This window comes from Rana temporaria, chromosome 10 (assembly GCF_905171775.1).
Source record: "Rana temporaria chromosome 10, aRanTem1.1, whole genome shotgun sequence".
Taxonomy (NCBI): Eukaryota; Metazoa; Chordata; class Amphibia; order Anura; family Ranidae; genus Rana; species Rana temporaria.
The window spans coordinates 18,836,151-18,908,239 of record NC_053498.1 but is presented as its reverse complement, the minus strand read 5'-3'; the positions used below and the strand labels follow the sequence as shown (position 1 = coordinate 18,908,239).

The 72,089-nt window shown below is 43.6% G+C and overlaps 2 protein-coding genes across 6 annotated transcripts in view; one reads left to right on the top strand and one right to left on the bottom strand.

Annotated features, from left to right (window-relative positions):
* The window catches only part of ARHGEF1 (Rho guanine nucleotide exchange factor 1), a 191,090-nt gene extending 189,738 nt beyond the window's left edge, over positions 1-1,352 (top strand). For all 5 annotated transcript variants that reach the window (XM_040327329.1, XM_040327332.1, XM_040327331.1 and 2 more), the window contains one exon: positions 959-1,352. The gene's annotated coding sequence lies outside the window, so the exon portion shown is untranslated. The remainder of the gene's footprint in view (positions 1-958) is intronic.
* Positions 1,353-32,500: 31,148 nt separating this feature from the next.
* Positions 32,501-61,240, bottom strand: ERFL (ETS repressor factor like). The gene is made up of 5 exons (XM_040327328.1): positions 60,888-61,240; positions 50,547-50,781; positions 39,578-39,755; positions 35,874-35,988; positions 32,501-33,787 (listed from the first exon to the last, which is right to left on the bottom strand). Exons 1-5 carry the CDS (start codon positions 60,949-60,951, stop codon positions 33,249-33,251), a joined length of 1,131 nt encoding a protein of 376 aa, XP_040183262.1. The 5' UTR covers positions 60,952-61,240; the 3' UTR covers positions 32,501-33,248.
* Between the last annotated feature and the right edge of the window lie 10,849 nt (positions 61,241-72,089).

The window sequence follows — 72,089 nt, the reverse complement described above, 5'->3', positions numbered from 1 at the left end:
GGTGACAACGTATGGTCCAGGGGCGGACTGACAACTCGTGGGGCCCCGGGCAACAGGAGAGTATGGGGCCACCTGTCTCCCCACCCACACTCAAGCCACACCCACACAAAACCCCCCTCCCCCCTCCCAGTGGACGCCTCATTTCTGGGTCGAACCTGAGATAAACAGTGCACAGGGGGCAGCAGGGCAGAGCATGGGATGTCAAGCAAGCACAGTACACAGGGGGCAGCAGGGCAGAGCATGGGATGTCAAGCAACACAATGCACAGGGGGCAGCAGAGCAGAGCATGGACTGTCAAGCAAGCACAGTACATAGGGGGCAGCAGGGCAGAGCATGGAATGTCAAGCAAGCACAGTACACAGGGGGCAGCAGGGCAGAGCATGGACTGTCAAGCAAGCACAGTACACAGGGTGCAGCAGGGCAGAGCATGGGGGAACCATGGCAAAGTATGGAAATCAGCAGGTCATAGCACAGGGGGTCAGGAAGGGGGCACAATATGTGTGTGTGAAGGGCAGGAGGGCACACTACATGGGCAGCACCAGGGCACATTATGGGGCACACCAGGGCACATTACAGGTTGAGTGGACATTACATTGGGGGGGGGACAGCAGGGAACATTATAGGGCACATTACATGGGGGGAGGCCGAGGGCCTCAGGACCCGATTTACCCGTCAGCTAGCTGTGATTGACGAGTAGATCAAAGTGGAAGCTGTCATGGGGCCCCCTACTGGCCACGGGCCCTCAGGCAGTGCCCGATGATCAGTCAGCCCCTGGTACGGGCACAATTGGGAGACAGGGACACCCTATAACTTTAGTTTCTCAAACAAGGATCTCCGTGGCAACATCACCAGGTATTATTTTACGGAAGGCCGCAGATATAAAAAATTGGCTTTTTTTAAAGTTTTAGTCATTGTGTTTAAATCTATTGTTAATCATTTTGATTTTTTATATCCACAGGGAAGTTCAAATGTATTTTCATCACTTCCACATCCACCAAGAAGGACAGCAACTCAACGCCAAAATCTCCATCTTTGTGTTCCCTTTGGGATGGATAATCATGCGGGTGGGACTAACCAAGACTGCCAGTCATAGGATGTGGGTGGGTGGGCGACCTTTTTTTTTTTAAAGGAGGCTCCTGTTTTATTTCTAGTGGTCAAGACACAAGTGCCTTTTTTTGTTTTTATATGTAATTTTTCAGGGACTGTAGCAGGGTGGGGAGATCAAACATCTCTCTCTTTATATATATATATATATATGATGTATTCTCTTTTTTTTTTCTTTAAGTATATATATATTAGATATAGAGATTGTTATTGTAGCTGTACAGTAAAATGATATTGTTTGCTTATTAGAAAAAAAGACTAGTCTTTCAGTGCCTCCTCCCTAAATATTATAAAGCTACACAAAGGATACCAAATTCTACCGGTTTCCAATCCGCAGCAAAAACGGGAAAACGAAACTAGAATTTAACATTTCAGGCAAACCAATGAGTTTTGAGACGAACGGCTTAAGAGGACGAGGTTTTTTTGGAAGCGAAAGTAATGCGGTACGTTTAGTAGCAGATCGCGGAATGGGATGGTGTGGAAACTTAAAGGGGCACTCTACCTATAATTGGTATTTCCATTTTGAGGAGGTGCGTCAAGCAGATTGAATCTTCTACTAGCTTCATATATCTCTCAGGGGCTCCAGAGAAAGATCTCCAGGGTATACTTTCTCTGATATACCTTTCATCTCATTCATATTTGAAAAATATGAAGGCGTCCTCCAATGGATGTTAGAGCGTAGGGCGGGAATATGCAAATAGCGCACCTCCAGCTGTTGCAGAACTACAAGTCCCATGAGGCACAGCAGGACTACGACAGCCGCAAGTATGACACCCAGAGGCAGAGACATGATGGGACTTGTAGTTTTGCAACAGCTGGAGGTCCGTTAATTGCATATCTCTGGCGTAGGGGGTGGAGCTGGGAGCGCTAGGTCGTTCTATCTCCCTTGTCCCTGAGACATCTAAGAAGTCAACTGAGATTCAGCTTGCCTGCTCTTTAAAGGGGTTGTAAAGGTACAATTTTCCCCCCTAAATATCTTCCTTTACCTTAGTGCAGTCCTCCTTCACTTACCTCATCCTTCCATTTTGCTTTTAAATGTCCTTTTCTCTTATCATCCATGGACGGACACAGCTCCTTAAATCTTGACAAGTGGGTTATGTTCCCTGTTTACAGGAGAGGATCTCCTACAGGAGACACTGCTCCTTAAATCTTGACAAGTGGGTTATGTTCCCTGTTTACAGAAGAGGATCTCCTACAGGAGACACTGCTCCTTAAATCTTGACAAGTGGGTTATGTTCCCTGTTTACAGGAGAGGATCTCCTGTAAACAGGGAACATAACCCACTTGTCAAGATTTAAGGAGCTGTGTCCGTCCATGGACGTCAGAGAAACAGATTTTACGGTGAGTACAAAAAATCCTATTTTCTCTTATCGTTCATGGACGGACACAGCCCCTTAAATCTTGACAAGTGGGTTATGTTCCCTGTTTACAGGAGATCCTCTGCTACAGGAGACACTGCTCCTTAAATCTTGACAAGTGGGTTATGTTCCCTGTTTACAGGAGAGGATCTCCTGTAAACAGGGAACATAACCCACTTGTCAAGATTTAAGGAGCTGTGTCCGTCCATGGACGTCAGAGAAACAGATTTTACGGTGAGTACAAAAAATCCTATTTTCTCTTATCGTCCATGGACAGACACAGCTCCTTAAATTTTGACAAGTGGGTTATGTTCCCTGTTTACAGGAGATCCTCTCCTACAGGAGACACTGCTCCTTAAATCTTGACAAGTGGGTTATGTTCCCTGTTTACAGGAGAGGATCTCCTGTAAACAGGGAACATAACCCACTTGTCAAGATTTAAGGAGCTGTGTCCGTCCATGGACGTCAGAGAAACAGATTTTACGGTGAGTACAAAAAATCCTATTTTCTCTTATCGTCCGTGGACAGACACAGCTCCTTAAATTTTGACAAGTGGGTTATGTTCCCTGTTTATAGGAGAGGATCTCCTGTAAACGGGGAACATAACCCACTTGTCAAGATTTAAGGAGCTGTGTCCGTCCATGGACGATAAGAGAAAAGGATTTTACGGTGAGTACAAAAAATCCTATTATTTCTTCTGAGAAATCCTTACTTCCCGTTCTTCTGTCTGTAACTCCACACGGTAATGCGAGGCTTTCTCCCTGGTGTGGAGTGTCCTGCGCGCCCCCTCCCTGGGACTACGGGAGAGTCAGGGAGCCCACTAACACACAGCTCCTTTCTCTATCCGCAACATAGAGAGCATCCTGACTCTCCTGTAGTCCAAGGGAGGGGGCGAGCACGACACTCCACACCAGGGAGAAAGCCTTGCATTACTGTGTGGAGTTACAGACAGAAGAACAGGAAGTGAGGATTTCTCAGAAGAAATAAGGACATTTAAAAGCAAAATGGAAGGATGATGTAAGTGAAGGAGGACTGCACTAAGGTAAAGGAAGCTATTTAGGGAAAAAAAAAATTACCTTTACATCCCCTTTAGGTAAGACAGTCGGAGGGCATAGAAGATGCATACAGGAGGTGGATTGTGGCTGAACCAGTTATCAGCGCATTAGGAACTAGTAATGTTATTGAGGCGTGAGCTGCTTTGTGCCTATGGGAACGGCAGTTTTGCTTGTTTCTTGGGGGTCAATGGGTTGCGTTTATTAAAATAACGGTGTTGACTAGTATGCCTATTGTCTTTATCAGTCCTCATTAGTATTCACAGGTCAAAGAAACTGAGCGCTGTGTCCTTACTGGCTAATGCTGGTCTTATGTGGATTTGCTGTCCTCGAGATTTATTCTGCTGTTGCTGTGGTAATGCTCATATCAAAGCGTGCAAAGGGCCTAATGCATAAGCTTGTTGGAAGGACCAGCAGTTCAGTTCCTGTTGCTCCTGGCAGCTAATCAGATTCTCCCTCTCATTTGGCCTTACTGCACTGGAAGCACGAAAGGGAGCATTTAATTGGTCAGCAAATCCCATCCTTCCATTAGCCATATTTCAGAATGACACCTGCTAAGGAGTGGGAGGGAGTCACCGCTCAAGGCAGAACTTAATGATGAACCTTTTCACCGACTCAGGAGCCACAGGTGCTGGCGATGCATATGGCAATGAGGATGAATGGAGGAATTTTTGGACAGCCGCACTCCAAAAATGTTGCCTTTATTGATAAAACAAGGTCACAAAATACATGTCACAGCTGACGCGTTTCATATTAAAACTCGGTGCTTGATCATAGCTTTGATTAAGCACTAAGTTTTAGTGTGAAACGCGTCAACTGTGATCCTGTCTGCTGTGGCATGTATTTTGTGACCTTGTTTTTATCAATAAAGGCAACATTTTTTGGAGTGTGGCTGTCCAAAATTCCTCCATTCATCCTCGTTGCCACCTGCTAATGAGTATTTGTACATTAACTTGCGTATTTAAAGGGGTTGTAAAGGATTTTTTAAATATCTTCCTTTACCTTAGTGCAGTCCTCCTTCACTTACCTCATCCTTCCATTTTGCTTTTAAATGTCCTTATTTCTTCTGAGAAATCCTCACTTCCTGTTCTTCTGTCTGTAACTCCACACAGTAATGCAAGGCTTCCTCCCTGGTGTGTAGTGTCGTGCTCGCCCCCTCCCTTGGACTACAGGAGAGTCAGGACGCCCACTACTTTGCGGATAGAGAAAGGAGCTGTGTGTTAGTGGGCACCCTGACTCTCCTGTAGTCCAAGGGAGGGGGCGCGCAGGACACTCCACACCAGGGAGAAAGCCTTGCATTACTGTGTGGAGTTACAGACAGAAGAACGGGAAGTGAGGATTTCTCAGAAGAAATAATAGGATTTTTTGTACTCACCGTAAAATCTGTTTCTCTGACGTCCATGGACGGACACAGCTCCTTAAATCTTGACAAGTGGGTTATGTTCCCTGTTTACAGGAGATCCTCTCCTGTAAACAGGGAACATAACCCACTTGTCAAGATTTAAGGAGCTGTGTCCGTCCATGGACGATAAGAGAAAATAGGATTTTTTGTACTCACCGTAAAATCTTCTGAGAAATCCTCACTTCCTGTTCTTCTGTCTGTAACTCCACACAGTAATGTGAGGCTTTCTCCCTGGTGTGGAGAAAGCCTCTTGAGGGGGGAGGGGGCGAGCAGGAGTGTCAGGACGCTCTCTACTTTGCAGATCGAGAAAGGAGCTGTGTGTTAGTGGGTGTCCTGACTCTCCTGCTCGCCCCCTCCCCCCTCAAGAGGCTTTCTCCACACCAGGGAGAAAGCCTTGCATTACTGTGTGGAGTTACAGACAGAAGAACAGGAAGTGAGGATTTCCCAGAAGAAATAAGGACATTTAAAAGCAAAATGGAAGGATGAGGTAAGTGAAGGAGGACTGCACTAAGGTAAAGGAAGCTATTTAGGGAAAAAAAAATTGCTTTACAACCCCTTTAATAAGTACAGTCTCTTATAGTAACCAACCAGGATTCACCGTTCACTTGTCTGAGTTATAAGACAAACAGTTTGGTTGCTAGGAGTTACTGTCATTTCCGCTCAGCCTTGCTCTGACTTTACAGGCAGCCCCATCAGGAAGCATCCTAAGACTATACCTATGGCTATACCAGCTTAGGATGCCCATTCTGTATCCTTGAGATATCCAAGGTAACATTCTCATCTTGCTACTTAGTAAGAGCAATGCTGGGTCTGCTGTGTTGGGTTCCCTGGTAACTGAGGACTGGTAATATGACAGTTATCACCCATGCCCTCTGTACAGGACAGTGGTTGTGCCAAGGTTCTATCATGTTAACATGGATTGTTATGTATGTGTATTAAACAAACGGCGTAGAGAAGTGTTCTGTCAATGGTTTTAGAAGAAGCCATAGACGTCTTTTGCTCTTGGTTGAGTCGTCACTTGAAACAGTTGTGCCGTTAAAGTTTAAGTCCGACCCAGAACTTCTATTTCACTTGTTGCTGGATTCTGATGGGTTGGCTTGCATGCTTGCTTCAAGAATTGCTTAGGAGGCTGTAGCATGGGGATCTCTCTTGGAGTTGCCTAATCTACACCCTTTCTGTGGCTGTTCTAGGCCAAGGATATAAGTCTTTTGCCTGCTGTATCCTATGTAATGTAAAATAATTGCCAAATCCAACAGTGAGAGCAGGACCCATATGGTTGCTGTAGACCAGTGGTTCTCAACCGGTCTAGTGCCGTGACCCCTTGATAAAATGTCCCAAGTTTTGGGGACCCCTAACGGTAAAATTATTTTCCTATCTTGGGTTGTCGGGAACCCAAGACAAGTAATTTGCGCCCCTAACCCACGGAGAATTAGCGCTCCCTGAGTCCCTTCCACTCCTAGGCCTCGTACACACGACCGGATCTATCCGCTGGGATTGATCCGCGGATCAGTTCCAGCAGATAGATCCGGTCTGTGTACGTCCGAGCGGACATTTCCCGGCGGATAAAAATCCAGCCGACGGATTCCCAGCGGATAAAAATTTCTTAGCATGCTAAGAAATCTATCCGCTGGAATCCAGTCCAGCGGACTGATCCGGTCGTCTGTACAGACTCACCGGATCAGTCCATCCGCTCCCCTCCCTCGCATGCGTCGTAATAATTTGACGCATGCGTGGAAGTATTTACCTTCCAGCGTCGCGCACGTTGCCGCGACACGTCACCGCGGATGTATTCCGCGCGGATTTCGATCTGATGGTGTGTACAGCCATCAGATCCAAATCCGCCAGAGGATTTATCCTCTCGTGTGTACGGGGCCCTACAGTATTAAAACCCCTTATAGTACATTTTAGGATGTACCACTCTTTCTCTCTCTTTGTTCCTCTTTTCTTTCCCTTTTATCTCTCTCTATCCTAATTTCTTGTTTGTTATCCCCATCCCTCTCTAGACATCTTTCTTGTTCTTTCTCTTAGGGGGGGGGGGGGGGGGGTAATGGGATCAGTGGCAGTGCTGGCGGGGAGTTGGGATCAGTGGCAGTGCTGGCGGGGAGTTGGGATCAGTGTCAGTGCTGGCGGGGAGTTGGGATCAGTGGCAGTGCTGGTTGGGAGTTGGGATCAGTGGCAGTGCTGGCGGGGAGTTGGGATCAGTGGCAGTGCTGGCGGGGAGTTGGGATCAGTGGCAGTGCTGGCGGGGAGTTGGAATCAGTGGCAGTGCTGGCGGGGAGTTGGGATCAGTGGCAGTGCTGGCGGGGAGTTGGGATCAGTGGCAGTGCTGGCGGGGAGTTGGGATCAGTGGTAGTGCTGGCGGGGAGTTGGGATCAGTGGCAGTGCTGGCGGGGAGTTGGGATCAGTGGCAGTGCTGGCGGGGAGTTGGGATCAGTGGCAGTGCTGGCGGGGAGTTGGGATCAGTGGCAGTGCTGGCGGGGAGTTGGGATCAGTGGCAGTGCTGGCGGGGAGTTGGGATCAGTGGCAGTGCTGGCGGGGAGTTGGGATCAGTGGCAGTGCTGGCGGGGAGTTGGGATCAGTGGCAGTGCTGGCGGGGAGTTGGGATCAGTGGCAGTGCTGGCGGGGTGTTGGGATCAGTGGCAGTGCTGGCGGGGAGTTGGGATCAGTGGCAGTGCTGGCGGGGAGTTGGGATCAGCCAACTTCGGTGCTCTTGATCAAGGTCATCTGCTGATCTGAGAACTGTAGTGGGGACTTTTAAGGGCAACTCTAATCACAGGTAGTGTTACTCACTGTGTCTCCGACTTTGTGGTTTCTCGTAGCAGTGACACCTATGCTGAAATCAGGAGATAGGGTCTCCTCCAGCCCCTCCCACTTCACATTCCTCACCAGTCAGCTGACCTCTAGTCCTTGCCCCCCAGTTATGCCGTGAACTGAAGGGGCGGCTGTGAAGAGGCTGAGTGGGCGGCCACAGGCTTCAGGAACAGCCCAGGTTTTGCCCCCTGTCAAATCCTCATTTGACCCCCAAGGTTGAGAACCACTGCTGTAGACGGACCTAGTTGGGAATTCGGCTGTGGACCTAACTTTGCAGTCCTGAAGAAGCCAGTGGGAGATTAGCCCTACTTAAATCTATGCAAAACTGATAAAGAGTTTTGGGCAAGTTGATCCTTTAATAATTATGTGCGTGAATAAAGAAAAAGCTCCCACCTCTTCATCGTTATCTGATGAGTCGGCAAAACGGAAGAGGCAAGGAAAGTGGTAGCGGCTTCATCATGAAAATGGCTTTCAAGGGACAGATCTTAAAATGTTTCAAGAGTCCGATGACGCCGAAATCTGCAACGTGATGGAGATCTAGAATCTTTGGAAATTCTTTATAGCCAGTATTTTTTTTTTTGTTTGTCTTTTGCCAAATGGATGCTTTGGGTGGAATGATGTAGTAGACTTGGGGCAACTTGCAGTTGCGGTGGAAGTACGTTTTTCTCACGGGCCCTTTTTTAGCCTTCTAGACTTGCGCCAAAGACTCCAAGGCCCTCCATTGCCAATCTATGATGACGAATCGGAGGAATCGCCACGTTCAGGTTTGCACAATGAGGGGAATTATATATATATTTGTATTTTTTTAGCCCAGTGCGGCTTCCTATTCCGTTTGGTTATTTAAACATCATTCCTATATATTTATATATATGATGCTTTTTTTTTTGTTGTATTTCTTTTTTGTTTTATATTTGGGGAGTGTTTGGCTTGGAAGTATCGGTTTGGGGAAGGAAGACTGTTCCTTTTACAGATGTTTTCTCAGTATATGCCAAAGACCATTTTTCGCAAAAGTTGTAACTTTTAGAAATGTCACAAAAAATAAAGATTTTTTTTTTTTTTCTCCATGTTATGTGTCTTTGGTTTTATTATAAAGTACGACTAAATGTTCCTGTACAGGATGTTTGTAAGATTTTAAAAGGTATATGCATTTTGTATTGTATGTGGAAATATTCCTAAACTAAATAAAATAGACCTGGACCTTTAGGCAGCTAAAGGACCCGGCCAGTTTTTGCGATTCGGCACTGCGTCGCTTTAACTGACAATTGCGCGGTCGTGCGACGTGGCTCCCAAACAAAATTGGTGCCCTTTTTTTCCGACAAATGGAGCTTTCTTTTGGTGGTATTTGATCACCTCTGCGGTTTTTAAAAAAAATGCAATATTTTTTACTTTTTGCTATAATAAATATCCCCCAAAAATATATAAAAACATTTTTTTTCCTCAGTTTAGGCCAATACGTTTTCTTCTACCTATTTTTGTTTAAAAAAAAAAACGCAATAAGCGTTTATCGATTGGTTTGCGCAGAATTTATAGCGTTTACAAAATAGGGGATAGTTTTATTGCATTTTTATTAATTATTATTTTTTTACTACTAATGGCGGCGATCATCGATTTTTTTCGCGACATTATGGCGGACACTTCGGACAATTTTGACACATTTTTGGGACCATTGTCATTTTCACAGCAAAAAATGCAACCAGCTTCTTGAGTTTCTTCACATTTGACTCTGTATGCCATGTCTTTATGGAGCTGAACATGCGCAGTCCTGCTGGAATCACAAGGTTGGAAGTGCACAATTGTCTAAAATGTTTTTGTATGCTGAAGCACAGCCATTCTTAGCCAGAGTTCTTCCAGAGTTTGTTAGGGGTTCCCTAAGCTGGGGCTGATTGACCTCCCATCTGATGATTTCTACCTAATTCCAAGTCCAACTCTACTTGACAGACCTTTTTTAGCTGTCTGTGAGGGGGGCATTCTTTCAACCGGCCCCCCAATGTAAGGAGCATTCATCCTACTGGCCTCCAATGTAAGGAGCATTCATCCTACTGGCCTCCAATGTAAAGAACATTCTTCCCACTGGCCTCCAATGTAAAGAACATTCTTCCCACTGGCCTCCAATGTAAAGAACATTCTTCCCACTGGCCACCAATGTAAGGAACATTCTTCCCACTGGCCTCCAATGTAAGGAACATTCTTCCCACTGGCCTCCAATGTAAGGAACATTCTTCCCACTGGCCTCCAATGTATGGAACATTCTTTCCACTGGCCACCAATGTATGGAACATTCTTCCCACTGGCCTCCAATGTAAGGAACATTCTTCCCACTGGCCTCCAATGTAAGGAACATTCTTCCCACTGGCCTCCAATGTAAGGGGCATTCTCACTGGCCTCCAATGTAAGGAACATTCTTGCCACTGACCTCCAATGTAAGGGACATTCTGACCACTTACCACCAATGTAAAGGACATTCTTCCCACTGGCCTCCAATGTAAGGGGCATTCTCACTGGCCTCCAATGTAAGGAACATTCTTCTCACTGACCTCCAATGTAAGGGGCATTCTTCCCACTTACCACCAATGTAAGGAACATTCTTTTCAGTGACCACTGGCCTCCAATGTAAGGAACATTCTTCCCACTGGCCTCCAATGTAAGGAACATTCTTCCCACTGGCCTCCAATGTAAGGGGCATTCTCACTGGCCTCCAATGTAAGGAACATTCTTGCCACTGACCTCCAATGTAAGGGACATTCTGACCACTTACCACCAATGTAAAGGACATTCTTCCCACTGGCCTCCAATGTAAGGGGCATTCTCACTGGCCTCCAATGTAAGGAACATTCTTCTCACTGACCTCCAATGTAAGGGGCATTCTTCCCACTTACCACCAATGTAAGGAACATTCTTTTCAGTGACCACTGGCCTCCAATGTAAGGAATATTCTTCCCACTGGCCTCCAATGTAAGGGGGGCATTTTTCCATATTGGCTGCCAATATAAGGGGCATTCTTCCCACTGACCCACAATTAATTCATTTTGGCAGACCTGAAAATTAGTTCTTTATGCCTCTTTTGTAAAAAAGTTGAGAAAGGCTGCCATAGCATTAAAGGGGTCGCAAAGATTCATTTTTAATTTTCTAAATAGGTTCCTTTAAGCTAGTGCATTGTTGGTTCACTTACCTTTTCCTTCCATTTCCCTTCTAAATGTTTTTTCTTTGTCCGAATTTCTCACTTCCTGTTTTTCCTCAGTAATGCCCCGTACACACGACCGGTTTTCCCGTCTGAAAAACTGTGATGAGAGCTTTTCGTCGGGAATCCCGACCCTTTGTATGCTCCATCTGACTTTTTCTCACAGGAAAACTGGCAGAAAAAAAAAAGAGAGCAGGATCTCTTTTTTCCCCATCAGGAAAAAATCCTAGCGGGAAAAAACGTTCGTCTGTATGCTTTTCCGACGGGAAAAAAAAACGTGCATGCTCGGAAACAAGCATAGAACTTAATTTTCTTGGCTCGTCGTAGTCTTTTACATCACCGCGTTCTTGGCAGTCAAAATCTCACCAAACTTTTGTGTGACCGTGTGTATGCAAGGCAGGCTTGAGAGGAATTCCGTCGGGAAAACCGTCGTTTTTTTTTCCAACTGGAAAACCGCTCGTGTGTACGGGGCATAAGCTTGCCCCTATTATCCGAGCCGTTCTGGCTGGGGGTTAGTCAGCGTGCTCGCCCCCTCCTTTGGGACTACATCCCTGCGGGGAGAGGCGTAGCGCCTCCCCGCAGGGATGTAGTCCCAAGGGAGGGGGCGAGCACGCTGACTAACCCAGCTGACATGGTACAGGAGATAGTCAGAAACTGTGACTAGCCCCCAGCCAGAACGGCTCGGATGATGGTGGAAAGCTTACTAAGGAGAAACAGGAAGTGAGAAATTCAGACAAAGAAAAAAAAAAGATTTAAAGATGGATATCTTGGTAACGGCAGCAGCTGCTGCCACAACCGAGATGTCCATCTTTTCAGTAAGCGTTCCTTTCAACGATAACGTGGTCTTCGTCGCAAGAGTCACAGTGCGCTCAGCCTATAAGCGGGCGCAGCAATGTCCCGTCGCGGCCGCTGATAGGCTGAGCGCACTGTGAGTCACCGACCCGCAGGAAGTGGAAGAGACCGGGACCGGAGAACGGAACGGCGATATCGGAACAACGGGGGATCGTAGGCAGGTAAGTGAAAGTTTATTTTGTATAGTTTTACAGCCCGGGCACAGCGGGGGTTAAAAGGTTTAGCTTAAAGAACTCCTTTAAACGTCGCCTATGGAGATTTTTAAGGGTAAAAGTTTGACGCCATTCCACGAGCGTGCGCAATTTTGAAGCGTGACATGTTGGATATCATTTTACTCGGCGTAACATTATCTTTCACAATTGTGAGGATGGGACCCTGTGCTGTGGGAGAAATGCTTTACGCCAGATTCTGGAGAGAAACACACGTTAATGGGTCAGCTGTGTTTTGGGCTTTTTAAGTCAAGGCCCCACCCCACAGACAGGAGGTCTGTGATGGGAGTCAGGTGACTGAAAGCTCTGTGAGAGAAGTCAGAGTGGATGCATCTCTGCAGGAGGCAGAGGTCGTTAATGTTGGAGCAGCGAGATGTAAGCTAGGTGTGTGCTTATGTCTAAGAAACTGGTAGTTCTGAGGAGCAGAACTTGGGGCCTAAGCTAAAGGCCTGAAACAGCCGGATGGCAAATGTGAAAGCCGGGAGGCTGCACTGTTGATGTTTTCCAAGATACAGGAATGGTGGACCCCCCCCCCCCCCCCACTGCGTAGGCTGCTCTTTGTATTTGTGAACTCTTAAATAAAAGTAGGCTGCCAGGTCCTTAAAAACGCACTTCTGGACTGGCGTACTGACTGAAAAAAGCACCTACCATTGGAGTCCGATCCCCCCAATCTTACATATGGTGGAGGTATTGCTACGGGCAGTTTGGAAGAGTTCCAGATCCATGCATACCAACAAACGGTGAGTAGAAAGCAACCGTGCGTTTTTGGCAGCAATGCTATGATGAACAGCCAATATGAACTTGAAGTTAAACGTTTTCTGCTGTGAACTTCTGTTAGCTGTGTGTGGCAGTCAGATTTTTCGTGTGTTAAGAAGGAACTGTGTGATAAACCATTGCCCTGTTTGCAGCGATGGGAAGGTCAAGTCGCAAACGGAAAGCAATATTTGCTGAAATGAGAGACAGGACTTTGTGGCTGGAGGGTTTGTTGTGACAGGACAAGCCCCAGACTCGTGCAAAAAGCACTTGGCTGCGCTGAACCAAGCCAAAGGGAAAGTTCATGCTGTTGCCCCTAGCAACGCTGGTGCAGGCCGGCCAGCTATCAAGGTGAAAAGTTTTGAAAGCCAGGTGCGCTGTTTGCGATGCAATGAGTGGGGGCATGACGTTTCCAAATGCCCTTTGCTTCAACAAAGCAAAGGTATGAGAAGCCTGTGCGGAGTGTAAAGAGTGAGCAGATGGGTGCAGTTGCCCATAGCAACGCCTATGATGTCAGGTCAGTGGACCGCAAGACAAGGACATTGCCTACAGAGAGTCCTGGCGAGTTTAAAGCAACGCCGCTTCATGGAGAGAGAAGCCTACGTGTGTCGGAGAGCCAGCAACGTGCAGCTGGGAGAGCACCGTTTCCGTTAGCAACCGGAGAAAATGTGTCAGATGCAAGTGAAATTCTGCGTGTTGGGAGAGTGTCATCTCCCTTAGCAACAGGAGAACGTCGCCAAACGCCATGCCTGGAATGTGGTCAGCTGGGGCACGGCACATTTTCTTGCCCTAGATTTCTGGGGTGCAGTTAAAAGTGAAGTTGCTGAGCAGAACTCTTTTGTCGGTGGGCCCAGTTTCCTTTTCAGATGTGTTTGCAGTCACCCCTGGCAACAAGAAGTCTTCTGTTGTGTCTGCAGAGGGGGTGCTAAACAGTGGGAGATGCCTGCTGTAATTTCATCCTGTGGCCACCAGGGGGAGTTCACCAGTGAATATGCAACTGAGAGACGACGCCCACAAATGAAGATCGAGTTACCTGCTTCGGGATATGGTAAGTCTGTTGCAGTTTCTATTTCAAGTGAAGTAGCAGTGTGTCCAATGAGCAGATCTGCAGAAGTTGTAAAGATGGACTTGCTGCAGGGTGCTACCCAGATCAGTGGGGAGACACGGGGTAAAGCCCTGCTTGCAGCAAGGTCAAGGTCTGAAATGGACTATGGGTGCACCTAAGGTAGTCCAGCAGAATGTTGAGAGACATGTGTTAGGGGTGACCAAAACAGTTGGTGTGTCATGTTCCCTAGCGCAGGGGTTGACAAGTTTGCTTGGAATCTAGGAGCCAGCTAAAAAAGTTAGGAGCCAGAAAACGCGCCCCGTCCCGACGAGCTTGCGCGCAGAAGCGAACACATACGTGAGCAGCGCCCGCATATGTAAACGGTGTTCAAACCACACAAGTGAGGTATCGCCGCGATTGGTAGAGCGAGAGCAATAATTCTAGCCCTAGACCTCCTCTGTAACTCAAAACATGCAACCTGTAGAATTTTTTTAAACAACGCCTATGGAGATTTTAAAGGGTAAAAGTTTGTCGCCATTCCACGAGCGGACGTAATTTTGAAGCGTGACATGTTGGGTATCAATTTACTCGGCGTAACATTATCTTTCATAATATTAAAAAAAATGGGGATAACTTTACGGTTGTCTTATTTTTTAATAAAAAAAAAGTGTAATTTTTTCCCAAAAAAGTGCGCTTGTAAGATTGCTGCGCAAATACTGCGTGACAGAAAGTATTGCAACGATCGCCATTTTATTCTCTAGGGTGTTAGGATAAAAATATATATATAATGTTTGGGGGGTGCTAATTAGAGGGAAGAAGATGGTAGTGAAAATAGTGAAAAATTACATTAGAATTGCTGTTTAACTTGTAATGCTTAACTTGTAATGCCAACGGCCACCACCAGATGGCGCCAGCTTACACATCCGGTGGTAATAACTTGTAATACCAACGGCTCACCACCAGATTTTTTTTTTTTTTTTTTTGCCCCCCTTCCAAGCCAAGTCGCCAGGACCCTATTTCTAGTCGTCATGGCGACCTGGCGCCCGGGATTTGTCGAGCCCTGCCCTAGCGATAGAGACAGCTGCTGCGGAGTTGCCAAGGGAAACCGCCAAGGAGCCTGTATTGGTAAGGCAAGGGGTTTCCCAGGACAACTGTGAAGCCGCCCTAGTGGGCAAAATAGTTCCTTTGGAGAGGAAGGGTGATGTGCTGAGTCGCATGCAGTTTGCCATGCATTCTGACAAAAGTCAATCTGATAGAGATTATAAAACTGCTATGTTTATGAATGCTGATGTTGGAAGATATTGCTGGTGATACTTGTACTTATGGTAATGTGAGGCTAAATAAGGTAGGGGTGATCGCTAAGCAGGATATGCGATTCGCCTTAGCAACGGTAGATAAGGCTGCAGAAGTGTCCTTAGAAACCTCCAGGGAGCTCTGTGTGTCGGAGTCAGAGGTTGCCGGGGACAACTGTAGTGCCGCTCTGATGGGTAAGCGGGTACTTGACCTTGGTGATGAGGAAAATGGTAAAACTCAAATGTTTAAAATTTACTTGTAGTGATAATGGGTTACTACGGTCTGTCACTGCTGGCAGAAAAAGTCTGCATGAGTTTAATGAAGCGCCACCCGAGCAAAGTGGTGAAGTTATGTTATTGCAGCCTGCTGTGTTTAACCACTTCCAGACCTGCGCACGACGATGTACGTCCTGTTTTTAAAGATTGATATCTCGGTAACGGCAGCAGCTGCTGCCACAACCGAGGTATCGATCTTTAGTGTGCGCGGTCCAGTACACGATAACGGCGGTCTCCGCGGCGGATTCGCCACGAGATCGCCGTTATCGGTGGCGGGAGAGGGCCCCCGCCACTCTCCCGCACCCTCCGCCGCTTACCGGAGCCGTCGGTAGCGGCGGAGGCGATCGGGACCGTTCGGCTGGTGACAGGACAAGACTGAAGGAAAAATCTCCTTCGCCCGTCCCCATAGCTCCGCTGGGCGGAAGTGACGTCAAAACGTCAGTCCCGCCCAGCCTCTTAAAGAAAATTGTTTTTTTTTGTCATTTGAAAAAATTACAGTTTTTTTCATTTTTTTTTTTTTTTTTTTTTTTTTTTGCATTTTAGTCTAAATATGAGATCTGAGGTCTTTTTGACCCCAGATCTCATATTTAAGAGGACCTGTCATGCTTTTTTCTATTACAAGGAATGTAAACATCCCTTATAATAGGTATAAAAGTGATCAAATTTTTTTTTTTCAGTGTAAAAAGTAATAAAATAAAAATAAATAAGAAAACAAACAAAAAATTTTTTTTAAAGCGCCCCGTCCCGACGAGCTCGCGCGCAGAAGCGAACGCATACGCGAGTAGCGCCCGCATATGAAAACGGTATTTAAATCACACAAGTGAGGTATCGCCGCGATCGTTGGAGCGAGAGCAATAATTCTAGCCCTAGAGCTACTCTGTAGCTCAAAAAATGCAACCTGTAGAATTTTTTAAACGTCGCCTATCAAGATTTTTAAGGGTAAAAGTTTGACGCCATGCCACGAGCAGGCGCAATTTTTAAGCGTGACATGTTGGGTATCATTTTACTCGGCGTAACATTATCTTTCACAATATGTAAAAAAAATTGGGCCAAATTTATTGTTGTCTTATTTTTTAATTAAAAAAAGTGAATTTTTTCCAAAAAAAGTGCGCTTGTAAGACCGCTGCGCAAATACGGTGTGACAAAAAGTATTGCAATGACCACTATTTTATTCTCTAGGGTGTTAGAAAAAAAATATATATGTTTGGGGGTTTTAAGTAATTTTCTAGCAGAAAAAACTGTTTTAGTCTTACAAACGCCAAATCTGAAAAACACCTAAGGTCTGGAAGTGATTAAATGACTCAGCCTCTCACGCTTTAGCAAATAAGCCCCTTCACATCGTTAGTAAAGGAAAAATTCTTAGAGTTCTGTGTTTAGATGTGGCATGTCTAGAAATAACTGAGATGTTATTGCAATTGGTGAAAACCTTTCCGATGTACACCTGCATGTATCCACAGCAGAGGAGTGACGTGGTACTGTGTAGTACCAATCGGTGGACACAGGTGGTACAGACGTTGTTAGGCAGTATTGATGAAAACTGGTTGCTGTACTGTTGGTTAATTTTGTGTAAGGTTGTCTCACAGTTCTCTTAGAGTGCTTCCAGCGGCGGTTGTGTGCAGAAGGCGCTTTAGGAGAATTGTTAGAAATAATAGACATAGTGGAAGTCTCTCCGTGTGCTGATGTGATGGGGTGCGTTCCTACTGGTGCGGTCCGAGGTACGGCTGAGCAGTGGTTGGTACGTGACGCGCGTACTGTCTCACCCTCTAGACCTCATGTAAAGGAAGGGCTCGGCATCGACGTGGCAGTAGTGGGCATTCAGTCCATTTCTCGCAAAGAGGTGCAGTTTGAGGTACCCGGAGACACGTTGACAGGAAATAACAGTAGTGGTAACTGTAACGAAAACGTGTGTGAGAAGCACAGTAGAGCACTGTCAGACAATTCTGAGCTATTGGTTGAGGCAGGGGAGGGCTGGCAGCCTTAGGCCTGGGGGGCAAGTGAAGTCAAGTGGCCCATAGAGCGTGGAAAAGTGATGGATCGAGGAAAACAGTCTAAGATTTTTCATGATCGCAAGAGTCTGCACAGAGGCCCCCCCTTACATCAGAGTCCGCACAGAGGCCCCCCCCTTACATCAGAGTCCGCACAGAGGCCCCCCCTTACATCAGAGTCCGCACAGAGGCCCCCCCTTACATCAGAGTCCGCACAGAGGCCCCCCCTTACATCAGAGTCCGCACAGAGGCCCCCCCTTACATCAGAGTCCGCACAGAGGCCCCCCTTACATCAGAGTCCGCACAGAGGCCCCCCCTTACATCAGAGTCCGCACAGAGGCCCCCCCTTACATCAGAGTCCGCACAGAGGCCCCCCCTTACATCAGAGTCCGCACAGAGGCCCCCCCTTACATCAGAGTCCGCACAGAGGCCCCCCCTTACATCAGATCTGATGTAAGGGGTGTTCTGGGAAACTTGATTTAAGGGTGCATGCTGTGGACTATTGTGTAAAGAGGGTCTCTGCTCACCAAAGCCTGCCCCCCCCCCCCCTCCCCTTTAACAAAGTCCACATTATACATACCTTATATATACCTTTTTATACACTGGGAGGCAGGAGAGACTTGAGAGTGTGAGCTTACCAGGATGGAGGCTGAGGCGCAGGCAGGCTGTCTGATGCTTTTTTGGGTTTAAACTTCCTGTCCAGTGCCCACACATGCCCGGGGAGTGTGGGCAGGGCAGACTCAGAAGGAGGAGGAGCAGATGAGCTCTATCTCTCCTCGTGTCTGTGCAGAGAGAGAAGGGGATGTCAGCGCTGGTGTGCGCTGAGGCTGAGCTATGTGTGAGACGAGACATAGCTCAGCCCTGCAGCCATCTACCTCGGAGCTGACACAGGCACGGCTGCACAGCGGGAGGTGAGCGGGGGCCGTGATCTGTGTTAACAGAGCTCCAGCAGGCATATTCCTGCTCTGCAAAAACAGCGTTTGGTAGTGGCGGCCGGTGGCTGTGCATAGTGTCTCCAGCCCAGGGGGAGATTTCCACCCTGCCCCCCCTGCCAGCCCTCCCCTGGGTTGAGGTACCAATGGACACAGAAGTGGTTAAAGACAGTGGTATGGAAAAATGTGCGTTGGTAGGACAATTGCTATCGGCGTGTTGGACAACAGGGGGCGCTGTGAAACTGCGGGACTGTCCCATAGGGATTAACTGCTTGCCTGTAGGTGGTCCCTCCATAGACACTGTCCTAGCAAACAAGGGGACAAGAGGTCCCAATGACAATGTTGAGTTGAGTAACCCTTTGTGGAACAGTGCCGGTGAGGTTACACAGAAGGGTGTCGTGTTGATCTCAGATGGTTTGGTTGCCAAAGGTAACCACGTGGGGGTTAGTGAACCTGAGAAACAAATGTTGTTAGTTAATGTTGAGTCAGGTAGTGAGAGCGGTCAGTCCCTGACAGACCCCGTGGAAGTAGGTCCCCAACAGTCCCAGGAGAGTAGGTCCGTGGGAGGAAAAAGAAGGATCTTGAGGCCAGCAGATAGAAGGGGTAGAGACATTGGTGCAGTGTTTCTCAATTCCAGTCCTCAGGCCCCCCCAACAGGTCAGGTTTTCAGGATTTCCCTCAGATGAAAAGGCTGTGGTGATTACTAAGGCAGTGAAACTGATCAAATCACCTGTGCAAAATAATGGAAATCCTGAAAACCTGACCTGTTGGGGGGGCCCGAGGACTGGAATTGAGAAACACTGCATTAGTGGGAGCCCACGGTTCAGGCAGAAGTGCTGGTGGAAGCACCCCCGGAAGAAGATGTGGGTGGAGTGCCCCTTTAGAGAAAAGGTTGGGCAATTTAGGACTCCTGCTGCTGATAGTTGGCACAGGGGCGCCACGGTGAAGTGTTGGTGGCAACATACCCGAAAAACATGGGCCTACGCAGCCTATTAATCTTGTAAACGCCAAATCTGAAAAACAGGCTCGGTCCTTAAAGTGGATTTTTTTTTTTTTATGTCACAATGTAGAGTATAATATTTCCTATCATCTGAGCCCAGTCTTGCCACACAGAGTTAATCCAGCTCTGAGCAATCCTCTTTTACTGTTCATTTTCACTGAAGACTTCCAGATAAAAGCCTGTCTAAATAAAAAGTCCTTTCCTCTCGCCTTGCTTTGAGTGACAGGTTATTTACATATCTAGCTTGGACATGTTTATCATATGTTATGTTTATCATAATATGAGGAGATCCACAGTTCATTGTATATTACCAGGATGTGTTATGTGGGGGAGGGGTGGATTTCTCACTTTTTATACTGTGGATCACCTCATATTATGATAAACATGTCCAAGCTAGATATGTAAATAACCTGTCACTCAAAGCAAGGAGAGAGGAAAGGACTTTTTATTTAGACAGATTTTTATGTGGAAGTCTGTTAATTTTCACTGAACTATAAAAGAGGATTGCTCAGAGCTGGATTAACTCTGTGTGGCAAGACTGGGCACAGATGATAGGAAATCTTTTATAAAAAATAAAAATGTTGGGTTTACATCCACTTAACCACTTAAGGACCCCTTCACACCGATATACGTCGGCAGGATGGCACGGCTGGGCACATCAACGTATAGGTACGTTGCTCTTTTAGCCCAGCCGTGGAGTCGTGGGCACGCGCCCGCGACCCGAAGCTCCGTGACCGCGGGATTTGCGGACCCGATCGCCGCTGGAGTCCCGCAATAGGTCCCCGGAGCTGAAGAACGGGGAGAGCCGTGTGTATTTATTATAGAAAAAAGTAAAAAATATTGCATTTTTTTCAAAATTGTCGCTTTATTTTTGTTTATAGCGCAAAAAATAAAAACCGCAGAGGTGATCAAATACCACCAAAAGAAAGCTCTATTTGTGGGAAAAAAAGGACGCCAATTTTGTTTGGGAGCACGACCGCGCAATTGTCAGTTAAAGCGACACAGTGCCGAATCGCAAAAAGGGCGCAAGGTCCTTTAGCTGCATTTTGGTCCGGGTCTTAAGTGGTTAAAGACTATAAAAAAATGTAATGCTATTCCCATCGAGCGCTGCCTTTGTGTGTTTTTTGTATCCTGCTATCCATTTTTCTAGTGGTTGGTAGCTGCACTGGGAATCAGCCTGCAAGGAGATCAGCTAAAAGTAGTTGGATCTGTATGTGCGTTATAATTAATCGAAATTAGTAGATTAATAAAAATCGATCACGAAAATTTTAATCAGTAACAGCCCTAAAGAAAACACCTAGGCTCAATCACTTTGGTTGGGTGTCCGTACATTTGTGATGATCGTTGTCCACAAAACTTTGGTCATGTTGTGATGGAATTCACTAAAATGAATATTTTGTGTTATGATTAGAACCACTGAAGAGTTGTTTTTCTTTCATTATATTCGTCTATTTCTTTTATATTCTTATATTGTTTTTATTTCTTTATCTATATAAGATATATACTACAAGTCTTATATTCCTTAAATGAAACGACAGATATAGATATATAGCCAGATTCAGAGAGACTTAGGCTGGCGTATCAGTAGATACGCCAGCCTAAGTCTGAATGTGCGCCCGCGCTAATTTAAACGTATTCTGGAAACCAGATACGCTTAAATTAGGCTTGGATACGAGCGGCGTAAGTGTCTTACACCCTCGTATCCTAAAGTGTAATTTTTAGGCTGACCGCTAGGTGGCGCTTCCATTGTGGTCGGCGTAGAATATGTAAATCAGTAGATGCGCCTATTCACGAACGTACGCCCAGCTGACGCAGTACAGATACGCCGTTTACGTAACGCATTAGCGGCCTAAAGTTATTCCACCAAATAGATGGAATAGTAATGTTAAGTATGGCCGCCGTTCCCGCTTCGAAATTTGAAAATTTTACGTTGTTTGCGTAAGTCGTCCGTGAATAGGGATTTGCGTCGTTTATGTCCACGTCGAAATCAATAGGCCCGTGCGGCGGACTTAGCCGCAATGCACACTGGGAAATGTAGGCATACGGCGCATGCGCAGTTGCAAAAAAACGTCAATCACGTCGGGTCAAGCCTAATTATCATAAAACACGCCCCCTCAGCCAAATTTGAATTAGGCGCCCTTACGCCCGCCCACTTTAGGCTACGCCGCCGTAACTTCACAGGCAAGTACATTGTGAATCATGTACTTGCCTCGCTAACTTACGGCGGTGTAGCCTAAATGCCTTAAGCTACGCCGCCGCAAGTATGCGCTCGCCATCCTGAATCTAGCTAATAATGTTTTAAAGTTACAATTCAAAGAAGTTATGTCAGATTATGGAGTTAAGTCTCGGCCCGGGAAAATAATAGCAAACAGATGTCTCAAACCCCTCCCTTTTACTGCTCGCTCTCCACTCCAAAGCCCCCCTTCTTTCTCTCTCCAGTATGAACCCTGGAAGATTGCGTATGGGACCCTGTATGCTGCAGGGGACTTTTGTGCCACATGGCAAAAAGAACGTGTGCAGCATGTAAGCAGCTGTCAGTGATAGGGCAGTCTAGTGCTGCAAGAGCAAGTGGTAAAGTAATCATATGTGTTCATACTGCAGTCAAATTGTTTATGTTTTTGTAAGTATTTACGTTTAACACTTCTGCCTCTAGAGTGTCTCCAACACCATTTTGGAGGAGCCCTGTTTCTGATAGGCCGCACGAGATCTCGAGAGATTTGGGCGACCATCTTTGTGTGGTTTCTTTTTATAGTAAAGCTCAGGCAAGTTTTTAGGCAGAACACGTGTGGATGTAGATAGGGACAGAGACCCTGCTTGTGAGGGAGAGACAGGAGAAGCCAGGGAGAGTGTTCCGGCCTGTGAGGGATAGTTTAGGGGTCCTGCAGTGGTAACCTTGGTCGGATGAAAGACTCCCAGCTGCTACGGGTAATGTGTTTCCAGCCTCTTCCAATAAGCATTGTGAACTGGGGTATATAATATGCCATTAAGTGGGAAGTGCCTGTGATACTCAGAAAGCCACATCGCTTAGAACTACAGTATCTGTACTGCATATCTGTGCCTCCATGCCTGGAGAGGAATCCTTTGCCATTTGATTGTAAAGACTGTTACTACTGTGTTTCCCCGAAAATAAGCCCGGGTCTTATATTAATTATGCCAACAAAAGACACAGTAGGGCTTATTTTCGGGGTAGGTCTTACTATGTATTGTGCTGTCTTCTCCCCCCTCTCCCTCCCTGTCAGGAATCCCCAGTGTGAACTGAGTTAAAATGATTGTAAAATCCTACAATCCACTCTATTACAGTATTATACAGGGTGGGCCATTTATATGGATACACCTTAATAAAATGGAAATGGTTGCCGCCATGGTCACCACCCATCTTGAAAAGTCCCCCCCCCTTATATATACTAATGTGCCACAAACAGGAAGTTAATATCACCAACCATTCCCATTTTATTAAGGTGTATCCATATAAATAGCCCACCCTGTATAATGTACAATGTGCGTGTTCCTGTAATATAATTGTGCCAAATAACTTTGTTATAGCGCCATTCTGTGCTTCTGTGACCCGCCGGAGTTCTCTTCCCCACAATTATATTACAGAAACACACACATTGTACATTATATACTACTGTAATAGAGTGGATTTTAGGATTTTATAAGCATTTTTAACTAGGGCTTATTTTCGGGGTAGGTCTTATATTGCAGCCCTCCTGGGAAAATAATGCTAGGTCTTATTTTCAGGGTAGGTCTTATTTTTGGGGAAACAGGGTACTACCGCCTCTCGGTAATAAACGTTACCTTGTTCAAAGAACTTTACGTGTGTCTCCCTCAGTGAATCGCCGCACCCCTCACCCCGCTTACAAGCATGCCAAGAATAAACTCACAGGGGCGTGTAATAAGGGACTGAACTATATGAACTGAACCAATCAGTATGCTTATCTGTATGATGTCATTTTGTTGAGAAAAAGACCAATAAAGTCCAGCCCCTTCCTCTTTGGCTGAACGTTGGAAAGGTGAACGATGTAGAATGTTTCTCTCTCTGGTCTGCGTGTTTCACTATTATGATTTGGGTCAACGGCAGAATGGGGTTCGCCCTAAAATCGCGTCAGAGGTCTCAATTCTTATCAATGTAGTGTACCGCCCAATGAACAAGTCCCCTTGAAAAGCACATGCCAAGACAGTTGATTGTTTGTGTATTTCTTTATTGCTTTGCTCTGGGAATACTCCAACCCAGTCTTTTCACTCACAGATACACAGAAAGCACCTGCGGGTTTTTCCCATTTTGCTTTTTCCTCCTTGGTCTCCCTCCCATTCCAAAAACTTAGCACAGACATCTGGACAGAACACTGGGTGAGGAGAGGGAGGTCGGGGCCTCAAACACACACGTACTGCACAATATACTAGACTGGGTACACAGGTGAAGCACAAGAACCCGACGGGACGGGACGGGGGGGTTCTGCTTAGAATTGTCCACAGACTGAAGCAACCAAAGTTGTCCTAACAAGGTGCGCAAATCCACTTTGACCTTCAGCAGCCAATCAGCGTTTGCCATTTTTCTTGAAGATGGAAGCCAACGTGCTCCCTGTGATTGCTGGGCACTTCATACCATCTTGCGGCGTGTCGTTAAAAGAAGGTTCTTTGTGTTACAACAAGGAGAACACATCGATATCGCATGTAATGGTCATGGAAGTGTTTCTAAAAAGGCTTGCTCTGTATGGATTTCAACTAAAGTGCCGTCGTTAATTTTTATTTTTTTTCTTCAAAAAGAAAACATTTTTGAGCAATTGATTATTTACTTGAGCCGTCCGGGAACAAACGGAATGATTCATTTTTGATTCACAACACCAGGATGATATTCTAAGAAATTAGTAAATAATATTTCTGTTGCTTAATGGTTGAGAGGTGTCGCTGTATTGACTCCATCCGCATTACAGTTGTCATACGCCGGCGTCTGGTGATTGGTTGGGTATTTGTGGTAGAGACGAATGAAAGTGATTTTTTTAGCATTCACATTACCACTGATGCCTTTATTTCAAGTAATGCTAGATTTTGATTGCTATGCCCTTGGGTGGCAATCAACACCAGGCCCGTCACTACAGGACAGGCAAAACAAACAATTGCTTGGGGCCCCAAGCTGATCTGGGGCCCCCGACTTCCCCTTCCCAGGCTGTAGCGTGGCCGAGCTCCTCTTCCTTCCTCCTGTCTGTTCCCGGCCGGACTGACAGGAAGTGCACACTGAGTGCTCACTTCCTTTCAGTCCGGCCAGGAACACAGGAAACTGAATTTCCTGTGCCGCGCGGTACCCGGCCGAGGCGCTATCTGATTGGGAACTGGGGACCCATAATGATAGAACACCGGACTGACAGGAGGAAGAGGAGCTCGGCCACGCTACAGCGGCAGCCTACAGGGAAGAAGGGGAGAATAGAAAAACATAGGGATTAGGGAGGGGGGTGCTTGGGGGGGGGGGCATTTTGCTTGGGGCCCCCAAATTCATTCAAACGCCCCTGATCAACACCCTTAGTAAATATAGTGCCACATCCTTAATAAATGTTTAAGAAAAATGGTAGAAAAGATGGACTTTGTAGGCACTACTTAGGAAAGTAAAAAAATAGATTTTAATAATCCATAAATATAATACAATTTGAAGATGCCAATTGCATCAGGAAAGATATATAAAACACTTAAAAAAAAAAAAAAAAAAACAGATGTCAAGATGTATGACCAGGTGAAACAACCACAGATATACGCTAGGATAGTTGTTGACTTTGTCGCCAACAGAACATGACGCATAAAGTTGATATGGCCTGGGTCGACACCATCAGGGTCTTGACAAGTGTAGAAGTTGCTCAAATGTTGCTCAACATGTTTCACGGAACGTAGCCGCTTTCTCAGGAGCTTTTGAACTACAACATAAAAAAGATAATAAATACAAACAGAAAGGATATTAAGACATACGCTAATAACAGATCCACAAAGTTTGCGATCGTGAAAAAGCACTGGGTAATTAGTAAGGTGGGACAGTAGCCTCTCATGCTGGCAAAGCATGCGATCATGGTGGTTATTCTTCAAAAACACCATTAGATTGGTGAGTGTACCTTACTAATTACTCGGTGCTTTTTCATGATCGCAAACTTTGTGGATCTGTTGGCGTATGTCTTAATATCCTTTCTGTTTGTATTTGTTATCTTTTCTATGTTGTAGTTCAAAAGCTCCTGAGGAAGCGGCTACGATCCGCGAAACGTGTTGAGCAACATTTGAGCAACTTCTACACTTGTCAAGACCCTGATGGTGTCGACCCAGGCCATATCAACATTATGCGTCATGTTCTGTTGGCGACAAAGCCAACAACCATCCTAGCGTATATCTGTGGTTGTTTCACCTGGTCATACATCCTGACATCTGTTTTTTATTAAGTTTTTTTATATATCTTTCCTGATGCAATTGGCATCTTTGAATTTGTATTATATTTATATATTATTAAAATCAACTTTTTACATTCCTAAGTTGTGCCTACAAAGTCCATCTTTTTTACAATTTTTCTGAGGCCCCGTACACACGAGGAGACATGTCCGATGAAAACGGTCCGCGGACCTGGGAGCTTTTGGTCTGATGTGTGTACACACCATCAGACCAAAATTCCCGCGGACAGAGAACGCGATGACGTAGAAGACACCGACGTTCTCAAACACGGAAGTGCAATGCTTCCACGAATGCGTCGAATCAATTCGACGCATGCGCGGGATTTCGGGACGCTGGTTACACGTCATAACCAGCGGACATGTCCGATTAGGTGTACTAACCATCGGACATGAAACTTTTGTCCGCTGGAAACCTGTCCGCTAGGCCGTACACACGGTCGGACATGTCCGCGGAAACTGGTCCGCGGACCAGTTTCAGTGGACATGTTCGACCGTGTGTACGCCACATTTATTTCAAGTAATAACGGTTTATGGTAATCATAAAGGCCCGTACACACGATCAGACTTTTTAACAACGGTCCGACAGACGTGTTTGATCGGACAATCCGACCGTGTGTATGTTCCATCGGACAATTGTTTTTTTTTTTTTTTTCTCTGACAAATTTTCGCTGTTAATTGTCTTAAACTTTCTATCAACAAATGTCTGATGGAGGATAATCCAACCAAAGTACAAACACGCATGCTCAGAACCAATGCTAAAGATCAGCCAACAACCGCAGTTGCCCAAAGGGTGGCGGTAAAGAGCTGAAAAACCACGTGATTTGGTGAAAGTTGGCTGAAAATGTTCTGCCGTGTGTATGCATACCAAGCTCACGGGCAGCGCCCTTTCAGAGCAAATTTCACGGAAAAGTCATTTGGAAGTCCGATCGTGTGTATGAGGCTTTAGAATGAGATCATGGCGTCAAGAGGCCAAAATGAAAGCCCAACTCCAGCCCAAACCTCTGTTGGGTTTTTATTTGCTGTCTGTTGCTCCATTGGTATAGCCAAGCCGGACATAGATGGTTCAAATCTCGGGTGGTTCAGCAGGGACAAGATTCAAACCATTAATGGGCAGGCCGATTGTACCCAAGTGGATCCATCGATTGACTTGGGTACAAACAGCATGTCAGATTTTTACATGTGATTGCTGTCAGCGGCTAGCAATAATTACTGTGTGGTCCCAGCATGGATGACTCCCCGCACCATCCCCCCTGCTGGGAGAACACAATAGCTCCACGGGAGGGATCCCATTGACAGTGTTAATGGGAGAACCAAGCGATTTTCTTTCCTGCAACCCATGGTGGTTGCATCATCTATGGCCTGCCTTAGCCCACAGCGTTTTAATGCACAAATGTGAAGCATCTATAGCCTCATACACAAGATCGGACTTCAGATGGACTTTTCCGTGGATTTTGCTCCGAAGGGCATTGTCCGTGAACTTGGTATGCATACACACGGTTCAGCCAACAAACACGAACGTAGTGATGTAATAGACGTACTACGTGTTTTTTTCTGCTCTTTACCGCCACCCTTTGGGCAACTTCTGCTATTGTTGTCTGATCTTTAGCATCGGTTCTGAGCATGTGTGTTTGTACTTTGGACTTGTGTGCACACAATCAGATTAGCCGACGTAGGACATTTGTTGCCGGGAAGTTTGTCTGTTCACACAGCGAACATTTGTCCGATGAAAAAGCGAAAAAAAGTTTGTCCGATGGAGCGTCCACATGGTCGGATTGTCTGCTAAAACAGGTCCGTCAGAGGTTGGTTGTCAAAAAGTCAGATCGTGTGTACGGGCCTTAAGTCTTGTGGTGCACTGCCTTGAAACAAATTTGTGCGGGTGCCACTTTTTTGGCATTGTGTTGCGCTGCTAGTCCATTCATAAATAGACAGCCTTCTTGCAGCAAGCCTCAATGCATCAAATAACATACGGGTCCAAAAATGGGGAATGGTTTTAAATAGTGATAGGCAACTTTTTTGATATAGGGGGCCTCAAATGCAGCCCCTGACATCAACAAAGGGCCACACATAAAATTCAGACACACAAAATGATATAGTCAAAACTACAGGTAAGATATCATACAACTATGATACAAGAGATTGTCAGAGGCTGTCAACATAATATGGGCGATGGTCAGAAACTGCTGACATGGTACAGGAGATGGTCAGAAACAGTGCAGCTTATGGTCAGAGACTGCAGACATGATACATGATACAAGAGATGGTCAGAAACTACAGATATGCAGGGATGGACTGGCCATTGGGACTACAGGGAGTTTCCAGGTGGGCCGATGGCTCAGTGGGCCGGCTTCAGTGACAGCGGACCGCCGCCCCCCCTCCGCTCCTCTGTCTCTCCCTTCCCGCAGCGCTCACCTCCTCTCCCTCCCCGCAGCGCTCACCTGGGGGGAACAGAGAAGCAAGGGGAGGACCAGAGGAGCATGGGGGAGGGGACAGAGGAGCATGGGGGAGGGGACAGACAGCTGACGCAACAGCTATGGCCTGGAAGTTTCTCACTTCTGCCTAATCTTGTCCCATAAGGGGGGGCACCGAACTGATTCTTTGCCCCGGGTGAAATAATGTCTAGCTTCCCCACTGGTACTGCCTATAAGAGTACCAGTACCAGCCGTTCTACTCTAATAAAGCCTAGTGGCTAGTGAAGGTGGAGAGGGGGCTTGGGTGGCGGGGGGGGGGGGTGGGTGCGGGAGTTGTCCGGCCGCCATGAGAGAGACCTGTCAAAGTGGGCCAGTCTGGATGAAGTCCAGGGCCGAATTTTTGTCTGAGTCCAGCCCTGCAGATATGGTACAGGATATGATCAGAGACTGCAGATATGGTACATGCTATGATCAGAGACTGCAGATATGGTACATGCTATGATCAGAGACTGCAGATATGGTACAGGATATGATCAGAGACTGCAGATATGGTACATGCTATGATCAGAGACTGCAGATATGGTACAGGATATGATCAGAGACTGCAGATATGGTACAGGATATGATCAGAGACTGCAGATATGGTACAGGATATGATCAGAGACTGCAGATATGGTACAGGATATGATCAGAGACTGCAGATATGGTACATGCTATGATCAGAGACTGCAGATATGGTACAGGATATGATCAGAGACTGCAGATATGGTACATGCTATGATCAGAGACTGCAGATATGGTACAGGATATGATCAGAGACTGCAGATATGGTACAGGATATGATCAGAGACTGCAGATATGGTACAGGATATGATCAGAGACTGCAGACATAGTACAGGATATGATCAGAGACTGCAGATATGGTACATGCTATGATCAGAGACTGCAGATATGGTACAGGATATGATCAGAGACTGCAGATATGGTACATGCTATGATCAGAGACTGCAGATATGGTACAGGATATGATCAGAGACTGCAGATATGGTACATGCTATGATCAGAGACTGCAGATATGGTACAGGATATGATCAGAGACTGCAGATATGGTACAGGATATGATCAGAGACTGCAGATATGGTACAGGATATGATCAGAGACTGCAGACATAGTACAGGATATGATCAGAGACTGCAGATATGGTACAGGATATGATCAGAGACTGCAGATATGGTACAGGATATGATCAGAGACTGCAGATATGGTACAGGATATGATCAGAGACTGCAGATATGGTACAGGATATGATCAGAGACTGCAGATATGGTACAGGATATGATCAGAGACTGCAGATATGCTGCATGAGACTTTTAGAAGCTATGAACATGGTGTAGTAGTTATTGAAAACTGAGGACATGCTTCAGGAGACAACCATAGACTGGAGACATATTGCACGAGACTGCTAGAAATCGCTGCTATAACAGGGCAATAGGAAATACGGATTATGCCCCGTACACACGGTCGGAAATTCCGACAGCAAAAGTCCGATGTGAGCTTTTGACCGGAAATTCCGACCGTGTGTATGCTCCATCGGACTTTTGCTGTCGCAATTTCCACCAGCAAAAGATTGAGAGCAGGTTCTTGATTTTTCCGCCGTAAAAAAATCCTATGGGAAAATCGGATCGTCTGTAGCAATTCCGATGTGCAAAATTCCGACGCATGCTCTGAAGCATTGAAATTAATTTTCTCGGCTTGTCGTAGTGTTGTACGTCACTGCGTACTTGACGGTCAAAAGTTCAGAGAACTTTTGTGTGAACTTTTGTGTGACCGTGTGTATGCAAGCCAAGCTTGGGTGGAATTCCGTCGGAAAAACCATCCTAGGTTTTTCCGACGGAAAATCCGATCGTGTGTACGGACATTAGTGTCTACAGTAGCCCTGTGAGCCACACAAAAAGTGTCAAAAGGCCGCAGGTTGGACACCAGGGGGTTAGATTATCTCCCTAGTGACAACCCTTCCCTTCTTTCTTGAGGTGAGATGGAAGGCAACCCGTTGGGATGACCTTGGCATTTTATATGGATGCCTGGCTGCTAAGAAGCTACATAGACCTACAATGGTATTGGAAACATCATTATTATGTGAAATATTTAGCTCTTAATACAGATATGGATTCACAACCACCAACACTGTATTGCTCTTAGGGCCTCTCCATTGTAATCTTGCACCACACTCTGAGATAATTGTCTACTACTGCTACATACGGATTTTTTTTCATTGTTTAGTACCGTGCCATGTGATAACTATGGGGCAAAATGCTAAAACATGACCCAATATTGTTTTACACCATAAGGCAACAGAAAAAAAATAACCAATATTTATAATTCAGGAGCGTACATTATCATGACCTGGGGGGGTGTTCACTCAAACATTGATGGGAGGCCAACGTGAATCATTTATGAGCTGCAGTTAGAGGTTTCGTCCACCGGGTGGCAGAAAAACACTTCCGACTCTGGACGGGTGGATATTACTTGAAGGTCGATGGTTGGATTGAATTTGACTTATTTGGACGATTTAAACAGTTTTCCGGAAGAAATAATAATAATAAAAAATAAAAAATGTATACTTGTTGCAGTTGCCATGTTGTTCTTTTCTGGGGGGCAGAATTGTGTACTTCACCTGTGTCCCAAATGAACAAATTCCAAAGTACTTTAATAGAAAAATAAACACGTACAATCTCTTTAACCCGTTTGCCAACGGAAGAGAGCTGCACTGCAGTTCCCCAGTTGGCAAGCAGGGCCTCTTCATCCCAAGACTAAAGGGTTTTTCAGTTAGCTGCGCATATTGCCTACAACAAAGTTGTCTCTAAAAACAGATACAAGTTGTTCTCTAAGAACCGTGTCAATGCTCCCTGTTGCCTTGTGCTTCTGGTTTTTTTCGTCACTTGAGATCATCGATAAAAAAAAAAAAAAAGAAGAAAACTCTTGGTTTAAAAGTAGATTTGAATTGTAGGAATGCAGAACCCCTTGAGTAGATGAGGACTAGTGTTGAGCAGAATACGCCATATTCGATTTCGCGATATATCACGAATATATAGCCGAATATTCGAGAAATATTCGCTAAATTCGAATATTCGTGATATTTTATCGAAATGAAATGTTTGCGAAATTTCGCTATTGCGAATGCGAAAATAATTGCGAAATTTCGACAACTGCGGTAGGAGCCCTCTGATTGGCTCAGAATATTCGTGATATTTTATCGAAATTTCGCAAAATGCGAATGCGATATTTATTGCGGAATTTCGACAACTGCGGTAGGAGCCCTCTGATTGGCTCAGAATATTCGTTATATTTTATCGAAATTTCGCAAAATGCGAATGCGATATTTATTGCGGAATTTCGACAACTGCGGTAGGAGCCCTCTGGCTCAGAATATTCGTGATATTTTATCGAAATTTCGCAAAATGCGAATGCGAAATTGATTGCGGTAGGAGCACTCTGGCTCTGATGCAAAAGAAGGGCGGAGAAAATAATCGCGCAATATTCCTATTGCCGAATATTCGGCAATATAAAATGATCGCTTCAGCTACTCGGCCCAAGGTCTCTAATCATACAGCAATGCTTTTAGACGTCGATGGAGATCACTAGGATGTGATCTGTTCTAAAAATAAAATTGAAAAAATCCGAATATTCGGAATAGCGAATATTGACCGCGAAATTCGAGATATTCGCGAATACTCGAATATGCCATATTCGAGCCGAATATTCACAATACGAATATTCGTGAGCAACACTAATGAGGACCAGGGCCATCTCAATAGCATCATGGCCCCCCCGGGCAAAGTAATGCATTGGGGCCCCTACCAGCCTGCCCCACATTTACGCACCTACTCTCAAGAATTCAAGTTTAAATAGTTGATAGAATTAAAAAAAAAAAAAAAATATATATATATATATATATATATATATATATATATATATATATATATATATATATATATATATATATATATATATATATATATATATATATATATATATATATATATTACTTTAAATAAAATAGATTTTAAACAATAAGAAAACATGTCCTATATCAAAGACTAAATCAACACAAAGAGCACAGGGGGAGGCAGAAGGACATCAGGAGGGCAAGTTCTGGCACGCTGCTTGGGACACCCTGGTAAAACGTTGTAAAATCCACGAATATCCTAGCAGATATGGGACAGTTGGCAAGTATGATGTAATTCAAGATTATCATGGGGCCCCTGGGCAGTGCCCACGTGTGCCCAGGCATTAAGACAGCCCTGATGAGGACAGTCCATTTTATAAACTTTTTTGGAGGCAGCTCTATGTCTACAGGGGTATCCCAAGGAGTCCCCCCAAAAATTGTAGAGTCTTGGAAAAATTTGAGCGCCACAACAATTGGATCAAGTTTGGGTTTTTTATTTAAATACAATGTAACAATAGAAATCCAATGCGTTTCAAGGGTTCACATATCTCCCTTCATCAGGGCTTTGTACTGTATGGTGACAATGAATACAAATGTGTACTGGACTTGTACACAGAGAACGGGTTTGGTAGCAGTTGGCCACCAGCGTGACCGCCATACAAGGCATTGGCTTTATACCTTTATATTGTATTTAATAAAACCTCATAATGGACTTATCCAATCATCCAACCAGACGTAGTTTTTAATTTTTTTTGTCAATTTTTCTTGGTTTTAATGAGTAATAGTTCCTCTTTTGTTCCACTCATCATACATCAGTTCGAATCGGTTGAAACCATGCTTCATCTGGCCTTCATGAAATAAGGCAAGTCACCAAATTTATCATGGGCGACACAGAATAACGAGCTCTACTAAGACAGTAGGAGGAGCGAACTGCTATGACACCATGGACACGCGGCTCTTTATTCTGACACCCTGAGGCCATTTTGTTCTTGAAATGCAGCCAACAGATTCAGTAGCAACCAAACGCTACATTTCATGGCTTGGTCAAGCTGATCTATACACAAAAATGGCTGCCAAGTGGTGGCTTTTTGCAATAATACAAGTGTCTATTGGGATGAAGAGGTTACAAAACACACTGTTATCCCCCTATATATCCATATAGTTATATATTTATATATATTTGTACATTTTTATATAGTTTCTGTGGAGCCCGAACCTCTCCAGGCCTAGCTTTTTGGAGCAGCCGTTTTCTCTGGTGGGGTTTTGGAGGCGGTAGCTGGTTTCAGTCGTTCCTCCTCCGTCTTGCCTCTTCCGATAGAAGACCCGGGGCAGGGAGGGCTGTACGCACACCCATCCGCCTCCGAACTACAGTCACTCACGTCTGTGATTTCCAAGTCTGAGTCAGAATCCGGTTCCTGTTTTCCTTCGGGCGGGTCAGCTCTGTCTCTTCTCGCTCCCCCGGCACCCGCCAGGTCTCCGCTTCGGGGTATAGGTTGGGAAGTGAGGCCGGTGCAGAGCCTTGGCACTCCTGGAAGGAGGGTGGCCGACCTGTCCAAGGACTCGCCGGGGATCAGAGAGATGGGGGGAGGAATCTGGGACAGGGAGCTGGGGTAGAAATGTGGTGGGTAGAGGGAGGTAGGCAGCTTGGAGCCGCTGAGGGGGAAAGAGCTGGAGAGGTAGGGGTTAAATCCCCACGGGTACTCAGGAAATGGCGAGTTACGGTTGTATGGGGGCAACAAGGTCGGAGGCTTAGTGTAACCAGAACCTGTAGAAGAAAAAGGGTAAAATAAATCAGACAAGTGAATAAACTCCAACCGACCTCAAATTTAGTTTTTTTTATTTAATAAAATTTGTAAAGCAGACGCCAAACCAACCAGCTTTAAGTGTAAATTCAGCCCAAACTTTTTTCATTGGTATTGTACAAAGAGGGGGAAGGGTTAGAACCTCTAAGTTTTTATGGCTGTTTGTCCAGCTTAGATATTTACCTGCACTTCTTGGGCCAGATCCAAAAAGAAGTTACGCTGGCGTATCTATTGATACGCCACGTAACTGCTAGGTTGCTCCGGCGTATCTTTGTTTTGTATCCACAAAACAAGATACGCCTGAAGCTGGGCTAGATCCGACTGGCGTACGTCTTAGTACGCCGTCGGATCGAAGGTGCATATTTGAGCTGGCCGCTAGGTGGCGTTTCCGTCGATTTCCGCGTCGAGTATGCAAATTAGCTAGATACGGCGATCCACGAACGTACGTCCGGCCGGCGCATTTTTTTTCTGTCGTTTCCGTAAGACTTTTTTCGGCGTATAGTTACCCCTGCTATATGAGGCGTATCCTATGTTAAGTATGGACGTCGTTCCCGCGTCGAATTTTGAAAATTTTACATTGTTTGCGTAGGGCTTCGCGTAGAATGAAGTTCACGTCACGTCATTGGCTTGTTGCGGGTTAATTTCAAGCATGCGCACTGGGATACCCCCACGAAAGGCGCATGCGCCGTTCAGAAAAAACGTCATTTACGTTGGGTCAAGTAAAATTAACATAAAACACGCCCACATCTTTATCATTTGAATTCCACGCCCTTACGCCGGCAGATTTACGCTACGCTGCCGTAACTTTGAGAGGCAAGTGCTGTATTCACAAAGCACTTGCCTCTAAAGTTGCGGCGGCGTAGCGTTACTAAGATACGCTACGCCTGCCGAAAATTACGATCTGCTACGTGGATCTGGCCCCTTGTGTTCAGAGGCAAACAGAAAATGAAAATTTCCCCAAAATTTAGGTAACTCCAGCAGTTGCCACTGGAAAAAGTGCCCCATTGAAAGACGCCCCCTCCACACCTGTTTCGGTGACGACTACAAATTTTAGATCCCCCCCTTGAAAAGACACCAAGGCAAATAGGACCAGCGCACGACAATATACGTCGACACAATGGCTCCTGTGGCCAAATGGACGTACATGTATGTCCCCTTTAAGATGTGACATTGTGGGCGCGTGGGCGCCGCAAGCTCTGAGTCTGACGGCAGGTCCCACGGGCACCTTATCCGCTGGGATTTCCTGCCGGGATTGTCTCAAGGAGAGGAAGAACGGGGAAAGGCTGATGTAAACAAGCATCTCCCCAGTCTTCCTAGTGACAGGACACTGATCACCGCTCCCTGTAATCCGGAGCGGTGTTCAGTATCGTGTCACACATAGCCCATCCCCCCCTACAGTTGGAAGCACTCCCTAGGACACACTTAACCCCTTCAGCGCCCCCTACTGGTTAACCCCGTCACTGCCAGTGTCATTTTTACAGTAACAGTGCATTTTTATAGCACTGATCGCTGTAAAAATGACAATGGTCCCAAAATGGGCATCAAAAGTGTCCGATGTGTCCGCCATAATGTCGCAGTCACGATAAAAATCGCTGATCGCCGCCATTACTAGTAAAAAAAATATTAATAAAAATGCCATAAAATTATGCCCTATTTTGTAGACGCTATAACTTTTGCCCAAACCAATCAAACGCTTATTGCGATTTTTTTTTTTTTTTTTTTTTTTTAAACAAAAATATGTAGAAGACTACGTATCGGCCTAAACTGAGAAAAAAAAATTATATATTTTTTGGGGATATTATAGCAAAAAGTAAAAAAATATAGCTTTTTTTGTTTATAGCGCAAAAAATAAACTCTGAGGTGATCAAATACCACCAAAAGAAAGCTCTATTTATTTTTGCTAAGGATAAGAGTAATGTACCCAATCGGCTTCCCCCTTTCATTGTCTAAAGCTCTGCTGCTACAAAGAAAGGGAGAATCTCATTGGTTGCTTTTTTTTATCCACAAGATCTTATGAGACATTAAAGGTTTTTAAAGCTTAAGACTCACCTGATCCCAAGAAAGGGAAAGCAGCTTCTAGGCAAAGTTTTTCCGTGTCTGGTGCAGAAAGAGGACGATCCAAGAGTGGTGGGCGACCGGACGAAGAGAAAAGGGACTGCAGAGCCTACAAAACAGACATCCAATTCTTTAGAATATAAATAGGTTACATGGAAAAATTATTAGAAAACAGCTTAGAGGGGTTGTAAAGGAAAAACATTTTTTCCCTAAATAGCTTCCTTTACCTTAGTGCAGTCCTCCTTCACTTACCTCATCCTTCCATTTTGCTTTTAAGTGTCCTTATTTCTTCTGAGAAATCCTCACTTCCTGTTCTTCTGTCTGTAACTCCACACAGTAATGCAAGGCTTTCTCTCTGGTGTGGAAAAAGTCTCTTGAGGGGGCGAGCAGGAGAGTCAGGACGCTCTCTACTTTGCAGATAGAGAAAGGAGCTGTGTGTTGGTTGGCGTCCTGACACTCCTGCTCGCCCCCTCCCCCCTCAAGAGGCTTTCTCCACACCAGGAAGAAAGCCTCGCATTACTGTGTGGAGTTACAGACAGAAGAACAGGAAGTGAGGATTTCTCAGAAGAAATAAAAGCAAAATGGAAGGATGAGGTAAGTGAAGGAGGACTGCACTAAGGTAAAGGAAGCTAATTAGGGGAAATTTTTTTTCCTTTACAACCCCTTTAACCATCTGGCACACGGCATTCTCCTGAACATTAGATTTACTCTCATGCCGCGTACACACGATCGGATTTTCTGTCGGAAAAACCTTGGATGGTTTTTCCAACGGAATTCCGCTCAAGTTTGTCTTGCATACACACGGTCACACAAGTTCTCTAAACTTTCGACCGTCAAGAACACGTGACGTGCAACACTACGATGAGCCGAGAAAATGAAGTTCGATGCTTCCGAGCATGCGCCGAATTGTTTCTGAGCATGCGTCGGCATTTTACGCGTCGGAATTACTACAGATGATCGGAATTTTGGATTTGATTTTTTTCCGTCGGGAAAATTTAAGAACCAGCTCTCGTATTTTTGTTGGCGGAAATTCCAACACGAAAAGTCCGATGGAGCCTACACAGGGTTGGAATTTCCGACCAAAAGCTCACATCAGACTTTTCTTGTCCGAATTTCCCACCGTGTGCAAGCGGCGGCATCAAGCTGGTTATGTACAGTTGACAGAGTCTCTTTATAAGGCCACGTTGACATGTAATTGTTGAAGTGATCCTGAAGTCATGTCCACCAAAGTGTGTAAACTAATGCCGCATACACACGACCGTTTTTCGGGCTCTAAAAAATGAAGTTTTTTTTTATGTCATTAAACGATCGTGTGTGGGCTTCAGAGCATTTTTCGGGTTCTGAAAAACGGGCAAATTTTTTTTTTTTCGAACATGCTCTATTTTTTCACGACGTTTTTAACGTTGTCGTTTTTCAGGTTGTAAAAAATGGTCGTGTGTGGGCTTTAACGACGTAAAAAACCTGCACATGCTCAGAAGCAAGTTATGAGACGGGAGCGCTCGTTCTGGTAAAACTAGCGTTGGTAATGGAGTAAGCACATTCATCACGCTGTAACAGACAGAAAAGCGTGAATCGTCTTTTACTAACACGGAATCATCTAAAGCAGCCCCAAGGGTGGAGCCATCCGAATGGAACTTCCCCTTTATAGTGCCGTTGTACGTGTTGTACGTCACCGCGCTTTGCTAGAGCATTTTTTTTTTCACGAACGTGTGTAGGCAAGGCCGTTTTAATGATCAAGTTGAAAAAAACTTCGTTTTTTCTAGAGCCTGAAAAACTTAATTTTTTTACAACCCGAAAAAGTATCGTGTGTACGCGGCATAAGATTACAGGAAACTGCCAACACCAAGTTCCTTGAGTTTAGGTAGGACCTTGATCTAAGGCAGCCATTGTCAACATTTTAACCTTGAAGATCCCATGAAATAATGTTTGATCTCAGGAAACCCCGCTAATTATTATTATATTTACAGCTCACGGTACATTAGTGTGATGGTCAAAAAGATTCTTATCAGTGGCGGTTCGTCCATAGAGGGCGCTGGAGCGCCGCCCCCCCTCTGGCTCTCGCACCGCCACTGAGTCTAATAACATAGATTCATGCATTGCATGAATGTATTTTATTGCTGCCGCTGTTCTATTCAGATGGCCGGACCTTGAGCGCCGACCACCTGAATAACTGCAGCTGGTTGGCTGTACGGAAGTGCCTATCAGAGCCAGCTCTGATAGGCTTTCAGAGTACAGCCTTCAGCCTTCCGGAAGCTTATCCAGGGAACGTACGGGGGGCGTCTCAGCCAATCAGGTTGACCGGTTCTGGCTACCGGTAACCTGATTGGCTAAAGCGTCATCGAGGGCGGGAGAAGACATCGGGGGACGTGGATGGCTGACTCCAGTAAAGGTAAGTGCCGGGCGGGGGGGAAAGCGGCGATGAAGGGCACAGTGACATCAATGGGCACAGTGGCGACAATAGGCACAGTGGGGACAATGGGCACAGTGGGGACAATTGGCACAGCTGCATGAATGGTCACAGTGGCGACAATTGAAGGGCACAGTGACATCAATTGGCACAGTGGTGACAATTGGCACAGTGGTGACAATTGGCACAGTGGTGACAATTGGCACAGTGGCGACAATTGGCACAGTGGCAACAATTGATGGCACAGTGGCTGTGTTTGATGGCATGGCACAGTGGCTGTGTTTGATGGCATGACACAGTGGTGCGAATTGATGGCACAGTGGCTGCGTTTGATGGCATGGCACAGTGGCTGCGTTTGGCATGGCACAGTGGTGCGAATTGATGGCACAGTGGCTGCGTTTGATGGCATGGCACAGTGGCTGTGTTTGATGGCTCGGCACAGTGGTGTGAATTGATGGCACAGTGGTTGCGTTTGATGGCATGGCATAGTGACTGCTTTTGATGGCATGGAACAGTGGTGACAATTGATGGCACAGTGACTGCATTTGGCATGGCACAGTGGTGCAAATTGATGGCACAGTGGCTGCGTTTAATAGCATGGAACAGTGGTGACAATTGGTGGCACAGTAGCTGCATTTGATGGGCACAGTGAGGCTGCAAATTTTTTTTTCGTTTGCGCCCCCCCAAAAAATTTGAGCACCAGCCGCCACTGATTCTTATGCCGCGTACACACGGCCGTTTTTCATGACGAGAAAAAAAAAAGTTGCTCGTCTTTCGAAACTCGTCAACCAAAGTTCCACTGTATGTCCAGACAAAATATTTTTTTTTTCGTTTTCGATAAAGTGAGGAAGAATAAGGAACCCCTTTCTGAAATTAACTGCTATGCAGAGCTTCATTAGAGGTTTACCTTCACTTCCTGTCCTGTACAATGTCTGTCATTGCCGTGTCCTTGTTGTGAACTGTTCCTCACTTCCTTTCCCGGTGACAACAGTTTCACCGGATGGGAAGTGAGAAATAAATCTACAACCCTAAAAATAAAAAGGCTAGTGGGTAAAGACTACAATGTCTGCCATTGCCTTGTCCTTGTTGTGAACTGTTCCTCACTTCCTGTCTGGTGAAACCGTTGTCACTAAGACAGGAAGTGAGGGTAAAAAATATCTGAAAGAGCGTCATGTAGCAGGACAAACCCGACAAAAGTTTTAATCCCTCCTTATCTAAAGATAACAGTTTTGTCTGGGCACTCTCTTGACTTACATGGTGTTGGTGCCATTGGCCATCTTGGGTCTCTTACCTCAGGAGTGAAGGGGTCATGGGCGTGGGTCCCGGGGAAGGGGCCCTGCCCCAGCAGCAGTGAGGAGTTTGCCATGTCCAGCAGAGGATAGTTCACCAGGACGACTTTACTAAAGTTGAACTTGTAGGTGAAACGTTTTCCTTTAGTCTTGTGCAGAATTCTCTTGTTGTAGTAGTACCTGCGGCAAAGACAGGCTCGTCAATCACACGCAACATATATGAAAACATCTCAATATACACTATATTGTCAAAAGTATTGGGACCCCTGCCTTTACACGCACATGAACTTTAATGGCATCCCAGTCTTAGTCTGTAGGGTTCAATATTGTGTTGGCCCCGCCCTTTTCAGCTATAACAGCTTCAACTCTTCTGCAAAGGCCGTCCACAATGTTTAGGAGTGTGTCTATGGGAATGTTTGACCATTCTTCCAGAAGTGCATTTCTGAGGTCAGGCACTAATTCAGTCTCCGCTCTAATTCATCCCAAAGGTGTTCTATTGAGTTGAGGTCAGGACTCTGTACAGGCCAGTTAAGTTCCTCCACCCCAAACTCACTCATCCATGTCCATACAAGCCACTATTTCCCTATTTATAAGTCAGAAAACCTATTGCCGCGTACACACGATCGTAAATTCCAACAACAAATGTTCGATGTGAGCTTTTAGTCGGAAATTCCGGCTTCATTGGACATTTTCTGTCGGAATTTCCGACAACAAATGTTTGAGAGCTGGTTCTCAATTTTCTTTCTTGTCGGAAATTCCGATCGTCTGTACGCAATTCCGGCGCACAAAAATCCTACGCATGCTCGGAATCAAGCAGAAGAGCCGCACTGCCTATTGAACTTAATTTTTCTCGGCTCGTCGCACGTGTTGTACGTCACCGCGTTCTTGACGAAAATTCCGACAACATTAGTGTGACCGTGTGTATGCAACACAAGTTTGAGCCAACATTCCGTCGGAAAAAAAATCTGCGGTTTTCTTGTTGGAATTTCCGATCGTCTGTACGCGGCATAAGACTTTAGCGGCACACAGCTTTTTTTAAATATAGGATTGTTTTTAACTATAGTATTGTAACTAGACATGAGGGGCCAGATCCACAAAGACTTACGACGGGCGTATCAGTCCGAATACGCTTAAATGTTGCTAAGATACGGCCGGCGTAAGTCTTCTACGCCGTCGTATCTTAACTGCATATTTACGCTGGCCGCTAGGGGCGTGTACGCTGATTTACGCCTAGAATATGTAAATCAGCTAGATACGCCTATTTAGGAATGTACGCCCGGCCGTCGCAGTAAAGATACGCCGTTTACGTAAGGGTTTTTCAAGCGTAAAGATAAACCACCAAAAGCATGGCGCAGCCAATGTTAAGTATGGACGTCGGAACCGCGTCGAATTTTTCAAATTTTACGTTGTTTGCGTAACTCGTCCGTGAATGGGGCTGGCCGTAATTTACGTTCACGTCGAAAGCATGACGATTTGCCGACGTCATTTGGAGCATGCGCACTGGGATACGTCCACGGATGGCGCATGCGCCGTTCGATCGAAACGTCATTTACGTGGGGTCACAGTTAATATACATAAAACACGCCCACAGCTTCTACATTTGAATTAGGCGGGCTTACGCCGACCCTAATACGCTATGCCGCCGTAACTTTAGACGCAAGTGCTTTGTGAATACAGCACTTGCCTCTCAAAGTAGCGGCGGCGTAGCGTAACTACGATACGCTACGCCTGCCTAAAATTACGCAGAGCTACGTGGATCTGGCCCGAGCACTGCAAAAAAAAAAAATGGTAGTTTTATTTGTTCTTTCAGTTTTTTTGGGTCATTCGTTCGAAATTCGGAAATTTGAAACTCCGAAAATTTGAATTACCGAAAATTAGAAAGAAATTCCATAAATTCTAAAAACTAACTAACTAATAATAACTAACTATTTATTTATAGGTATTGGAACTTCCATTCAAATTTGTCTGTTAGTCAACTTAACGAATACGAATTTATCCAAAGTTATGAATTATCCGAAATAACAAATGCCGCATCTAAACAAATGGAACGAAATTAATTAATAATAATAATAATTATTATTATAATATTATTGTTAATTCATTACGTTCTATTCGCTTAGATACGGCATTCGTTATTTTGGATAATTCATAACTTCGGATAAATTCGTATTCGTTAAGTTGATTAACAGACAAATTTGAAAGGAAATTCCAATACCTATTATTCATTAGTTAGTAATAGTTAAGTATATGTATTTTAGTTTATGATTTCAGATTTTCAAATTTTCAAAATTGTGGATTTTTGTTCCTCTTTCCAGATTTTTGTTCGTTTGAATTTTCGCTCTTTATTTTTGGATTTCCGAATTGTCAATTTCTGAATTTTCGAATATTAAATGTACAAATTTTGGAAAATTCAAATTTATGAATTTTCAATATTCTAATTTACGAATATTCAGAAAAAAAAAACTTTAAACGGGTTTTTGTTAATTCTAATATTTCCAAATTAAAGTTTTTTTTTTTTTTTAATTCTGATAAAAAAGGAATTTGTAACGAAACAAATTGCACATGTCTAATTGTAACAGACCTGGGACATCTTTGGGCACTCCACATAGTCAAGCTCCTGTCAAGCCCTGTTCTGAGACACATTCCTGTCTGAATACTGTGTCCAGGTTTTAGGCGGACTGAAAACCGGACACATGATTCAAAACCCGGACCTTTCGGGGGAATCCCAGGCAGGTCACAACCCTAAAGTGTGTAAAAAAAAAAAAAAAAAGTAAAAAGTGTGTATCATATCACCCCCCTGTTTTTACCACCCCTGGGGACACCTGTGTGAAAGAAGCCTTCATGAATCCTAGGGAATATTTTTTTTTTTTTTAAATAATTCTCCTTTGAATAAAATCAGTTCCTGCATTGGAATAATTCACTTGTATTTGACTTAAAGGCCAAATCAAAAATGTTTCTGTTAAAATTTATTTTGGGCACCAAGTTCTGTTTAATCATCCCAAAATGAAGATGTTTGCTGAAAGCTAAATATTCAGGGAGCCTATGCAATGCAATCCTGAATCCGATGTCCTCACCTATATCACATACTGTAAAAAAAGATGTATTTATTTTTTATATAGAATGCGCTCAGACATACCCACCCCTACCCGTCATCTCTCCTCTCCAGAGAGCCCGGCTTGTATTGGTAGGGCAAACATATCACCCAAGTGTTAGGCAAGAAAAGATTTTTGAAATTAAATGTCAAAAGTGATTTTGTCGGCCAAGGGATGAGGTTTCCCCTCCCCGTTTCACCCACACGCTCCGCAGGGACCGGCGGGTCTCAAACCATGGCAGGCAGAGCCCAACTCCCAGCTAGATTGTTTAGATTTAAATCTGGCGTGAGATATACAGAGGCGACACTTTTCTTACATCCCATATTGTATGTCTGTATATGCTGCTTCCTTTCAAAGGAAACTAAACTGGTTTTGGTCAATTTTTTTTTTTTTTTAACACTTAAACATTTTTTTAAATTATGTTATATGTCTGTTTTTTTGTTTTTGTTTTGTACATTTATACATTTTTTTTAAATTATGTTATAAGTCTTTTTGTTTTTTTTAACACTTCTAAAAAAAATGAATGATGATTCATTTTTTTTAACACTTATACATTTTTTTAAATTATGTTATATGTCTGTTTTTTTGTTTTTGTTTTGTACATTTATACATTTTTTTTAAATTATGTTATAAGTCTTTTTGTTTTTTTTAACACTTCTAAAAAAAATGAATGATGATTCATTTTTTTTAACACTTATACATTTTTTTAAATAATGTTACATGTTTGTTTGTTTTTTGTTTTTTTAACACTTATACATTTTTTTAAATAATGTTACATGTTTGTCTGTTTTTTGTTTTTTTAACACTTATACATTTTTTTAAATGATGTTATATGTCTGTTTTTTTTTAGCACTTATACATTTTTGGAAATTATGTTATAAGTATTTTTTTTTTAACACATTTTTTTAAATGATGTTATATGTCTGTGTTTTTTTTTTTTTTTTTTTTTTTTTAACATTTATACATTTTTGTAAATGATGTTATAAGTCTTTTTTTGTTTTGTTTTTTTAACACTTCTAAAAACACATTAATGATGATTTATGTCTGTTTTTTTTTAACACTTCTATATTTTTCTGGAATAATGTTATGTTTGTTTGTTTTTTTTGTTTTTTTTTAACACTTATACATTTTTTTAAATTATGTTATGTCTGTTTTTTTTAACACTTATATAAAACAAAATTATTATATATGTCTGTTGTGTTTTTTTTTTTTTTAACACTTTTACATTGATTTTAGGCCTGCTTTGTCTGATTAAAACATATTTTGAGTTGTTATTGTAATGAAAGTACCCCATCATTAGTGTCCAAGAGAGGACACAAGCCCCATCATTGGTGTCAGTTGGAGGAATAGTGCCACATCATTGGTGTCGGAGAGAGGACAAGAGTCCCATCATTGGCGTCAGTTGGCATCAGTGGGAGGAATAGTGCCTCATCCTTGGTGTCAGTGGGAGTAATAGTGCCACATCATTGGTGCCTGAGAGAGGACAGGAGCCCCATCATTTGTGTCAGTTGGCATCAGTGGGAGGAATAGTGCCTCATCATTGGTGTCAGTGGGAGGAATAGTGCCCCATCATTGGTGTCAGTGGGAGGAATAGTGCCCCATCTTTGGGGTCTAAGAGAGGACAAGAGCACCATCATTGGTGTCAGTTGGCATCAGTGGGAGGAATAGTACCCCATCATTGGTGTCAGTGGAATAATAGTGCCCCATCATTGAGGTCCAAGAGAGGACAAGAGCACCATCATTGGTGTCAGTTGGCATCAGTGGGAGGAATAGTGCCCCATCATTGAGGTCCGAGAGAGGACAAGAGCCCCATCATTGGTGTCAGTTGGCATCAGTGGGAGGAATAGTGCCCCATCATTGAGGTCTGAGAGAGGACAAGAGCCCCATCATTGGTGTCAGTTGGCGTCAGTGGGAGGAATAGCGCCTAATCATTGGTGTCAGTTGGTGTCATTTGGAGGAATAATGCCTCATCATTGGTGTCAGTGAGAGGAATAGCGTCCCATCATTGGTGTCAGTTGGAGGAATAGTGCCCCATCATTGGTGTAAGTGGGAGTAATAGTGCCCCATCATTGGTGTCAGTGGGAGTAATAGTGCCCCATCATTGGTGTCAGTGGAAGTAATAGTGCCCCATCATTGGTGTCAGTGGGAGTAATAGTGCCCCATCATTGGTGTCATTGGGAGTAATAGTGCCACATCATTGGTGTCCGAGAGAGGACAGGAGCCCCATCATTGGTGTCAGTTGGCATCATCGGGAGGAATAGTGCCTCATCATTGGTGTCAGTGGGAGGAATAGTACCCCATCATTGGTATCAGTGGGAGGAATAGTGTCCCATCATTGGTATCAGTGAGAGGAATAGTGCCCCATCATTGGTGTCAGTGAGAGGAATAGTGCCCCATCATTGGTGTCAGTGAGAGGAATAGTGCCCCATCATTGCTGTCAGTGGAGGGGAATAGTGCCCACCCAACTGTTGGTGTCAGTGGGAAGAATAGTGACCCAAGGGCAAGCAAGGCCTGCAGTTTAGAGCCCACTGGTCTATAGCATAGTGAAGCACACTGCCACCCTCATACAGTACAGCAGGAGGACCAGAATAGGCTGAACATTAGTTGACAGTAGTGTAGAAGCGGACCCGCCCTCTAAGCTCTTCCCTTCGCCTTCTCCTGAGCCCCGGTTCAGTACTCACGGAACGTCTACATGGACAGTTAATGATGCATTAATTCTGTTTAAGTGAGTGGAAGGCAATCCATAATTGTGTGTTAATCTGCTCCTCTTGGTTTCTTTCTCGTGTCAATATCTCTCCTTGTATCTCTCCCGAGGTTTGCCTGGCAGCTTTTTGACTAAAGGACAAGCTGGCCTAGATATTGATGCCTTTATGTCTCGGTTACAGTGATAGTCCCATTAGATCTGTCACTTACACAGCGAGACCATCCGCAGAGCGTTGGCCTCACATTTGTCACCGCGCTTGGAATAAAAACGCACCGCCCGCAGCCACCTATCATGTGCCGGCTTTTATTATGTAACAGTCATTTGTCAGTACCGGCTTGGCTGCTATAGGTCAACCTGGACATTTCTTTTTTTTATGCACTTATGTATTAGATGGAGTAGGGAAGGGTTAGAGTTCCCAGTTAGAGGGAAAGGGTTCCCAGTGTAACCACTGGGAAGATTTTGCCTTACTTACTGCCCCATAATGCCCAGTGGTGGAAAGTGGAAAAAGAGTGCTGGACCTGTAGGGTTGTTTTATTCGTATAGTTATCTTAAAGTATTGATATTATTATAATTAATCTGGTTCCCAGGCAAGTGGCTTCTACACCCGAGGTCAGTGATGGTGAACCTTGGCACCCCAGAAGTTTTGGAATTACATGTCCCAAGATGCTCAACTACACTGCAGAGAGTTTGGTGGTCTCAGCCCGGCTCCCGGTGGGTGTGCTATGCGAGGTAAGCCTGCGCTTAGTACGCCCACCCCCCTCCCACAAAAACCACCACACTTACACGCACTCGAAATTGGGTTAACATGCACGCACTTTGACCACGCGGTCTATAAAAAGAGAGGCGAAGGACTAACGGGGCTGGTTGAGCGGGCTAGATCCTCTCACTCCCTTATAGGGAGTCCCTCTGCCCCATTGGGCTTCAAAGCGGAGCAGGTAGGGCGGGCTGTGTGGGAGGACCCCCTCACACACCTGCCATTGCCACCCGGGGCATAGAGAAAGGTGGCAGATTGCCTCTGGGGGAAGCCTGCCTACTCCCAACTCCTGCAGTCCGGCTCCTCTCTCGAGTACACGCACAAAATACACTTTAAAATAGGGGGAAAAAAAACTACACTGCAGAGTGCATGAGCATCATGGGAAATGTAGTTCCAAAACATCTGGGGTGCCAAGGTTCCCCATTACTGCCCTAGGTTATCTCCACGGCTCTCTTGGCTTGTGGTGTAATGTAACAAAAATTAAAACCGAAGTACCATGCCACTGTTAAAAGGTCCAGGTAGTACTGTATTCCAACAAAAGTCATGGGAACAACCCAAAGAGTCTCCAAAGTATTTTTCGGGGGTTCCAAAACCAGCCCTTCTTCGGGGCTAGAATTAAACATCTCCATATGTATATAATAATGTGGAGAAATGCAAAGAGATGCCAATGCGGCTAGTGGATAGGCGACCAGCCACACTCCCTTGTAATCACTGTTTTTTAAGCTTCGCCATGATTTGCCATTAGGGGAACTTTGCCTATACTGCCTGGCCCAGAAATCTCTGTCATACCCAGACCCATTGTGAATCATAGAACTGGAATCTGAAGCACCACACCATCGTCCAGATAATGACTTTATTCCCCCCAAAAATTGTAGGAACAATCCAAAAAGTAACCAACGTGTTTCAGGGTTCCAAAAATGCCCACTTCTTCAGGGCTAGGAAAAAAAACTCCATATTAATACAATAATATGGGGAAACACAAACAGATGCCACTGCTGCTAAAGGATTGGCTATCAACCACGCTCCTTCCTAATCACCGGCTCTCCAGCTTTGCCATGATTTGCCATTAGGGAGACTTTGGGCCAGATTCATAAAGAAGATACGACGGCGTATCTCCTGATACGCCGTTGTATCTCCTGATACGCCGTTGTATCTCCGAATCCGGAAGGGTCGTATCTATGCGCCTGATTCATAGAATCAGGTTACGCATAGATCTCCCTAAGATCCGACAGGTGTAAATGACTTACACCGTCGGATCTTAGGCTGCAATTCTAGGCCGGCCGCTAGGTGGCGATTCCATTGCGGTCGGCGTAGAATATGCAAATGAGTCGTTACGCTGATTCACAAACGTACGCTTTTCCCGTCGCAGTAAATGTACGCCGTTTCCGTAGAGATACGCGGCGTAAAGATAAAGCTGCCCCCTAGGTGGTCTAGCCAATGTTAAGTATGGCCGTCATTCCCGCGTCGAAATTTGAAATTTAACGTCGTTTGCGTAAGTCGTCCGTGAATGGCGCTGGACGCCATTTACGTTAACATCGAAACCAATGACGTCCTTGCGACGTCATTTAGCGCAATGCACGTCGGGAAAATTCAAAACGGAGCATGCGCAGTACGTTCGGTGCGGGAACGCGCCTAATTTAAATGACACGCCCCATTTGAATTAGGCGGGCTTGCGCCGGACGGATTTACGCTACGCCGCCGCAAGTTTACAGGCAAGTGCTTTGTGAATCAAGCACTTGCTCATAAAACTTGCGGCGGTGTAACGTAAATGCAGTACGTTACGCCGCCGGAATTCTACGTGAATCTGGCCCTTTGCCTATACTGTCTGGCCCAAAAAAACTCTGTCATACCCAGACCCATTGTGAATCATAGAACTGGAATCTGAAGCACCATACCATTGTTAAAGATCCAGATAATGACTTTATTCCCCCCCAAAAATTGTAGGAACAATCCAAAAAGTAACCAACGTGTTTCAGGGTTCCAAAAATGCCCACTTCTTCAGGGCTAGGAAAAAACACCTCCATATTAATACAATAATATGGAGAAACACAAACAGATGCCGCTGCTGCAAAAGGATTGGCTATCAACCTCCAAAAAGCCCCCTTTGATTAGGGCTAAAATACAATAGGGACATCTCCATATTAATACCATATCCATACGATATCCCCTTCTCTGAGTCATAGTTGAAACAAAATGCTCAACAGAAAATAGTATTGGATGTATACAAACTAATGTCAGATAACATTGAATTGATAATCAATATACAAGAACATCAGACAAATGTAAGAATCTGAATAATAAAAGACAGTTCATCAATTGGGTTAAAAAAACACTTTTTACTTTGAGGTTCTTGTATATTGATTACCTATTCAATGCAATCTAACATGAAAGTGTTACTAAACCCACAACAGTAAAATCAGTCTGTATATGCAGTAAAGCATGCTTGTTATACTCACTGTGGACCCCAAGGGGCTAATCCTCTGCATTGTGTAAAAAGGCTGTTTGATCCTGTCTTCTCTGATCCTCCTCTTCTTCCACTGTCCCCAATCCATCTCCTGATAGTACAGAGCCTTTGGGGCAAGCTGCACATGCTCAGTTTGGCTCTTGGGAGGGTACATGTGATCAGCACAGGGCCAATCATCACTGTTCAGACAGAGGGTCAGGGGTCCTTCAGCCTTATAGGACAATGAAAAATCCTCCTACAGGCTTTAACCAGACTGTGGGAGACCACATATAGTGAATGCAGGGCCCTTGGTTTAGTAACACTTAGGCCCCGTACACACGGACGGACTGTCCGATGAAAAAGGTCCGCCGGACCGTTTTCATCGGACAGTCCTCTGGTGGATTTCTGTTTGATGGTTGTACACACCATCAAACAGAAATCCGCGCGGACACGATACGCGGTGACGTGGCCGCGCCGTCGCCGCGACGATTACGCAGCGACGTGCGCGGCCCTGGAAGGTCAATGCTTCCACGCATGCGTCGAATCACTTCGACGCATGCGAGGGGTTTGGGCCGAGCTGACATGTCCGGTGAGTCTGTACAGGCGACCGAACATGTCCGACGGACAGGCTTCCAGCAGACATGTTTCTTAGCATGCTAAGAAACATTTGTCCGCTGGAAACTGTCCGATCCGCCGGACAATTGTCCGGTCGGCCGTACACACGACCGAACATGTCTGCTGAAACTGGTCCGTCGGACCAGTTTCAGCAGACATGTTCGGTCGTGTGTACGGGGCCTTACATTTTTATACATCCAATACTGTTTAGACATGTGAAATTTGTTTACTTCCGAATACATTTTTTAACGAATTTCGACAACCCCCCTCTCCTCTCCTGCCAGGCACATGTCTCTGCCTGATCCAGCATTGCGAGTGAATAGCTGGTGGCAGAGGTGAAGCAGGAAACTTTCCCCCCTCCCTCCACCTTCAGTTCGATCACAGGATACTGCTACGGACAGGGTGTCAGATCACCACATTACAGGCAGATAGAATGTACCTTTGGCAGTGTGGCTTCTCTATCCATGGAGCTGCGTGGTCAGGGCTACGATTTCCCACTGGAACAGAACCAGGAAGTGACGCTGCTGCCAGGGGAAAGCACCGCCCACCTGCCAATAGAAAACCCCACAGCAAGGGGAACGCCTGCAGGACGGAAGTGTTTTCGGTGCAGTGCTTTGCTTTGCAATGACTCACAAAACCCAGCAAATGAAGCGTCTTACAGGCAATCACATGATTGCATAGACGTTATGCTACCCATTGTGCACTGTGTCCGGCACCCGTACACAGTGCACAAATAAAATAAAAAAGGTCCTTTAAAAAAAAAGTCAAGTCAAGGACCTTTTTTTAAATGTATTTATATTTTTCTATGGTGACTAGCTTTGGGGGGGCGCCCGTGCACCCCTTATGGACGAGTTGCAACTGGTTGATTAATTATTCAATGTTATCTGGCATTGTTTTTTATACATCCAATAATAGTGGCTGTTGGGTATTTGGTTTCAACTATGACTCAGAAGAAGGGCTTAGGGGACCCCCGAAATATTTTGGGTACACTTTGGATTTTCCCCTTGACTTTTATTGGAATAAAGTCATATCTGGAACTTGTTATGGTGGCGTGGTGCTTCAGTTTCTGTTTGCATTTCTGGAGGCTGCCATTGGCCCATTCTTGAAAGTGGTGCTAGTTCCAGGACAGGTACACCACTGTGTTTTCGAGGTTTACTCCGCACTTGAACTAACACATATTCTGAGAGTCAGACAACGGAAGCCCTTTATCATTGGATTCAAGCTTCACCTGTGACAGGTAACAGACAGGTACTCTTAATTGATCCAACCTACTACTTGACCTGAAACATGTATAGTCTGAATACATTTATATACAAGTTCTTATGGTGCCTTTTCCAAGGTAATTTTTAATTCGGTTTAGTACCTTAGTGCCCGGCTAAGCTTGTCGTAGTTCATGTGCGGCTTGCACTTGCGGATGCCCCACAGTCTCGCCACCTCATCGGGGTCCTTAATGACGAACTCTCCGTAGTCTCCCTGCCAGGCGATGAAATCGTGGTACTCCTCTTTCTGAAGAAGTTCTAGAATGAAGTGCCAGAGCTGGATCTGTCTGGAACCTGGGCTGGATTCCGGCTTATAGGCCCAGTCGGGAAAGGCAAAGCCTGCAAAGGGAAGGAAGCAGATTTGAGCATAGCCAACATGAAACGCCACTTGTATCCCTCGAAAAACAAAATCATCGAAGCTCTGCATATGTTCTTCTATTTTATACTGTTTTATGCCTTATTTTGGAATGATCCTAGTTTTTATTTTAGTTTCATAATTTAGTCCTTGTATCTGTCGGTCTGTAGTTTGGCTCTTTCTAGTGTTATGTTGGCAGGCTTTACATAGAAATAAAATACGTTTTATGCACACTAGCATTTTTTTAAGCATTTTTTCTGCTCCTAGAAGCTAAAAAGTGTTATCCTATATGTTCATGCACCCTACTTTAGGCTATTAGCATTTTCTGAGCTTCGGCTTCCAGTAGCTGAAAATTTTTTTTTTTTTGGAGAGTTCTTTCAAATGGGTTTTCTAGCTGCTTTTTATTGTTGTTTGTCGCCATGCACACTTGCGTTTTTTATAAGCTTAAAAAAAGCTAGAAAAAAAAGCTAGAAAAAAAGCTAGAAAAAAAAAGCTGATCGATAATAGAATTTTTGTGCCAGCTACTAGTAGCATTTTAGTAGCCTTTAGAAGCATTTAGAAACAAAATCAATAGTTCCCTATGGGAGCCCATATGGATTTTTAGGGGAGCCCCCATGCCCAAAAAAAGGGAACCCCCACGCCCAAGGTCAGGAAAGGGGAGAGATGAGCGCCCCCCCGGACTTAACCAGGCCACATGCCCTCAACATGGGGGAGTAGGTGTTAATGAGGACAAGGGTCTCTTCCCAACAACCCTGGACGGTGGTTGTTGGGGTCTGCGATCAGGGGACCTAATCAGAATCTGCAAGCCCCCTTTAACAAGCCCTGTGCGCACGCCTACATATACATCTCTAAGCTATACTATATATACAATGCTGGATATATACTATCCACACACTACTGAGCATTTACTATATATACATCCCTAAGCTATACTATATATACAATGCTGGATACATACTATGCACACACTACTGGTTCTTTATGATATATAAATCCCTGATATTCTATCTAAACAACTGCATACAAAAAATATTATATATAAACCTGTGACATATGCTATATATTATTATATTATATATAAGACTGGATACATTAATCCTGGATGTATGCTAAATACACAACACTGTATATATACTATAAATAAACCCAGGAAATATGCTAAATACGCAACACTGGATCTATACTATATATAAACCTGTAAAATATGCTAAAAATAATACACTGGCTATAAATGATATAAAAATCCTTAATATATTCTATACATACAGCACTGTATATATATACTATGTACATATATAGACTATAGCATCAGTGACTTAATACCACTGTACCTCTCTATATTTACTTCTCAAAACTATTTTCTTAGCTTTGTATTCTGAAGGAAGAAATATTCCAAAGACACCTCTATTGTTAACTTTAAATATTCCAAAGACACCTCTATTGTTAACTTTATTATTTTTATTATTATCAATAATAATATTAATAATAGTTATTATTATTGTTTAGTGTGTTACTTCTGTTCTCCCATCTACAGCAATTCCTTCACCTCTGTCCTCAGTATAATTTAGTTTTCCATCTCCCTTTTTCTCTAATTTTCCCATCTCTCGGCACATCCATCTCATGTGATACCGGTGACCCCTCTGGATTGCCTGTTTATTCAATTTCCATCTGTCTCCTCTGTCCTCCCCCTACATTACATTCCAGCAGGGCAACCCAACTCCCCGGTGCCCGGCCCGCTATGAGCGCCTCACCCAGAGAGCGCAATCCCTCCATCCTTCTCTTCTGGGCAGAGAGGGATACCATCTTTTTTGATTTCCCATTGTATATCATTATTGAGTATGACAGAAAACAAAATGCTTTCATTCTACAAAACAGAGGATTAAAGGAGCAATACAAATATTTCATTTTGGAAAAGTGACAGGGATTTTTAGAAATTCGTTTTATAACGGACACAAGAAAATATAGATCTGATATTATTGTTGCATAGATTTTAAATGTAACCAATTTTGTTATACTAATACTTTTCGTCAACCATAATCAATATTGTTTTTTTGTACATGTAATTTGTTTTTAAGCTTGGCTTATAAATTTAAAACTGTAAAGGTTATCTGTTAACTTGCTGGCCCCTTAATAACATTTTTTAATACAAAATTTTTAAAAATTAAACATTTTTTTTTGTTGCTGTATATTATTGAACAAGTACAATATGTACTATTGGTAAGAGTTTATCTAAGGTATGTGGAGTAGGGACTGAGAATTTATAAATTATTCACTCTTAAAAAAAAGACTGACTCTCTTGCAAAAGTTTCTGAACTTTATTTAATGAGAGGATAGGACGATGCTGGGAAAGCAAGGAATTGGGTTACCCCAATAATGTTGAATATTGGGGTAGGATGGGGACAGGGAATATAAGGCAGGGTATTGCTGGGGGTATATGAGGGTAATATGGTTCTGAAAACATATTGGTCTCAGATGGTGCTGGGGGGATGTAATGGGGTAGGATAGGGTGGTAGATAAGGACTTGGATGGGGATGGGAGATATGGGGATAGTATGGTGCTGGGAGTATGTTGGGTAGGATGGTGGTGGGGAATAGAAGGCAGGATAGTGCTGGGGTGGGATATGAGGGTAACATGGTGCTGAAAAAATACAGTATTGGTGTCAGATGGTGCTGGGGGTGTAATGGGGTAGGATGAGGTGGTAGATAAGGACTGGGATGGGGTGGGAGATATGGAGATAGTATAGTGCTGGTAGTATTGGGGGTAGGATGTGGAATAAAAGGCAGGATATTGCTGGGGTGGGATATGAGGTTAATATGGTGCTGAAAACATATTGGTCTCAGATGGTGCTGGGGGGGGGGATGTGATATGGGGTAGGATAGGGTGGTAGATAAGGACTTGGATGGGGATGGGAGATATGGGGATAGTATGGTGCTGGGAGTATTGGGGGGAGGATGGGGAAAAGAAAACAGGATAGTGCTGGGGTGGGATATGAGGGTAATATGGTGCTGAAAACATATTGGTGTCAGATGGTGCTGGAGGTGTAATGGGGTAGGATGGGGTGGTAGATAAGGACTGGGATGGGGGTGGGAGATATGGAGATAGTATAGTGCTGGTAGTATTGGGGGTAGGATGTGGAATAAAAGGCAGGATATTGCTGGGGTGGGATATGAGGTTAATATGGTGCTGAAAACATATTGGTCTCAGATGGTGCTGGGGGGGTCTAATGGGGTAGGATAGGGTGGTAGATAAGGACTTGGATGGGGATGGGAGATATGGGGATAGTATGGTGCTGGGAGTATTGGGGGGAGGATGGGGAAAAGAAAACAGGATAGTGCTGGGGTGGGATATGAGGGTAATATGGTGCTGAAAACATATTGGTGTCAGATGGTGCTGGAGGTGTAATGGGGTAGGATGGGGTGGTAGATAAGGACTGGGATGGGGGTGGGAGATATGGAGATAGTATAGTGCTGGTAGTATTGGGGGTAGGATGTGGAATAAAAGGCAGGATATTGCTGGGGTGGGATATGAGGTTAATATGGTGCTGAAAACATATTGGTCTCAGATGGTGCTGGGGGGGGGGGGGGGTCTAATGGGGTAGGATAGGGTGGTAGATAAGGACTTGGATGGGGATGGGAGATATGGGGATAGTATGGTGCTGGGAGTATTGGGGGGAGGATGGGGAAAAGAAAACAGGATAGTGCTGGGGTGGGATATGAGGGTAATATGGTGCTGAAAACCTATTGGTGTCAGATGGTGCTGGGGGTGTAATGGGGTAGGATAGGGTGGTAGATAAGGACTGGAATAGGGATGGGAGATATGGCGATAGTATAGTGGTGGAAGTATTGGGGGGAGGATGGGGAATAGAAGACAGGATATTGCTGGGGTGGGATATGAGGGTAATATGGTGCTGAAAACATATTGGTCTCAGATGGTGCTGCATGGGGGGGTGTAATGGGATAGGATGGGGTGAGATATAAGAATTGGAATGGGTATGGGAGATATGGGGATAGTATGGTTCTGGGAGTATCGGGGTAGGATGCTGCAGGGGTTACTTGAGTTGAATGCTGAAGAGGATATGATAGTAGAATAGTGCTGAAGTGTATGGAGATAAGATTGGACGATACAGGGGTGTATATATACCAGGGGGTTTGGGATGGTGCTGGAGGGTATGATGTAAGTAGGTACTTGGGGGGATATGGGGTGGATTGGTGGGTGAGGGAATATGGTGAAGGAATTGTGCTGGGGATATTATTATTATTATTATACAGGATTTATATACCGGATATGGTAGCGGTGATGTTGGTGATATGAGGTAGCGGAATGTTGGTGATATGAGGCTGGGAAATATTAGGAAGTGTAATGTTACTAGCACAATATAGGGGTAGTAGGGTGCTAGGAATGTGGGGATGGGTTATTGTTAAGGGGGTATGGGATGGTGCTGAGGGTATGGGGAGCTAGGATGCCTGTTGGTGGTATGGAGCAAGTTAGTACTTAGCAATTATGGGGGTGGAATGGTGCTGTAAGGCTATGGGAGATTGAATTGTTCTGGAGGATATAGGGGAGGGATGGCACTGAGAATATTGGAGTAGGATGGTGCTAGGGTTTATGCAGTAAACAAATAGTCATGGGTCCGATTTTTTTTTTTTGCATTTAAGTTTTCCTTTTTTTTTAAGTGCCATTTTGTTTCAGTGGTAGTATGTGGGGAATAAGTATAGTATGTGGATTGTGCTCCCCTGGTGGTTAATCTAAATCCACCCACTTCTGGGCACTATTAACAATTGTTAGCCCCAATACAAATCACCTCTATTGAGGGGAATGTTTATTTTTATTGATTTTTTTTTATTATTTTACTTTATGCTGATAGAGCATTTTTCTTTATTGTGTTTTTTTTTTTTAAGTTTAATGTGCATAATCCACTTGTTGCTGTAGGCTCTCGTTTGTCTCTTGAAAAGAACCTAAACCTTATATACACAGCAGTGTAAAATGTATCCGCAGCTGGACAGATCTAGAATAATAGGCCTTAATGGTCTATGCCTAACTTTTACTTCATATGTGAGGATATGGATTGCTTCAAATGTAGGTGATTATATATATATATATATATATATAATCACCTACATTTGAAGCAATCAATATCGTCACATATGAAGTAAAAGTTAGGCATAGACCATTAAGGCCTATTATTCTAGATCTGTCCTGCTGCGGACAAATTTTTCACTGCTTTGTCCTCTGCAGTATATTAATTCTTGTAGTAAAGCCCTAGCCTGTCCTTTTTGTTTCTAGTAGTAAATTGGGCCTAGCATTGCTATTTAAAATTGTCCTGTTGCTGGCCACTTTTATACAGCTGTGTCTTCTACAGTCCCTTAACTCTTATAATACTGTATGTATAACACCTGCCAGTACTTTTTTTTTCTCTAGTATGTTTTAGACAATTCCCTGTTTTTAAAAATGTCCTGCTGCTGGCCATTTTTACACAGCTTTATCATCTGCTGTCTTTTGATTTTCAATGAACATTATACAGAAATTGGCCAGTGGCAGGACTGTTTACATCAGCAGGAACAGGACAGCCTCTGTGAACGTCTGGCCAATTTCTAAATGTTTAGCAAAACAGGTCTAATGGCAGTGCCCAGCTTTCCATGCCTCCTTTTTTTTTTTTTTTTTTGTACAGTAGTTTGCCTATTAGCCCAAAAAATTTCCATTGTCCAATGTCCAAGATTCACCTCCCAGAGAACTTTTTATAATTCACCTTTAGCCCAGGTTCACACTGGGTACGATTTTTCCTTCGATTTGAACATGTGAAATCGCATCTCAAATCGGCGGTATTTGCCGGCAATTGTCGGCAATGACTCTGTCCTAATCGGTGCGATGCCGCATCTGCGGCGCTGCACCGATTTCAAAAAGTAGTTCCTGTACTACTTTTTGCGATTTCGGGCCGCGATTTACATAGACATCTGTGCAGAAACCTGCACAGATGTCTCTTAAATCGCGGCCCAAATCGCGACTGCCGGCGGGAGTGAAATCGTGCGAGTTCAGCTGAACTCGCACGGCTTCACTCCCGCAGCCCAGTGTAAACCAGGGCTCAAGGTCAGGTTTACTGAATTCTGAACAAGATTTCCCAAACCCTTTGGCAAATTAAACCTAAGCATGTTCACCCATTACTAATATGCCAGTGCTGCTTGGCGAGGTAGGTTACAGTATCACATTTACAGGTCAGCTTAGCTCCCCTGGGTAATGTTATGGATCGGCCTTGTTTTATGTGCTTATTCTTCTCCTCCCCCAGGTTCTTTCCTCTTTACCTTTCTTATCTTTACATCTTTGGATCTGTCCAACTTCTCAGGCCCCGTACACACGTCCGAGGAACTCGACGGGCAAAACACATCGTTTTGCTCGTCGAGTTCATTGTGAAGCCGCCGAGGATCTCAGCGAGCCAAGTTTCCTCATTGACCAACGAGGAAATAGAGAACATGTTCTCTATTTGGCCCGACGAGTTCCTCGTCGGCTTCCTCGGCGAAAAGTGTACACACGACCGAGTTTCTCGGCAGAATACGGCTCCGATCGAGTTCTGGCTGAATTCTGCCGAGAAACTCGGTCGTGTGTACGGGGCCTCAGTCTACTGCTATTTTTTTCCTTTTTACCTTACCAGTCTTCTTGTAAGGAAACACTCTGTTATGAAGCACTTCCATTGACCTGTTCTTTGTAAATCGACCCTTTCTCCAGGTTCCTCTGTATTGTAGTGGCTGTCTTAAATAGCTCCCCTCTTCACCTGTTTCAGGGGCTTTCTCTGCTGATGACCCTCACTTCTCTTTTCTCTCTTATTTTGACCCTTTCAACTCCTTCCTCCGACGTCGACTACCTACTTCTTCCTATCTCAAGTTTGAACTTTCTCCTCCCTCTGCTCTTTTTCTGCCCCCACCCCTTCATCCTCTCTCCTGCTGACCCTTTCACCCAACTCCTCTTTCACGTTTCTCTTTTCCTTTTCTCCTGTCCGCTACTGACTCTTATGCCCAGTGCCGATCTTGACCTCCCTGGGGCCCTAAGCAAAATGATATGTCACATTAAAGTTGAGAAGCGGATGGGGGGAGGGGGGGATGCTGCCGAAAATGACATGTCGCATTAAAGTTTAGAAGGGGGGGGGGGTCGCTGCTGACAGTGACATGTCACATTAAAGATTATTTAAAGTTGAGAAGCGGGGGGAGGGGGTGTTCTGCTGTCGGAAATTACATCTTACATCTTCTCCCATGCAGCCAGCGAGTTGAGAAGCGGAGTGAGGGGCCGAAAATTCTCACCAGGCGGGGCCTCTAGTAATTTGGGGGCCCTAAGCGGCTTGCATAGTGAGCCTATAGGGCGGATCGGCCCTGCTTATGCCCTGTACACACGATCGGTTCATCCGATGAAAACGGTCCGATGGATTTTTTCATCAGATATCCGATGAAGCTGACTTTCATTAGTCTTGCCTACACACCATCATTTAAAAAAACGATTGTGTCAGAACGCGGTGACGTAAAACACAACGACGTGCTGAGAAAAATTAAGTTCAATGCTTCCGAGCACGGCGAGCATGTGTCGACTTGATTCTGAGCATGCGTTGATTTTTAACTGATGGATTTCCCCACAGACGATCGTTTTTTTCTATCGGCTTTTTAACTATCAGATCATTTTAAAACAGGTTCTAAGTTTTTTCACCAATGGGGAAAAAAAACGATGGGGCCCACACACGATCGGTTCGTCCAATGAAAACGGTCCATCGGGCCATTTTCATCAGACGAAACGGTCGTGTGTACGCGGCATTACTCTTTATGTCTTCTGCTGACCCTCTTTACCTTAATCTCTCCTACTGTACTCTTCCTTATGCTCTCTGAAGAGCCCATTCTCCTTTTATTTTCTCCAGCTCACAAACTTTTCTTCCTCTTGAATCTCCTCTGTTACTGATCCTTTCTAGTGGTTTATCCTCCTAGCATCTCCCTTTTTTTTGTTATCTACTGATCTATTCTCCTTCCTCTCTCCGACATGCCCATCTTCTTCTTCATGTACCACAATCCCATCTCCTTCCTCTCTGCTACTGCCCCATAGCCTTTTTTTTTTCTCTCTAACTTTTCCTGTTGACCTCCCACAATCATAACCTCCTTTCTCTCCCCTACTGTGCTAGCAACATTTTTTTGTCTACTGACTTAATCTTTCAAACTTATTCCTCTCTCTTGCTTGCTCCATCTTCTTTCTCTCTACTATGATCCCATCTCTGTCCTCGTTTGCCCAGTCTCCTTTCTCTTTCCTCTTTACCCCATCTCCTTCCTCTGATCTAATGTCTCATATACTTTCTCATTCCCCTTTACTTCACCTCCTTCCTCTCTCCAACTGTCTTATCTCCCTTCTCTTTACTCATCACTTTCCTCTCTCCTACTGTCCCATCTATCTCCTCTGTCTCTTTTGGCACATCCCCTTCTCCTCTCCTATTGTCCCATCTATCTCTTCTGTTCCTTTTGGCACATCCCCTTCCTCTCTCCTATTGTCCCATCTCCCTCCTCCATATTTCATATTTTTTCTCTCTCCTTCTGTCCCACCACCATCCTCTTTATCCCATCTCATTCTTTTTTCCTACTGTCCTATCTCCCTCCTCTTTCCTCTTACCAAATCTCCTTCTTCTCTCTTACTTTCCCATCTCCCTCCTTTTTCATCTTACCAGATCTCCTTCTTCTCTCTTACTTTCCCATCTCTCTCCTCTTTCATCTTACCAGATCTCCTTCTTCTCTCGTACTTTCCCATCTTCCTTTTCTTTCCTCTTACCAGATCTCATTCTTCTCTTTTACTTTCCCATATTCCTCCCTTTTCCTCTTATCAGATCTCCTTCTCTCTTACTGTCCCATCTTCCTCCTCTTTACTCTTACCAGATCATCTTCTTTCTTACTGTCCCATCTCCCTCATCTTTCCTCTTACCAGATCATCTTCTTCTCTCTTACTATCCCATCTTCCTCCTCTTTCCTCTTACCAGATCTCTTTTTTTTCTCTTAATTTCCCATCTTCCTCCTCTTTTTTTTTACCAGATCTCATTCTTCTCTTTTACTTTCCCATTTTCTTTCTGTTTCCTCTTACCAGAGATCCTTCTCTCTTACTATCCCATCTCTTTTCTCTTTCCTCTTACCAGATCTCCCTCTTCTCTCTTACTGTCCCATCTCTCTCCTCTTTCATCTTACCAGATCTCCTTCTTCTTTCTTACTGTCCCATCTCCTCCCTCTTTAATCTTACCAGATCTCCCTCTTCTCTCTTACTGTCCCATCTCTCTCCTCTTTCATCTTACCAGATCTCCCTCTTCTCTCTTACTGTCCCATCTCCCTCCTCTTTCATCTTACCAGATCTCCTTCTTCTTTCTTACTGTCCCATCTTCCTCCTCTTTCCTCTTACCAGATCTACTTCTTCTCTTTTACTATCCCATCTCCCTACTTATTCCCCCTTTACCCCTTCTTCTTCCTCCCTCCTATTCCCCATCTCTCTCATCTTTTCCCTTTACCCCCATCTCCTTCCTCGCTCCCGCTGACCATTTCTCCTATTTCATCTTCTATGGATCCTCCTCTCTTTGGTCGCTCCTCCTTTGAAGTTTACTACTGACTTTTTCACCCCCCCCCCCCCCCCTTTACTGAACTTCCATCTAAAACTTCTTCCAGTAAATATTTTCTAACCTGTACTAAAAATTTCTCTCTACCTCCTTTTATTTTATTTTTACATTTGTATTCCTCCCCATTTACAGCGTGATACTACAAAAATGCTAATAATCTTCTCTGAACTTTACAAAACTCAAGTTTTTTTTTTTTTTCGCTGTGTGTTCTTGGTGTTGTTTTTTTAAAAACTGCCAAAAATAAATAAATCTACAATATCCTTATCGTCAGAGAATGCTTTGTGATAGAACTACAAATCTCAGCAGCCTTAGGCTTAAAGCCACTCTAAGTCTTAGTCTTATGGCCACAAAAATGTGATCTCTATGGAGAGGTTTTACACAAATTTATACACACACTAGACACTGCACAACAACACAAGCAACGAAGAACACAAGCAACGAAGAACACAAGCAACAAAGAAAACACTGAGAGGCTAAAGTTACCTGGAGTCCAGAGAGCTGGCATAGATGGAGTCAGGAGGATGTCAGACACGCAGCTACAGTCCATACTTGCTTCTGTAGAGGGGGAAGGAAGCGAGGGGGGGCAGGAGAGGCGAGGATCGAGCAGTTGAACGAGGAATATACAAGGCACCCAGGTGGATGAAGAATGATTGTCAGGCAAAGAAGAAGTTTGAAGGAGGAAGGTGAGATGAAGTGGGAGGGAAAGTGTAAAGTGGATACAATGTAGAAGAATGAAGTAGAGTGGAAAGGAAAAATCCAGCAAATAGGGATGATACGATGACAAGGAACAGGAATGAGGAGGGGGAGGATTTTTAAATCGAGGAAGATTAAGTGAGGAACAGATGAGCATTAAAAAAAAAAAAGTGAACAAACAGGTGTGCAGGAGGAGGTGGCACAGGAATGAGATAAAGTGATGAGGATGTGACCCAGTAATGAGATAAAGAGATGAGGATGTGACACAGGAATGAGATAAGGAGATGAGGATGTGACAAAAGAGGGGGATCCACAGAAAAGCAGATGAACACAGGTGATGTAGAAAAGGTGACGCAGGCAGAAGGTTCAGAGAGCAAGGGGAGGTTACACCAACAGAAGGTCCAAGAAAAATGGAAAGGATGTAGTTGAGAAACATAAGGTGGCATAGAAAGAAGGATGGGAGATGAGGATGAGCAGGTATCACAGGTAGGTAATTAAATGACGAAGAGAGGAAAGAAGAAGGTGAAGAACAAGAGGGGTGTGTAGAGAGAGAAAGGTAAGGAGAACAAGGTGGAACAGGTAGAAGATTCAGAGAGTTGGTGTATACAATGCAGGACAGTCAGGGAGATGAAGAACAGTGAAAAGAGGAATCAGCAGGTAAAAAGATAAGGGGGAAAAAGTGGAAAAGAAGCAGAAAAAGGGTATTAAGAAAGACAGACCTGCAAAGCTTTCCTATGTACCCCACACATACCACACACAGGCACATATGCACATTGCATCATTCTGTACACAAATTGTATAAACTGTGCATCCAGCTAAACTATTTTCCATCAAATCTCAAATAAAATCCAACTTTCCTGTTGTTTTCACTGCATTATAAAAGCATGGTAAATTTTACAAGTGCAATAATAAATCAAAAAGTGGTAAAAGAATAAGAGACAGACACAGGCATATTAGGTTTAAGCTTAAACTTTGTATGCAAGAACAAGATAGATAGCTATAGAGAAAGGAAAGAAAGAAAGAAAGAAAGGAAGGAAAGAAAGAAAGAAAGAAAGAAAACAGTAGATAGCTAAGCAGACAGATTTAAATATATAATATAAGATTCATATATATATATATATATATATATATATATATATATATATATATATATATATATATATATATATATATATATATATATATATATATATATAGATAGATATAGATATATCAGATAAAGAAAGAGAGAAGGTAGAGAGGGTGGAAGACAGATTGATATGAGAAAACGGATAAAGGCTATAAGGAGAAAGAAAGAAAGAAAGAAAGAAAGCACATAGATATATAGAAAGATAGATATGAGTTAAACAGAGAAAATAAAATAAAAATATAAAATATAGGTCAGAAAGAAAGCATTAGGATAGATAGATAGATAGATAAAATAAATAATAAAGAATAGAAGAAAGAAAGAAAAATATTTAAAACAAATTAAATATACAAATAGGTGAAAAAGGAAATAGAGACAGAAAAATAAAGGAGATGGATAGAACCTAAATATATTATTGTATAATAGATGTCAAAAAATGAAAAGAAAGAAAGGGAGAAAGAATAGAAGATTGATGGGAGAAACAAAAATGAAAGGTAAAAAAAGAAAAAAAAAATTATAGATGGAAAAAGTATAAAAGACTAACGGGAAAAAATTTAAAGAAAGAAAAATTAAAAAAAATAAAAAAAAATAAATAGATGAAAAAGAAAAGAAAGAAGGCAAGAAAGGGACAGGAGAGGAGGGTATAAGGTGAGAAAGAAAGAGAGGAAAAAAGAAAGAGAAAAAAAAAAATTAAATTAAATATATAAATAGATTTGAATAGATTGAATGGAAAGGAAATGGTAGATAGATAGATAGAGATAAGGATAGATAGATATATGATAGATCACTAGATAGATATATAGATAGATAGATAGATAGATAGATAGATAGATAGATAGATAGATAGATAGATAGATAGATAGATAGATAGATAGATAGATAAAGAATAGAAGAAAGAAAAAAAAAAGATTTAAAACAAATTAAATATACAAATAGGTGAAAAGGGAAAGAGAGACAGAAAAATAATGGAGATGGCTAGAACCTAAATATATTATTGTATAATAGATGTCAAAAAAATGAAAAGAAAGAAAGAAAGGGAGAAAGGATAGAAGATTTATGGGAGAAACAAAAATGAAAAGTAAAAAAAAATAAAGAAAAAAATTATAGATGGAAAAAGTATAAAAAAAGACTAACGGGGGAAAAAATTTAAAGAAAGAAAAATAAAAAATAAAAATAAAAAATAAATAGATGAAAAAGAAAAGAAAGAAGGCAAGAAAGGGACAGGAGAGGAGGGTAGAAGGTGAGAAAGAAAGAGAGAAAAAAAGAAAGAGAAAAAAAAGAGAGAAAAAAAAGAAAGAGAGAAAAAAAAAGATTAAATATATAAATAGATTTGAATAGATTGAATGGAAAGGAAATGGTAGATAGATATATGACAGATCGATCACTAGATAGATAGATAGATAAAATACATAATAAAGAATAGAAGAAAGAAAGAAAGAAGATTTAAAACAAATTAAATATACAAATAGGTGAAAAAGGAAAGAGAGACAGAAAAATAATGGAGTTGGATAGAACCTAAATATATTATTGTATAATAGATGTCAAAAAAATTAAAAGAAAAAAAGAAAGAAAGAGAAAGAAAGAAAGAAAGAAAGGGAGAAAGGATAGAAGATTGATGGGAGAAATAAAAAATGAAAAGTAAAAAAAGAAAGAAAAAAATTATAGATGGAAAAAGTATAAAAGACTAATGGGGGAAAAAAATGAAAGAAAGAAAAAGAAAAAAGAATAATAAAAAAGAAATAGATGAAAAAGAAAAGAAAGAAGGCAAGAAAGGGACAGGAGAGGATGGTAGAAGGTGAGAAAGAAAGAGAGAAAAAAAAGAGAGAGAGAAAAAAAGAAAGGAAAAAAAGATTAAATATATAATAGATTTGAATAGATTGAATGGAAAGGAAATGGTAGATAGATAGATAGATAGATAGATAGATAGATTAAAAGCAACTAAATATATAAAATATATCAAGATAATAGATAAAGAGAGACAAAAATATTAAAAAGATAGATATATGGATAGATAGATAGATAGAGATATGATAGTCTCCCCCACAACTTATAAAACACATCCTGTTACTTCTTGTGCAAATAACAACTTGATAATATGAGCGGGAAACAAACTATCTTACTCTTTCAGAGCCCATAGCAAGAAGCAGACCCCCTTCCTTCTTCTCTCACCCCCCCTCCTCCTGTGCTTGATCTTTTTCACCGAGTCTTCTGTGCTACTCCCCCCCCCCCACCTCCCCAGCAGCCCCCCGGCTGTCTAAGTCAAGCCAAAGCCAGATAATGATCAACCAGAACAGCAGATGGGGTGCAGCAGAAAAGTGGGGCCCTAGGCATAGTTTGTGTTGTTTTCACGCCTCTTGTGTGACATGCAGGTTGGGGGTATAGCGGGGAGGGTGAGGGGATTTGTGTAAGGCCCTCCGTTCTCCTTCCTAGAGGAATCTATAGGAAGCAACACTACCTTTCTTTGAAATCTCATCTACCAGTGTTAATTCTCCTGCTACATCCACCTTTCTTCTCGGCTCTCTATGCCTTTTATTTATTTATTTATTTACTACTGTCATTTTCAGGCTGCTTTTCCATTAATAGTTTTAAACTTCCTTTCTTCGCTGAGTATGTGCAGCTGCTTCTCTTGCACCTTCTAGAACACGGTGCCACTCTGAAAGTTAAAAAGGGGATTTCTAGTTTACCTGCAGATTTCTCCTGTACCCTCTTGATAATTAAAATGTAACAATGCTTATTCAGTTTTGCAACAATTGGCTGCAACCCTTCCAAGTATTTACTTTTGTTTCTGTGTATTCTTGGTGGAACACTCCAATTAGAGCTTTTTGCACCTTCTTGATGTTATCTCTCACACATATGCAACCAACCACCTGTATGTTTGACTTTTCTCATTCAGTCCTAGCAGGGGCAGACTGACCAATCGGGCACTCCCGAGGGCCCCATGCTAATAGGGGGCCCCATTAGGGTTGCCAGCCTCAGTAAAACCAGGGAAAGTGTGTAAAAATCTTTTTTTTTTTTTTTAAATCTCAAGATTATAGCTGCCCCGCCTCTCCAGTATCTTTTCAGTGCATATACTGTGTGTGTATTTTGTGTGTCTGTGTATACTGTGTGTGTATACTGTGTGTGTATTTTGTGTGTCTGTGTGTGTATACTGTGTATGTATACTGTATGTGTGTGTGTATACTGTGTATGTATACTGTATGTGTGTATACTGTGTATGTATTTTGTGTGTCTGTGTGTGTATACTGTGTATGTATACTGTATGTGTGTGTGTATACTATGTGTGTATTTTGTGTGTCTGTGTATACTGTGTATGTATACTGTATGTGTGTGTGTGTGTGTATACTATGTGTGTATTTTGTGTGTCTGTGTGTGTATACTGTGTCGCTCTATAATCTATGGCCTAGGGGCCCCATAATCTCCTATTGCCCGGGGGCCCCATAATTTCTATTGCCCGTGGGCCCCATGAGTTGTCAGTCCACCCCTGAGTCCTAGGGATTGACTAGCCAGAGCAAGGCTACTGATAACAATACAAATAGTTCCCTGGGGGCAGATCCACGTAGCGCGGTGCATTCCTCCGCCGCCGTAACTTACAGCTTTTTTTTATATCCTCAAAGAATTTGCGCCGTAAGTTACGGCGGCGTAGTGTAACTTTGGCGGCGTAAGGGCGCGCAACTCAAATGGATGTGATGGGGGCGTGTTTTATGTAAATACGTCTTGACCCGGCGTAAATGACGTTTTTTTTCAACTGCGCATTAGCCGTCCGTGGGGGTATCCCAGTGCGCATGCTCGAAATTAAACTGGAACAAGCCAATGCTTACGACGGTGACGTCATTCTACGCAAAGCCCTATTCGCGAACTACTTACGCAAACGACGTAAAAAATTCTAAATTTGACACGGGAACAACGGCCATACTTAACATAGGATACGCCTCATATAGCAGGGGTAACTAAACGCCGAAAAAAGCCTTATGGTAACGACGTAAAAAAATGCGCCGGCCGGACGTACGTTCGTGGATCGCCGTATCTAGCTAATTTGCATACTCGACGCGGAATTAGACGGAAACGCCACCTAGCGGCCAGCGTAAATATGCACCTACGATCCGACGGCGTACTAAGACGTACGCCTGTCGGATCGAGCCCAGATTCAGTCGTATCTTGTTTTGTGGATACAAAACAAAGCTACGACGGGCATTTTAAAAATTACGCGGCGTATCCATAGATACGCCGACGTAATTCGTTTGTGGATCTGGCCCCTGGTGTGTAGTTCATATTATACCTCCTTTGCTTAGCAAAACACACCACCAATAGAGTGGTAACTTTGGAACATTTATTTTATTTAAAGGCAATTTGTTATATTAATAATAATAATAATAATAATAATAATAATAATAATAATATTATTATTATTATAGAGTGCAAATAGTTTGCTATACGTCTTTTAAATTCCAGAAAGCAAGTGAAAAGTCAAGTATTACTAGAAAACACTGTACCAAAATTAATTTAAACTCATCCTACCTTTTATATAACACAAATACAATTAGATGTAGCAAGTTGTTCACTGTGTGCAGTGAGGCTACAGCCTCTGGTCACTTGGCCATCCTTGGTTTAACTATAAGGAATATCTAACTTGCATATTCACCAGGCTCAAGCAGATGGTGTTCTTCAACCAAGAGAATATCCGCAATAAAGATAATTTTATCAGCAGGGTGAACGGGTGCTCTACATCCAAAAACAGAAGCCTTTGTGGGTAGTCCTCGTAGCCTTTTGTGCATTTCAATGCTAGATGCTGAAATTCTGACTGGAGTTGCACTTTAATTTATCCAGTCTCCTCCACACCGCACAGTCCCAACATGCAGGCCTAGTCGGTTTGTCTTCATTAAGGACCTGTTTGTTTCTCTCTTTTGTATCCCCCTCCCAGCTCCAATTTTCAGCGGAGAAACCAGAAAGCAGGCAAGCTGCTGGGACAGACACAGCAGATAAATAAGAAAAGGCAGAAAGAAAATAGATAACCCACTAGAGAGACAGAGATGCAGTGCGTGCCGGAAAGAGAGGCAAAAGACGGAGGGGAAGATAGGAAAAAAAGAAACAATACATGAGATAGTGAACACCCAGAGAGAAAGCACAAATGCACTTTAATTTGTGAGCAGGAACTAAAGCTAAACTTCCCCCAGGGGTAATTTTACTGTAAATTGCCATAGACATGAGTTGCGGTAACATGCTGCGGTTTTTTAAGTATTTTTTTTTTTTAAGTTGTCATGACAACATAGTAGTTCCAGAACACAGGAACCAGATTTGTACCAAAACAATGCACCTGTTATAGATACAACAAACCTCAGTCATTTCAGGACTTCTGCGCTGGACAGCTCCATTCAACAACCTTCTCTATGGGAGCTGTCCAGGTGCTGAAAGTCACCGTTGGTACCAAAACCAAAGACTTTTACCTAGGAGCTGTCCAGGTGCTGAAAGTCACCGTTGGTACCAAAACCAAAGACTTTTACCTAGGAGCTGTCCAGGTGCTGAAAGTCTTCTCTCTATACTCATTCAACCTTACCATTGGTACCAAAACCAAAGGGCCAGATCCACAAAGAACTTACGCCGGCGTATATATTGATACGCCGCGTAAGTTCTAAGATGCCCTGTCGTATCTTTGTTTTATATCCACAAAACAAGATACGACTAAATGTGGGCTCGATCCGACTGACGTACGTCTTAGTACGCCGTCGGATCTAAGGTGCATATTTACGCTGGGCGCTAGGTGGCGCTTCCGTTGATTTCCGCGTAGAGTATGCAAATTAGCTAGATACTCCAATCCTCAAACGTACGTCCGCCCGGCGCATTTATTTACGTTGTTTCCGTAAGGCTTTTTTTCGGCGTAACGTTACCCCTGGGTCTATGAGGCGTACGCAATGTTAAGTATGGACGTCGGGCCAGCGTCGAATTTTCCGTCGTTTGCGTAAAACGTTCGCGAATAGGGCTTTGCGTAAATTACGTTCACGTCGAAAGCATTGACTATTTGCGACGTGATTTCGAGCATGCGCACTGGGATACCCCCACAGACGGCGCATACACCGTTAAAAAAAAAACGTCATTTATGTGGGGTCAAGTAGAATTAACATAAAACACGCCCACATCTTATCCATTTGAATTGCGCACCCTTACGCCGACACATTTATGATACGCCGCCGTAACTTTAGACGCAAGTGCTTTGAGAATACAGCACTCACCTCTCAAAGTAGCGGCGGCGTAGCGTAACTACGATACGCTACGCCTGCCTAAAATTACGCCGATCTACGTGGATCTGGCCCAAAGACTTTTATCTATGAGCTGTCTGGGTTCTGAAAGTCTTCCTTTTATGTTCATTCCACCCCATCATTGATACCGAAACCAGACATTTTTATCTAGGAGCTGTCCAGGTGTTGAAAGTCACCTCTCTATACTCATTCAACCTTACCATTGGTACTAAAACCAAAGACTTTTATCTAGGAGCTGTCTGGGTTCTGAAAGTCTTATGCCGCGTACACACGATCATTTTTCGGGTTCTAAAAAAATGACGTTTTTTTAATGTCATTAAAAACGATCGTGTGTGGGCTTCAGAGCTTTTTTCGGGTTCTAAAAAATGGGCAAAAAAAAATTCGAGCATTTTTTTCGAGCATTTTTTTTTCACGATCGTGTGTATGCAAGGCCGTTTTAATGATCAAGTTGAAAACAAATTATTTTTTTCTAGAGCCTGAAAAACGTCATTTTTTAGAACCCGAAAAATGATCGTGTGTACGCGGCATAACTTTCATGATAATTCAACATAATCATTGGTACCAAAACCAGACACTTTTATCCAGAGCTGTCCAGGTGCTGAAAGTCTTCTCTCTATACCAGTGGTTCTCTATACCTAGTGCCGTGACCCCTTGATAAAATTTCCCAGGTTGTGGGGACCCCTAACAGTCAAATTATTTTCGTAGCATGGGTTATCAGCACCCAAGGCAAGACAAGTAATTTGCGCCCCTAACCTGTGGACATTTAGAGCTCCCTGAGTTCCTTTCTACTTATACAATATTAAAACCCCTTTGTGGTGTCTCGTAGCAGTGTCACCTTTGCCGAAATCAGGAGATAGGGTCTCCTCCAGCCCCTCCCACTTCACATTCCTCACCAGTCAGCTGACCTCCAGTCTCTGAACCCCAGCCATGCCATGAACTGAATGGACGGCTGCAAAGAGGCTGAGTGTGCGGCCGCGGGTTCCAGGAACAGCCCTGCTGGGCGGCCACAAAAAGGCCGGCAGAGGGGTGTGGGCTTCTGGAACAGCCTAGGATTTGGTGACCCCTGACAAATCATCATTCGACCCCCGAGGGGGTCCCGACCCGCAGGTTGAGAACCACTGTTCTATACTCATTCAACCTTACCATTAGTACCAAAACCAAAGACTTTTATTTAGTAGCTGTCTGGGTTCTGAAAGTCTTTCTTTTATGTGTTCAATCAACCTCATCATTGATACCGAAATCAGACATTTTTTTATCTAGGAGCTGTCCCGGTGCTGAAATTCTTCTCTCTATACTCATTCAACCTTACCGTGGGTACCAAAACCAAAGACTTTTATCTAGGAGCTGTCCAGGTTCTGAAAGTCACCTCTCTACACTCATTCAACCTTACCGTGGGTACCAAAACCAAAGACTTTTATCTAGGAGCTGTCCAGGTTCTGAAAGTCACCTCTCTACACTCATTCAACCTTACCGTGGGTACCAAAACCAAAGACTTTTATCTAGGAGCTGTCCAGGTTCTGAAAGTCACCTCTCTACACTCATTCAACCTTACCGTTGGTGCCAAAGCCAAAGACTTTTTTCTAGGAGCTGTCTGGGTTCTGAAAGTCTTCCTTTCATGATAATTCAACATCATCATTGGTACCAAAACCAGACACAGGAGCTGTCCAAGTACTGGAAATATTTCTTTCATACCCATTCTAAGGAATAGTAGAATACTCTTTGTGTTATACCTTTCTTTAGAATGAGTATAGACTAAGGAACAAGGAAGACTTTCAGCATCTGGAAAACTCCTAGATAAAAGTCTCTGGTTTTGGTACAAATGAGAAGGTTGAATGAGTATAGAAGGAAGCCTATCAGCAACTGGACAACTCCTAGATAAAAAATTCCTGTTTTGGTACCAATAATGAGGTTGAATGATATAGAAGGAAGACTTTTAGCACCTGGACAACTCCTAGATAAAAGTCTCTGGTTTTGGTACAAATGAGAAGGTTGAATGAGTATAGAAGGAAGCCTATCAGCAACTGGACAACTCCTAGATAAAAATGTCTTGTTTTGGTACCAATAATGAGGTTGAATGATATAGAAGGAAGACTTTCAGCACCTGGACAACTCCTAGATAAAAGTTTCTGGTTTTGGAGCAGTTGAGAAAGTTGAAAAAGTATAGAAGGAAGACTTTTGTCACCTGCACAACTCCAAGAGAATTTTTTTTTTCTAGGTTTTGCTACAAACGAGAAGGTTGAATGTGTATAGGAGGAAGACTTTCATCACATGGACAACTCCTAGCTAAAAAAAATCTGATTTTGGTACAAGTGATGAGGTTGAATGAGTATAGAAGGAAGACTGTCAGCACCTGGACAACTCCTAGATAAAAGTCTCTGGTTTTGGTACAATTAAGAATGGTGAATGAGTATAGAAGGAAGACGATGGTGGGGTAGTTCAAATGAGCTGTCCAGTGCTGAAATGACTTAGAGTAGGTAACTGGGATTTGTTGCATTTCTAATACACATGCATATTTTATTTTTATTTTTAAATATACCAGGTGAATATTTTAACAGAATGTACAAACTTTTAAAGGGAGTTATATAAGACTCTACAACAGCTCTCAACTAGGTTTCTTCTAGAGATTCTTTGGTTGACCTCCCATGGTACCAGCATAGTTCTCAGTTCAAAGCCACTTGGCAGAGCCAACAGCATGACACCAATAATATTTTCCCTTGTCTGTAAGGGTGAAATTCTGACCACTATTGTAAGGAGGGGCATTCTTTCTACAGACCACTAATGTAATGGCCATTCTTTTTAGTGACCTCCAATTAATTATTTTAGCTGGTGTTCCCTGAGAACTGAAAATGAAGGGTTCTTCTTGAGTAAAAATGTTGAGAAAGGCTGGACTACAAAGTACGACTATATCCCATTGTCTTATAAAATGTAGTCTCCGTAGTACTAAAAGCCCCAGTTATTTCACAATTCCAGTATCTGCCCAGTTATCTCTAAAACAATTGTCAAGCCCTTAAAGTAAAGGTAAACCCTAACTAAAAGATTTTCACTGGCTAAAACACTGTGCATTGTATAGAATCTACCTTTTTATGGAAATTAAATATATGTTTTCACCTTCTTTTCATCATTTTTGTGAGTGCTACTGATCTCCTGCAGGCTACTTCATGCCCTCCAGTGGCACCTGCAAGGCATTTCTTAGAGTGGGTTTCCTAATGGTGACAATGGTGGACCATGCCTATGTAATGTGTTTTGGAATGCCTGCTACTAGTCCTCGTTGGATGTCCAAGATCTCAGAGCGAGTTTCCTAGCAGTGACAACAGTGGACCATGAATAAGTAATGTGTGTTGGATTTACTACTTGTAGTCTCCATTGGATTTCTATGTGACCAGGAGACAACACAGTAGCAAAGCTCGGAGACAGGGAAAGAGCAGTATTATCACCCTATAACAGGAACACGTCATGTATGACGAAACATGTAGGGCGGTGCTACGTGCTGATGTCTTTACGCCCCACGTGACACCAGTACATGGGGGTTTTATAGTTTTAAGCTTGCCGGCTGTTTTATATAGGTCAAAACCGATCGTTAGTAGGCACGACCATCGGTTAAAAAACCCACGCATG

What these genes read in the sequence shown, in the direction of transcription:
- ERFL (XM_040327328.1), bottom strand. Translation starts at nt 60,951, where the DNA reads ATGGACTGTAGCTGCGTGTCTGACATCCTCCTGACTCCATCTATGCCA. An exon ending in AAGCTTAGCCGGGCACTAAG is followed by an intron (nt 39,756 to 50,546) that starts GTACTAAACCGA and finishes TCTTTGCCGCAG; the next exon opens with GTACTACTACAACAAGAGAA. An exon ending in ATGACCCCTTCACTCCTGAG is followed by an intron (nt 35,989 to 39,577) that starts GTAAGAGACCCA and finishes TCTGTTTTGTAG; the next exon opens with GCTCTGCAGTCCCTTTTCTC.